We start from the raw sequence: 60,948 nt of genomic DNA, 5'->3' as shown, positions 1-60,948 counted from the left end.
TAATCCTTTAGTAAACTAAACTAAAGGTTTATTAATATAAAAAAGAGAAGAGAGTTATTAAATGAATCATATACATTACAGAATTTGTAGATCAGGATAATAGCAGTGCTGTTAAATCTGCTAGCTTGCAGTAAGTTTCTCTTGATCACCCAAAAGACTAGGGGTCCTCAGTCCCCTGTTCAAATATTCCCTTTGTTAGAAATCAAAGTCCAAATATGTGGAGCAGTAAAGAGGCTAGGGGATGATTGCCCCATTTCTATCCGCAGCCTATGTGCATGAAAAGTTATTGTCTCAAACATAGAGTCGGGGATCACATGTTCTATATGCCCTGCTGAGTCACTGAACCTCCATTGTCCATATGCTCTTTGAGGTGTCCTCAAGAGGGCACCACTGGAAGAGTTGATTCTCCTTAATGGCCCATCAGCCACGGCTGGCTGGTCTTGATGTAAACCTGTCTTGTGGGTGTTACCCAGGAAAACAACATGTTTGAGGTACAAACACATAGCAAAGGTTTATCACTTCATAGACAATGATAATACATACTGTGACAGACCCAGACCAGTGGGGTACAGGAGTCTGGTAGAGGGCGAACATACTGGTCACTGGATAAGTAGTTTTCTGTTCCCTGAGTGACCAGAGCAGGGGCTGCACTAGAGTAATCAGGAACGTGCTAGAACCAATTAAGGCAGACAGGCTGATTAGAACACCTGCAGCCAATCAAGGCAGGCTAATCAGGGCACCTGGGTTTAAAAAGGAGCTCACTCCAGTCAGGGAGGGGGGAGCTAGAGGAGAGGAAGTGTGTGTGAGGAGCTGAGAGTGAGAGGGTGTACTGCTGGAGGACTAAGGAGTACAAGCTTTTTCAGACACCAGGAGGAAGGTCCTGTGGTGAGGTTAAAGAAGGTGTTTGGAGGAGACCATGGGGAAGTAGCCCAGGGAGTTGTAGCTGTCATGCAGCTGTTACAGGAGGCACTATAGACAGCTGCAATCCACAGGGCCCTGAGCTGGAACCCAGAGTAGAGGGAGGGCCCGGGTTCCCCCCAAACCTCCCAACTCCTGATCAGACACAGGAGAAGTTGACCCAGACTGTGGGGAAGATCACTGAGGTGAGCAAATCTGCCAGATAAGTGCAGGACCCACCAAGGTAGAGGAGGAACTTTGTCACAATACATACAAACAGAATAACATTGTTCAACAGATTACAACTTTTCCAATGTTACCTTACAAGGCATACTTTGTATAAGATTTATCACAATTGTGCAACAGTGTTGATACCTTAATGTAAGCATGCGTCTTTCTTTTTCTACAGCATCATACAGACCCTCGGAAGCCATTACCCTGGACTTTAAAGTCAAGCTCCCCATATCTAATGGGCACTTTGTAGTTCTTACCATGGTCGACCAATTGCCAAAAATGGCCACTTCATTCCCATTGCACACCCACAGAAGAAATGGTTCGGCTCCTGGTCACTCAGGTCATCCATCTCCATGGACTCGTGGAGCAAGTCACAACTGATTGCGGTCCATAGTTTGTGTCATAGTTTTGGCGCAAAACCCTATGTTGGTTCATGGTCCACACTTACATATCCACCGCCTATCACCCACAAACTGATAGTAAGTCCAAGCCAGCAAATCTGGCCAGAGTGTGTTCTATGCAAACTGTGGCTTCCACACCCATCTCCACCTGCCATAGCTGTCACCTTCACCAATCCTGTGGCTGCCAACTAGGTATGCCAGATCAACAAGATCCAAGAACTGAAGGCACATCTGAACAGGACCAAGGAAGATTATAAGCGATACACTGATACACCGGAAGGCCTGGCATTCCCCAGCAGGGAAGAAGTGTGGCTCCCAGCCCAACACCTCTACAAACACAGGCCATGTCATAAACTGGATTACTGATACCTTGAGCCACAGATATTCAAACCAGTGATCCTGAGGCTTCAATTACCTAGATCCCTCAAAATACACTCAATGTTCTATGTACCTTTGCTAAACCTTACATGGACAACCCCTTCACACACCAGGCTCAGCTACTGCCCCCTCCAGGATGCATCCAAGGAGTATGAGAGCCACAAGACACTGGACTCAAAAAATCAAACACAGCTACCACTGGGGTACCTTGTAGATTAGGAGCTATGGCCCAGAAGAGTGATTCTCAAGTACATTCCCCTGACCTCATGGTAGGTTTCTACACAACCCATCTGAACAAACCCAGACTGGCAGAGGGCACCCCTCAAAGAGGTTGTGTGTAAATGTAAGGCCCAGATGTGGCACTTTGTACCTCAAAATAGCACCCTGGCACCCCCATATGCACCACTGTGATATGAATAGGAGATGTTCTGTACAAAGTACACCTTGAGAGGTATCATTTAAAAAGTCATGATCTGTTGAACATTACTATCCTTTTGGATTGTCTGTACTATCATTGTATGTGACGTTAGAAAGTATTGCTATACATTTGTTACTGAAATACATGGTAAGTGGGAAACTTCCACAGCTGGTCTTCCAGTGGCAACAAAGGAGCAACTAACACTGACAAGACTAATGAGGAGTCCTTGTGGCACCTTAGAGACTAACCAATTTATTTGGGCATAAGCTTTCATGGGCTATAACCCACTTCATCAGATGCATCTAATGAAGTGAGTCATCCGATGAAGTGGGTTATAGCCCACGAAAGCTTGTGCCCAAATAAATTTGTTAGTCTCTAAGGTGCCACAAGGACTCCTCGTTGTTTTTGCTGATACAGACTAACATGGCTACCCCTCTGAAAACTGACAAGATTAATTTACATCAGGACCAACCAGGCATGTCTTGATGGCCCATCAAAAAGAATCCACTCTCCCAGAGACTCCTCCAAGGGGGCACATACAAAATGAGGACTTCCAAACCCCTACATCACAGCAAGAATCTTTCTAGCAGAGAGAAAGTATAAATGAGGGTCAATGACCTCACCACTTGGAATCTCTCCTCTCCCATCTCTACACCTGGAAGATCATTTGGAAAACAAAGATTTTGAACTGAGGAGATTGGTCCCAGGCTGAGAAGGAAATTCAGCCTGTGTAATAAGAACTGTAAACTACCTGGAACATCCAGTGGGGTGAGAAAAACTGTTTGATTCACATTTTGTTTAGTTCGTTAAAGTCAGAATTTACACTGCGATTCTATTTTTATTTCTTATATAACCAATTTTGACCTCTGTGCCTAACACTTTTCCTCACTTAAAATCTATCTCTCAGTAGTTAATAAACTTTTTAATGTTTTATCCTTACCAGTGAGTTTGTCTAAAGTGCTTGGGGAACCTGCTCAGGTCCACACCTCCTTGAGGCTTCCAACTATCTATTGGTCTACCCAGAGCCTTTCCCAGAGAAAATAAAACCTGGGGAAGGGGGGGGGGATTTACTTTATAGTCCTCCTTTTCTCAAAGAATCCCATTTCTAGGTCTCAGCTCCCTAGCAGGAGACTGATGGAATGGCCCAGCTCTTTATTTCTTCTGGTCCCTAAAGAGAGCACTAGAGGCTAGTAACATGAGACACAGCCCCTGATCTTGCACCCACCCAGTCCCTGGCTGCTGACTTTTGACCCTTTCCGGCTGTTCCTGATTGAGCAGGAAAGCACTGCTCCTCAAAATAAATCAATCACAACATTTAATTTAACTAAGAAAATATATGACAAGCTAAGCGGTGGGGGGGGGGGGGTGGATAGAAAATGAAGAGTCAGAAGCCACCACCTCATAAAGATAACCCTCCAAGGGGAGGTGGCTGGGAGTGAGATTCATACAATAGCAGGGCTTGATTTGGGTTACTACCATTCCAAATCATTTTACCCCATTCCTTGCCCTGACCTTGCTGCCAAAGGTACCAAATTTGAAACAACAGCCTGAGTTTCAGGCAGTGGCATACAGCACAGGACCAGAAGATGTGCTGAAAGACCCAAAGATGCTAGAGGGCAGGATAATTGGGGCTGCCCTATTTTGCAACCCACTTCTGAAGGGAATAAAGGACCACGTGCAATTCCTGTTAGAGGACAAATCCAAGCAACAGTGCTTTGCACGCATATGAAACAAAGCTTGTGGGGCTACCTGGAGTACATCTATTTCTGAATCATCTGTGAGTCCTGATATAACCCTCTAACTTCAAGCCAGGTCACAGCAGTGCCAAATGCAATCAGTTATTTAAGTCATTGTCTTCTTAGTGAGAAGGGTCCCAAGGGAACTGGTGTGAAAATAAGGAAAAAGCTGGACTATGACCTTTAGAAGAGTCCTAATGGAATCTGCCCACAGAAGGCCTTTTTAAACAGCAGGTAGGTGAAGAAGAGCCTCACTGGGTTTAAAGGCATGGAGAGAATGGCAGGATGATGACTGTCTCATTAAGGCACAATTCAGCCATCTATTGTCCATATGAATCGGGATCACCTTTTGGCATCTCTGAAAGCCCTTAATGCCTGTCTCCAAAACACTAACATGTAGACTTTCTTCCTACAGAAACTGATTTTACTGGGAAGGCATAGGCGCTGCCTCTCAGCTTTGATGAATACAATATGGTCACTGCAGTTTGAATGTCAGGAGTTTGAAAAACTGTCCTGTTTAACGATTGGGCCTAGACCGCCACCAGGCCAGAGAAGCCCAGAGACAGTCCATCACCTGGATGTGATATGAAAGTCCACATTCTACTGGGATCTCAGGATCAGCTGAAGTGGTCTTACATGGAGATGTGCCATGGGCATGACAAATATTGTTGCAGTCACAAGACTCAATATTTGTTGCATGGTTCAAGCTGACACCAGCTCTTACATATCCTCTCCCCCAGGCTGCTACTGTCTTCAATTCTGTCCAGGCGTGGGAAGGTTTGGGGTAGGTTCCTGTTGGGGATGATCGTTACTCAGGGGTTTATGTTAAATTATCCAGTGTCTCTAACAGTGGTTTTATCTTTTGATTCTTTCCAGAACGGTGACCTTGACCAGCCAATTGTCTAAACAGAAGAACACACGCATTCCCCCGCTGCGCAGACAGGCTACAACTACTCAAACATTCATGTCAACACATCAGGTGCCAATGAATGCGACATGAAATTGGTTGTGTTGTTTTCCTGCCATGAATCTGGAGAGACATCCATTGACTGAGAGAGATCCCTATGTGCAAGTAAGGCCCTGTTGATACTAGGGAGATTTTCTAAAAATTTCCCTTTTGAGTCTAACTGATGTTAGAAATGTTGGGAGCTGTAGTGTAGATCAGATGCTGCTGCCATTTATAAACACGATGTTATGAAACTGAGCATAGGTATGTTTAATTGACATTCAAAACAGTGTTAAAGGTGACACACACAGCTCTTTGGAATGTTTCTAACTCTCATACATTAGCTTGCGTTAAAGTCCTAATAAATTAGAAACAAGGCAAAAAGAAATTGTCTGTTTTTTGTTCCTCCTTGAAGTTTGCATTTTGATACCCTCTTTTGTCCTCAGCAGCTCATGCAGCTTGGTTTACTGCAAAATAAAGACATCACAGATCCTATGGACATATGAATTACTGAGCTGCAATTTGAATCTTTTTTCCTTCCCCAATCTGCTGAGAGGCAGCATTGTAACAGCTTTAAGCAGGACAATGTAGCTGTGTGTTAAGTAGAAAGAGTGTTCCTAGATCTTGTCTAGGTAGGGGAAATTGATCGGCAGAGCTAGTCCAGTGTTATTTAGCTATTCTAGAATAACACCCCTTTGTAGACACTATATTCTGAAATGAGTGATTTTATTCTGGAATAATTACCCTGCAACCAGAACAGAGTAATTATTCTAGACGTCACTTATTTGGGTATAGAGAGTATTTGCATGGGGGAGTTATTCCAGAATAACTATAGCAGAATATTATTTTAAAATAGCTGTACTGGTCAATTTCCCCCACAAACCTTTAGACAAGAGAAAGACATGTTGTTTTTTATCTGCTTGGAAAACAGCAGTAATGCCAGAGATAACTGTAATTTAAGTGCTTCTCACTTAAGATTTTCCTTGAGAGAGAGAAAATTTTTGAATTACAAAATGTGAGAGAGGAAGGATTTTGTTAAAAAAAATTAGTACACAAGTGGATCTTTATGGATCACAAGTCTCAAACTGAAAACATAAACAAAGTAAGAAAAAACTTTTCAGATTACTTATTAAAATGCCAGTGACCCATCCTCTACATTAGGGTTCCCAACATTGCTGACAGAAGTGGAGCCAGAAAATTGCCCTGGCATAGATGGAGCCAGAGCTTCTACAAGGTTCTGATCATCTAACGGAAGGCAACTGGTTTTAAGTAGTGGGACGGTTTCCAGGATGACCATCTTGAAGTCTTTTGGCCTGATACAGATTTGGGTCTCCAAATGTACTTTTTGATATTATAGGAACACAAGGAATAAAGCCCCTTCCCTCTTCATACTGTGGCATGGCCTCAAGAGGTTTTCTGTTCCAGGAGGCACTGGATTTTATGCAGCAGCTCTTCATAACAAGATGGTACCCCAGAGCATTCTCAAGGGAAGACAGCTGGAGGGTATGTGAAGACCTGACTATGTAGCTTCACCATAAAATGCTCAGGGCATAAGAATAGCCAGACCAGTGGTCCAGCTAGCCTAGTATTATGTCAGGTGCTTCAGAGGGAATGAACAGAACAGGATCTATGCATCCAAAGTGACCAGAGGCCTTTGGAAATAAACACTATCAACCTTACTGCCACCAATCAAAGATCCCACCAGGCTATTGAAAGTGATTAGCTGGCTAAATGCTCTGGAATTCTTCAAATTTCCATCGGTTTTTATATCTATAGAAAGAGGATGCTATACCTTACAAATTCTGCTACTGAGGTTAGGCACCCTGCATAGAGGAGCACTGCACATCCTTGAAACCAAATGTGTAAGTAAAAACTGGCTTACAAAGAGAAGCCTCCCCTTTCCCACACCTATGGGGGGCAGGGGGCAGGGCCTAAGGAGCAGTACACAAACCTAAGAAACTGCAGGGTGGCCTGCCTCTCCTTGCCTTTTGTAAAGGCACCTCCACCTGTTCCCCAAAAAGGTTCTCTCTCTTTTTTTTTTTCTGGATCTCCAGTTGAAGCCAGAGGCCTGAAGCCAAGAAGACTGATGACTGGCCACTCCAGAAGCGGCAACTCTTGCTATTGTATTGCCCATATCAAAGGTTGCTCAGACCTGATGCTGAGTCAGGTCCATACCTCGTTTTAGAATTCCTAGTGTTGATCCTGGAGAAGGGACTTAGCCAGGGAAGAAGCCTTTTTCCAAAGCTCAGCTTGCCCCTTTGGCCATGTTTATCTAGTAATTCACAATATGAAGAGTTGCAGCTGCAAAATGGTACAGGCTTTATCCAAATGGATCCAAGCATCAAAGGGCACTGTTCTGGGGGATGGCACCATGCACCGTGCTTGTCTGTCACCAAGATATTCCTGTTGCACAGGCACTGCCAGGGGAAGCTGCCTCCCCCACCCATAGGGCCAGAGGGGAGGGTTGGGGGAGGCAGCAGCAGGTGGCATTGGGCCCAGCTCCACCATGAACCCTGTACCCAGGAGGATGCCAGGTGGGAGGCCCCAGGAACTGCAGCCAAAGGAGGTTAGGCAAGACCTTGCGCAAGCATGGCCCGAGAAAGAGCATTTCCCCGCTGCCTTCGGGGCCGCTTCCAGGTTAATTTCTCCTGCCCGCCAACTCCCAGCCTTTGAACTCAGACTACAACTCCCACAATGCGCTGCCCCGGAGCCAGGGCGCATGCGCGAGCAGGAGCGGAAGTGGGCGAACGTTCCGCCAGCCGCGCCCCCCTGCGCTGGCCGCCATTTGTAACCGACTTTCACCCGCCGCCCGACAGGGCTTTTTTTTTTTTTTTTCTTAAAGGAGAAGCGACAGCCAAAAAAACTCCTCCACCGCTCCGGTACCGCGAGTGGCGGGGACGGTGCGAGAGCCAGAGCGGGAGGGTCTCGGGGGCTACCGGCTCCCTCGCGACCTCTCCCACGGACCAGGGACTCGGGGGGACCAGAGGGGCCCAGGCTGCGGCGGGGGCGGTAGGAACCACGATCGTAACAGCAGAGGCTGGGCGAAGCGATTGCGCCTGCGCGGTGCGCGCCCACCCTCCCCCGAGCCACGCGCGACGGGGGCTCCTGGGCCGAGGGGGTGAAAAGGTCACCGAGCCGGGCGCGAGACGCGGCTGCTAATCGGCTAGGGGGAGGGGGTCGCGGCGCGCGCCACCGTTGGGAAAACAGACAGCGCGCGCGGGCGGGCGCGCGCTCCCGGAGAGCTGCGCTGGCCGATTGGTCAACGGAGCGGCGCGCGGACTAAGCTCTGTTAGGCTGCTGATTGGCCGGCTCTGGAGAGGGGGTGTGGCGTATCCCAGCCCTTTCTGCATGATTGGTGGGTGACGGGGAAGGGCGGAGAATCTTGCGCCCGGGCTGAAGCCGACGCCGGCTCCTAATTGGCTGCCGTTGAGCGGGCGCGATTGCGTAGGGCGGGGGTGGGCGGAGCGCCGCCGGGGGCAGCAAGGAGGAGCAACCGCCGCGGCCCCCTCCGCTCGCCGCCCCGATGCCGGGCGGGACCGAGCTGTCGGGGGGCGCCGCGGAGCAGGGGGAGACCCAGGGGCCACCCTCCGCCGCCGTCGGCCGCCGACGCGCCCCCGCCCCGGAGCAGGGGGAGGAGTCCGCGGGCAGCCGGGTGCTGAGGGGAGGCCGGGAGCGGAACCGGGCCGCCGCCGCCGGGGAGGCTGCAGGGGGAGCCGCATCCCGCCGCAGGAAGGCCGAGTACCCCCGCCGCCGGAAGAGCAGCCCCGGCGCCCGCCCGCCCGAGGAGACCGAGCCGCCGCCGGCAGCTGCCGCCCCGCCGGGAGCCGGGGGCAAGAAGGGGACCTCGCGCCCCGTGTGAGTACCGGGCTCGGAGGAGAAAGCAGGACATCGCCCCCCCCCAACACACACATTGACGGGGGGAGACTTTGGACACCCGCACACACTCACATGGGGGGGCGGGGCTCTGTGTCTCCCTTTCACACACAGTGAGACACGGGGGGGGGGGTGTCTGGATCTGTAAAAAGCAAGAGAGTCCTATGGCACCTCTGCATCCCGCCCTTCACACAGCGATACTGGGGGGAGGGGGCTCTGCATCCCGCCCTTCACACAGCGATACTGGGGGGAGGGGGCTCTGCATCCCCCCCTTCACACAGCGATACTGGGGGGAGGGGGCTCTGCATCCCCCCCTTCACACAGCGATACTGGGGGGAGGGGGCTCTGCATCCCCCCCTTCACACAGCGATACTGGGGGGAGGGGGCTCTGCATCCCCCCCTTCACACAGCGATACTGGGGGGAGGGGGCTCTGCATCCCCCCCTTCACACAGCGATACTGGGGGGAGGGGGCTCTGCATCCCCCCCTTCACACAGCGATACTGGGGAGGGGAAGAGGGAGTAGACTCTGCTCTCTAGTCTTATCAGAATCTGCTTGAACTTCCGTTCTCTATGTTCATATGCACTCACAGTACAAGAGGGTCTTCTCCTCAGAAGAGTGCAGCCTTTTCCATTCTGCAAAAACTGAATTGCTAGTCAAAGGCATTGAATGAAGATCATGATAATTTGGCAGCTACTTGAGAGTAGTGCTGGAGGGGATGTAGGAGGGTCTCCACTGGCTTGAAAGGTGCATGGAGACTCTTAGGACTTGTCTATGTGAGAAAATTGCACTGGTTGAGGATTCAGTTCATGCCTTGGGTGGAATTGTGTGACTTTTTCATGTAGACAAGCCCTTATACCCATAGATTTTACTCAGGGAGGGAGAGATACCTTGGAGAAACTGCCAGTTTTATTTGAAAGTGATTAAAAACCAGCCCTTCAAGATAAGGGAACCTCTTTTTGTTTGTTTACTTTGCAGGAGCTGCCCATGCAGTTTGGAAATAGAGCTCACCTTACAGTTTAATGGGGTTAGATGTTAGTTTGTGTAATATGGCAGCAGCATTCTGTTATTTATATTTACTTTTATATTTCTTTCAGATATGCACATAAAGCAGCTGGTAAAGGTAAGATCTGAATGCCTCCTTCATTCTGGTTTGTTCCTTATGATTTGTTTATGGCATCAGGGAAAGGGAGACTTTCCCTAAGGCAGCCTTCCATCTGATGCATCTTCCGTTTTAAGATAACATTTCATGTTTGTTTGGTGTTTAGTATTGCAATAGTGCCCCAAAGCTCCACTCACAATTGGGGTCCCATTGTGCTAGGCTCCATATAAACCTAGTCCTGTACCTTAACAGCTACAAGGCCCTGGTTCTCAACAGTCTCTGTGAACATAATGTTACAGGATCAGGCCCTAGTGTGACATACGAAAGGTACAGGGAGAGGGATGCATTCCAATGTATACATTTGTGTATGCATATGTATTTGCATTCTACTGTAAATGTTGTCATCTAGCCCCATCTGCCTCTCCGTGGATGGCAGTAGATTTCTTCTAGGTGTTGCAGCAGAGGTGACTGAGGAGAAATTTGGAGGAGACGGTAGTGGCCTTGTGGATCAAATCATGGAGAGTATTCAGTGTGTACGGGGCAGTATGGGAGGAGTAGAAACATGTGCAAAAAGCTGACAGTGGTGGAGCAGGGAGATGATAGAGGCTTCGTCCTGAAGCAGTTTACAAAAGAAAGTATTATATAGTGTTTGGCAGGCTGAAATGGACAGAGCCTCACAGAATGGGAAGTCTCCCAGCAAACTCAGAATGCAGAGACTATATATATACATACACAAACAGCTCACTTTTCTCTGCTGCCGTGTTCAGTTTAATTTTGATTTGTAGGCATTCGTGCCCAGAAACCTTGGGGCATCTCTAGTCAATGATGTGCTGCAACTTCCTATTGGCAGCAGTCTTTGTTGCTGTTTGTAGACAGACAAATAAACAGCCAAAGAGGAAAAGGAAGGATTGTAGGCTACAGTGTTATAGTGAGACCTTAAGAAGGGAGAAACCAGGGGCCTCTTCAGAGTTCAGTCCAGCTGGGTGTTAAAATATGTCACTCTTCTACCTACCACGCGGTAAATTAATTCTGTGCTGATTTGCAATCCGTGCTTATGAATTCATTTAGCGTATACACCGCTAATATATATTCACATTTTACTATGTAAAAAATATAATTAGTGATGTGTGTTGAGTTAGTGCCTTCTCTGTTAGAGTTAAGATTGCTGGAGTGTGTAAGGGGAGTGTCATTGCTGTTTTCTGAATGTATGAAGCATAATTGAATATTTATGTAAATTATTTTATCTAGTGCAGGGGTAGGCAACCTATGGCACACGTGCCGAAGGTGGCACGCGAGCTGACTTTCAGTGCCACTCACAGTGCCCGGGTCCTGGCCACCAGTCATTTTAATTTAATTTTAAATGAAGCTTCTTAAACATTTTAAAAGCCGTATTTACGTTACATACAATAATAGTTTAGTTATATATTATAGACTTCTAGAAAGAGACCTTTTAAAAATGTTAAAATGTATTACTGGCATGCGAAACCTTAAATTAGAGTGAATAAACGACTACTCAGCACAGCACTTCTGAAAGGTTGCCGACCCCTGATCTAGTCACTTCCAATCTATTTCGTGCTTGGGCTTTTTTAAGTGATCATGCTGCTAAGTTGACCTAATGATTCCACTTTTTTCAGTTGCTTAAAACTTTCTGAAACTTTTCATGTTTCAGATTGTATTTTCCCAAGCTTAGTCTTTTTCTAAAGTTTAATTTTTTAAGAACTTGGAGCAATGAATGCTTTAGCTGTCCTTGAATGTGAAAACATGGAAAAAATTCTCCACGTTGAAATTCTTGTGCTTTTTCTTTATGAACCAGCCCTAAAGCCAAAATAGCTCTATTTCCATGACAAATTTCATGCTAACTGAAGAGCTGCACCTAGCCTTGTTTGATAGGAAAACTTGCTTTGAATTTTTCACCTCTTAAAATCCTATACAAAGTAAGAGCCTTTTGTAGCTCAAAGAGTGCATGAAAGTAATTATGTTCAGTGATTATACAGCACCTAACATAATGGTTTTCTACTGCAGGGCTGGGACCCCAGACACTGATAGTATAAATATTACACACTTGCACGTTTGTACTGAGTGAACCTGGGAGTACATGGAAATATCCAGTCAGCTAAATTACTGTGCATTGACAGGGATGCTTGGAGCCGGGGAAAAGTTAAAGGTGTACAGAAATTACCCATAGTCTGGTTCACCTTAGCTTTATCATATAGGAAGATGCCAGCATCCTTCTCAGCCACACAGCTCATGGTGTGCAGGAGAGATGCTAGAATATTTTGGTGGCATCTATTCAAATAGTATCAGATTGTGTAACTTACATGGTGGCAGTTTTTGCTAGCCAACAGACCTTTGAAGTCCTGGAGGGTGAAGCTATTGCATGTTTAAAGATTTAAGTCAATAAATGCTAACATTTAAGTTTATATGTGGAATTTAACTGTGCATCCTTGTACTTGCATTATGGTAGTATTTAATTATCACATACTATTAAATACAATACTGTATACAGTTTTTTATTTAGATCAGTTGTTTTCAAACATTTTTCATTTGCGGACCCCTATACAAAATCTCAGATAGAGGTGCAGACCCCTTTGGAGATCTTACACATAGTCTGTACCTCCAGGGGTCTGCGGACCACAGGTTGAAAACTACTGATTTAGATAAATCTGTACAGCATCTTGTAATGACTGCTTGTCTGTGTATGGCAGACAAACAGTTCATGAAAATCACTTAGTTGAAAAGTACACAGTAAACTATATGTATACAACATGCATCTTAGGTATTCAACCGAGCAGAAGTGTAAATTTTCTGTAGTATATAGGTCACCAAAATGTTTAGCTCAATAAGGTCTTCATATTTGGAATTCTACTTACAGTTGCAAGCAGCTGTGCTGCAGCTTGCAAAGAAAATGTATAGTTTGAGTGCAGACAGAATTACTATTATTTAATATGTTTATTACAATAGTGCCTCCAGGCCAACCAAGAGAGGGGCCTCATTTGTGCTCAGCATTGCGCAAACATAGAGTGGCTGCCACAGAGATTACAAAGGGTGGGAGAACCATGGGATGGCAGAATTATAAAAATAAAACAAGTGAACTTGCACTATCAATAAAAACCATAAGGAATTGCTATGCCAGTATAACTAGTATTGTGTAAAAGAATAAAAATAGATAGTGTAATGTGTATCTAAGGGCTCACTGACTGGATCATTGACATCAGTGCATAGGCACAAAGGTCTGCCTTCGTGCATGTGATAGCAAGACTGTGGGAAGGTTAAGGCTTAGGAAGGTGTGTATTGTATTTCATGATTGATATCAATCACAAATACAAAACTAGCACATAAGGAGGCAGTTAAAGTTACAAAGTCAGCCTTAATTATGGTATTTCCTGCCTTGTGTGCTTTATCATGCAACTGTAATAGAATCCTAATATATTTTATGGGATGATTGTATTTTCAGATGTACTTGTACAAGTACTTCTTGCATTTTATTAGCTATATTTTTCAGTATAATTAGTAAGTCCTTTTTATATAGCTGTTTAATTCTGTCAGTTTTCATAAGCCCAATATCCATAAAGTTCTAGACAAACTGTATACTATAGCCCATGTGCAGTTTCACACGGGTTTAGATATTCTTCTTGTGAAAAAAATGTTAAAACTGCAGTTCTAACTAAAATGCTAATGTTGGAAACTACTGGGTTTCAGATTTAATGGTTAAATTTTGATTCGTGCTTTTCCATTATCTCTGAATTGAAAATTGACTTCATAAATTGAACCTGTCAGTCATGCAAGTACTGACCCCTTTAAAGCTACAAAGTAGCTTTCTTTCTAAACTTCATCCCACCATTCATCTGACTTTAGTCATTGATATATTTTCAGCTAAAATTTTACCTCTGGTTTCTACCAGAAGCTGAATGTCCTTTCACCAGTAAGAAGTTATGACTTTTTTTAAAGTCCTTTTTGTATCTTTAAACAAAGATACTTACTTCTGTGTGGGCTAACTTTGTGAGGGAAGGGGGAGATAGCAGCTGAACTTTAAAACTTGATGTGTAAATAAGGCCTTAAATGAGCAGGAAGCGCTTTACTACGTTTGGAAAAAAGACATGAATATCTGAAACTTCAGAACTAAGTGCTTGCAGTAGAAATGTGTGAAGATGCTAACTTTACATTTAGCGATAGGCTACATACAAATGCAGAGAATCAAAGGTCTCAGTTACTGGTTCACAAAATACATATGCTTTGCCTTCAGTCATTAGTGCTTGTAAGCTGTACAAGAAGCCTACTTTTCTTTTTGCCTTTTGAAAAGAAACTAGCATTCATGCTATATTAAGTTTGGAAGATCAGACACTAGAGTCACGAAATCCCCAAAGTTAATGTTGCTCTGCCAATGTTAACACAACGACATTCAAAGTTTGTATAGTTTTCTGTTCTTTCCTTTTTCATTGCAATCCCCTAAAGATAGCATTCTTAAGGTATACCATGAAATATACAAGATGTTTAATATGGTAGTTAACTTTTCCAGAGTGTCACTGAGTGCCCTGATATTGCAAGTTTAATTTTACATTGTTACTTTTTTGTATTTAATACAGAAATTACTTTGTCCAGATACTTCTTAATTTTATTACTACAGTACACAGTGCTACAACTTGCTACATCTGTTTCTAAAGTTGCAAAGAGAAGACTTACTCTGTTTGAGTAATAGAGTGAGGCTTCAAAAGACAGTGCTAGAAATGAGGGAATAGTTAAAGATAACCTGTAGGATATTTTTAAAAACTGGGTTTGTCCTTTGTTTACTTATGGTCAAGGATTCCATGACTTACCATGACTTCTGCAGCAGCTGGTGTGGGAGCAGACTCAGGGTTGCGGCAGGGGCTTACCTGGGGGATGGGGGCACTCCTGGGCTCCCACTAATATGTTCCTGCTGCTCCTATTAATGAAATTAATAAGCGGCAGGTTTAAAACAAACAAAAGGAAGGTTTTTTTCACACAATACCCAGTCAACCTGTGGAACTCCTTGCCAGAGGATGTTGTGAAGGCCAAGACTATAACAGGGTTCAAAAAAGAACTAAAGTTCATGGAGGATAGGTCCATCAATGGCTATTAGCCAGGATGGACAGGGATGGTGTCAGTAGCCTCTGTTTGCCAGAAGCGAGGAATGGATGACAGGGGATGGATCATTGATGATTACCTGTTCTGTTCATTCCCTCAGGGGCACCTGGCATTGGCCACTGTCAGAAGACAGGATACTGGGCTATATGGACTTTTGGTCTGACCCAGTATGGCCATTCTTATTTTCTAGGGACCGGGGGCTCAGCACACTACCCGTGCCCACAGGCACCACTCCTATTGGCTGTGGTTCCCTGCGAGTGGGAGCTGTGGAGCCAGTGCTTGTGGTGGAAGCAGCTCACAGAGCCCCCTAGTCCCTCTGCCTAGGAGCTGCAGGAACATGCTGGTTGGAGCTGGGTAGGGAGCCTGCCAGCCCCATCAACCCTTCCTCCCCACCCTCAGCGGCAGTCCCAGGCTGCCTGGCCCCCTTTCCCTCCCAGTGCCAGCAGGGGTGGGCCTGGGCCATCACCTGCGGTGACCCCAGACTACCTGGCCCAAGTTTTACTTAGGGATATATAGTAAAAGTCATGGACATGTTACTGGCTGTTAATTTTTGTTTACTGCCTATTACCTGTCCGTGACTTTTACTAAATATACCCATGACTAAAACGTAGCCTTACTTATGATGTATAAGGCCTGAAAGAAAGGGGTAGTCTGATTTTTAAACTTAGAACTATCAGAAATATCACATCTTGTCTCTGTGTTTTGCTGGAGGCTCTGATGTATTATATGCTTATGTCTTAGTTGGAAGGGTGCGGACCTAGGCCCAGAATTAAGGAGTTAACGAGACTCTTGTTTGCTACCACTGAAGAATGGCAAATTTTATTACAAATGTATGTTTTCTCCCAAGTGTTGGGAGAATTGGAATTGAAGAGATGATAAATTTTAAAACAACCTGACTAAAAATCCCTTCCTGTCTCAGTTGATTAGTTCTCCTGTGATGTCATAGTTCTCCAGTTACCATGGCCTTTCACCATGGACAAGATCTAAATTTCTAACTGAAATAACAAACCAGAAAGCCACCTTGGAAAACCTTTTGAGTTTTTATACATAACAAAAAGAAGAAAAAAGGGGCTTTGGGCCACTTTATTTTCTTTGCAGGTCACCTTTATGGTTAAATGTGTCATTTAACTCTCCATTTCCTATATCTTATGTTCTGTGCAGCTTTCACATTGCACTATTGCAGTGGTTCTCAACCTATTTATCATTGTGGGCCACATACGCAACTTGCTATGTATTATGTGGGCCCCATCCACACTATATATGTGTGTATATATAATCTCCTAGCTGTGCCACAGCAGAACGGTGAAATCGTATTTAATGCAACTTCATAGTCAGTTAGGCGATTGAACTAGTTAAAAGTCTAAATGTACATCCCAGAAAGCTAACATATATGAATACAGTTTTGTCTTCAGATTAGTGGCTCACTTGAAACTCTAAAGCAAAAGCGAATCATTTTTCACTTACAATTAATTGTCTGCGATTCATTTCTGATTGTTTGCTGTGTATGCTTACAATGCCACTTTCAAACACACATAATTGAAAGATGAAATTTTTAAAATTTAACAAAGATTCTACACTTAAAAATCAAGTTTAGTTGGTTTGGGTTTTTTGTACCTGGGGAGGTGGGAAATGAATATGTAAATGGCATATTTGTCATACTGTTGCAACTTCAAAAAAAAAAGAGAAAGAAAAATGGATTTTTGCAATAAAAAATCACCTTTGAGTTGAGGTGGAGCATAAAATGTTTCTGAATCGTAATGGGAATTGTAAATAAAAATGGGTCTCTAATAGGAAGGCCTGCAAACTTTATACAGCCTCTCCTGGCAGTGAAATCCGCAATTCAAGATTAAAAAACACTGTTGTAAAAGCTAAATATAGCAAATTAAACAATTGCTATTTTAGTTCTTACAGTGAGAATGGGAAGAACGGCTGCTGAAAAGATACCATGCCACACTTAGGAAAAGGAGCAACTTAAAACTCACCTTCTTCATTCCTTTCTCTGCCTGTTTCTTTTACCCCTCCCCTCCTCCACTGACTCCCATCATCCTTCTGTTTAATTGGAGGATTGGAGTTTTTGCTTTTAATTGATGGAATCTCAACTGTGCACTCTTGGGAACTGGTGGATGGGGGTGACACCATCAAAATAGCCCACCAAGCTAAGCAGAATGTGACTTTGTATGTTGATTGTCCTCAGCCAGTTCTAATGTGCAAGTATCCCTTGAATCAGTCACTTGTAAAATACCGTTTTAGACTCTTCCCTCATTGTGTGATTCATTGAACCTGCTTATTGTCACTGGCTAACAGTGGCTGAAAGATTTTAGCAATGATACATTTCTGGTGCACTTGGAAGTCAAGCTAAAGCTTCAGTTGCAGATTCCACAGGAGACTGTGGCTCTTAACAATGGAGCAAGTTACAATGGCTTTTCAGAAGACAAGAAATATAATAAAGGTTTTGACCCATTTTTGATCTTCACGGTGAATTATGTGTTTTTGCTGTCCAATATCTGATACCTGTCCAGGATTTCACTTTCCTTTTCCTCCAGAGTTCTGGTGCTTTCACTTCAAGGAGAGCTTGTCTATGGAGTGTCTTTCGCTTCTGCTGGGACTTTTTGGTCAGCCAGCATGCTGAAGTAGAGATGCACTATGGCACTCTTACATTACTCATTTAGTTGAAGAGATCAAGAATGTAGACCAAGCTCCTGGAAAACTCCTCTTAAGGAAAAAGCTGGTATGCAACTGTGATACGCTACTGATGGTTAAGAGAGTGTACTAAAAGTGTGGAAATTTCACTGCAGCTTTCCAGTGAATTGTCATGAGAGCTGTGGGAATGAGGTTTTTTTTGCCATGCTGCAGAAAGCTGAGGTTCAGAAGGAAAAAGTTGTCTCAAGCAGTAGCAGAGTGGAGAGCTGCCAAAAGTACTTAAGCATTTAACTCTTTTGATATCTGGCTGCTTCAGCTATCCTTACATACATTTAAAATGAAATGAATAACTCTATGATCTGGGATTTGAAGGAGAGGACTTCCTGATCTCTGTGAAAAATGCTTCCAAATCAAAACTTGCACAGTGGAGAAAACTGTTTACCTTGTGCATCTAGAGTTGGGACTAATGATGCCCATCAGATATTATATTGAGTATGGAGGGTTATTTGGGGGAGGGGAAACTCAGTGGTTTGAGCATTGGCCTGCTAAACCCAGGATTGAGTTCAGTCCTTGAGGGGGCCATTTAGGGATCTGGGGCAAAAACCTGTCTGGGGATTGGTCCTGCTTTGAGCAGGGGGTTGGACTAGAGGAACTCCTGTGGTCCCTTCCAACCCTGATAGTCTATGAGAGAAGTGAAACACTGAATAAACAGAGCTCTAGCCTCTTCATTAGCGTGGCATGGAGGAATAAAAATTTCATAACGAATCTGTGTGGCTAACTCCCTTATTGTCAGTGGATGGTACTTTCTTTGCTTGAAGTAATATTTAGTAATAGTAAAAAACAGTTTAATGGTTATTGTGATGGAGGTGGAATTACTCAGTAATTTACAAGTGCAGTATGGTGACCTGATTATTGGGATGTTTTACTATGTGAATGTATTTGTAATAGGGGACTAGAAGGGTAAACAAGAAGAAAGGATGGAATAGCTCACGATGGAAGCTGCTTCTCAGCAAACACTTAAGAGACAATACCAGGATAGGGAAAGACCTGGAAACCAGAAGATCAAAAGAACTGAGACAGAATTTAAAGAAGGGACTCTGTCAGGAGACAAAGATAGGTTTTTGCCAGGGTGTCTGAAGGAGGTCACCATGTGCCGAGGTCAGAATCAGGAGATGGGAAGCCTTTGGGTAAGATAAACATGAGTGTAGACTGTTTTAAAATTCTTTTTTCTCTAAATGATTTGTTCCTATTGTTTAAAATAAACAACCTTTTGGGTTTAAAAAGCCGTTTGGTCACTAGACACCAATGGTCATAGACTCTAGAAGGGAAGAACCATGAGTGCCAAACTCACTCAGACCTGCCTGGTAAGCATGGTTGATACACAGGATGCTGTAGCCCAGGGCCCAGTGTAGGGACAGGTGAATCTCAAAGCAGAGAAGGAGCACCAGGTGGAGTTGTGATATATCTGCAGCACCTCCAGAGGAAGGGTAATAGCTTCCTCTAACACATTGGGTTATGTGAGTTAGACAAGAATATGACAGTGGAAAAAGGTGCTGCTTTTTCCTTTAAAGGATTCTCAGATCTATAGACACAGATTGATTGCAGAGTTGTAATTGTTAGGGACACATGAATACTGAATTGGAAGGCTGGCTTCTTCAAAAGAGCCACTCTTTTCCTCTGCAGAAATGGCTAAGCACTGGGAGGAGAAAAGGGTTAATCCTACAGTGGTTCATTGGGATCTCTTCTTTGGACTGATGAATTTCGGTGAACATCAGTTCTGAGTTCACCTGTTAGTAAGGCTGAATGTTTGTTGCAGCTGTACCTTGCATGACACAACTGTGACTTTTACACATGTGGCTCTGTATGTACCCAGGATAGTGAATTTTGGGGTCTGTAATGGTTTTAAACTAATAGTGGTACATTAGTTCATAACAGCTTTTAATGTAAAACAGAATATTTCACTTATCATAATTTTCCAGTATTCATCAAATATTTGTGTTTTGGCTGTACAGAAGCCAGCTTAACATGCAAAGAGCAATGAATTTGCTAGACAAAGTGATACTAAAGCAGAGGAACATGTGGAAATGAGAAATCGGGATATGGCTTATTAAAGATTTTTACTTTGAACAAGTGCCATGAAATTACCACATGTGGTGTTTTGGGTGTACTTTATACATGGTAACTCTGAAGCCTGTTTCAACTTGATTCACGGAAGTAAACCTTAAAACATTAGTTTTTGCCAGCCTGCCAACCAAATAAATGTGTAGGACATATGTCCAATCTGCAACATGATTAAACATTTTTCAAGAGCAGCAGTAAAAGGGTTAACATTTATATAAAGGTGGCTCTTCATAGGGAAATCTCAAATTTTTCCATAAAGTATTCAAATGAAGGAACTGATTTGTAAATCCACTGAAATGAGAGCATTTTGTGAATTGAGACAGAAGTAAAGCAGAATAGGGCTAGAGATCTTAATGTAAACTGAGAAGCAGAGGAATGGAGTAGATCATGCTTTGAAATTAAAGCTTGTTCAATATATGTAAAACCATAGATAAATCTTGTTCACTGTTTTACAGAAAACTTGTAATACTTCATACAGGTCTAAACCCCAGTCATTGATTATTTACTCTAACCATTGGCAGTGAGGCTTGAAAAATCCACTTGCCAGAGATAAAGGGAAACTTTGCCTGGTCGAGGTGGAAGTGCTAAGCCATGATTTCTGCAGAATCCAAGTCTTCATCCTTTTAGAAAAAAATGTATTTTTCATCCTTGTGTTTGGATGGCTAGGTGGAGACTTTTGAATGACACTCGGAGGGACTGTATCCTGGGGCTGCAGAAGGAACCATTGTGTTGCTGCTTGAACATTGAACTGAAGTAGAGTAAAATTACCAATTCTTGTCTGTTTCACAGTTGCTATTCCCTACTTCTGAACAGCAGTGAAACTGTCAAGAATCATGTCAGTTTCACAGTACTGTTGTTGCCAAGAGAGCTTTGAGTAGCAGTAGAGGCAAATATTTGAGCTATTAATTTGTGGACAACTCCAAAAAAGAGACTGAGAAATGAGTAGAGTAGAGAAATACTCCTACAAACCTCCTCTACAACAATGAGGCGGCCCTGGAATAGGAGAAATCAGTAAGTGCCCTTTTCAAATATCTGGAAAGGAGTAGAGCTTCAAGTTTTATCAGACAGCTCATAGCCAGAGGCTGATATAACAGACAGACCTTACATAAGGGACTCCAGAGACTGTATCCTGGTAGAAATTGCAACTGGTGCTGATAGAACACAGGTTTCTCACAGGATACCCGGCTCTTTTGAATATTAGATCAATCAGTAGCAGCGCAGAAGAACATGAATATATGCAGATCCATGATGGTTGGGTGGGGGGACCATGATATGAGAGTTTGTTCATAGTCATAGAAGATCAGGGTTGGAAGGGACCTCAGGAGGTCATCTAGTCCAACCCCCTGCTCAAAGCAGGACCAATTCCCAAAAAACCTCTAAGGCCAATCTTGTTCTCTTTGCCAATCAGACTTTGTTAATTCTGGGACTCTGAATTAAGGGATCAGAATGGTGCTTTGGATGGTTTTCACACCCACGTGCATATGGGCTGCTCTTTTCCTATTAGAATTCAGCCCTGATATCAAGAGAGGGTGACTATCGGGGAGATATGCACTTAATAGCTGCGTCTCATCCTATCCTTGCAAAACTAGGACTGCCTCTTCTGCAGGTCCAAATGGAAAACTCTTCTTGGTATTTACAGTTGGGCAACTAAATAGCTTACTTAGCTAGATTATTTACTTGCTTTGCAAGGCTTTCCTAGAAACGACAGTACTTACAAATGAGCTGAAATGGACAAGTAAAAAGGAAAGGATGGATGCTCAATTTGGATTGCAGGTCTCTTGGAGAGCTGCACTTTGTTCTAAAACAGTAACAAAATACTTGCGCGTAGCCAACAATTCCTTTCTTCCGCACACCAGGATTCACTGAATGGGAAGAGGCACTTGGCTTCATTAGGGCTAATCTGATGGCAAGTTGGAAATGGGGAAAAAAAAAAATCTTGGCGTTACTGAAGCACAAAAGGTTTTTCTGAAAGTTGCTCCCACAACTGTTCAACCAGTTTTATTGACTTCCCAACATTTATATGCGGGGATCAATCTGACATGCATCCTCCCAAAAGGAACAACTTGTAGCAGTTATAAAGGAGTGAAACTGCAGGTTAAGAATGCAAGGGCTTGTTAAAATTGTTGCAAGTGATTGTGGTGTTGCTTGCTCTTGCATAGAAACCAGTAAGTTTCAGCTCAGATTCTTCAGGATTTTTGCAATGTGTAAACTTCAGTTTAAAAAGCACTGTTTGGCGATTCTGTAAATAAGAGATTCAATGTGGGCCAAACTTTTGCAGATCTTTCATAAAACTTGCTCACTGAAATCTGTTTCAGCGCTTTATAATAAATTCTAGGAGAATGATGGTTGGTTGGGGACAAAGGGCAACAAAGATGATTGCAGACATGGAATGGTTTCCATATGAGGAGAAACTAAAAATAATAGGGCTGTTCAGCTTAGAAAAGACACAGCTAAGGGGACATATGATAGAGGTTTCTAACATCAGAATGTTTTTTAAAAAGTGAATAGAGGGGTTTTGTTTACCCTTTCCCTCAGTACAGAAACCACGGTTCACTCAATGAAATTAATAGGCAGTGGTTTTAATACAAACAGGAGGAGGTACTTTTCATACAATGCACAGTTACCCCATGGAACTCATTACCAGGGTATGTTGTGATGGCCAAAAAGTATAACTGGGCTCAAAAAAGAACTAGATACGTTCATGGAGGATAGGTCCATCAATGAATATTAGACAAGATGGTCAGGTACCCAACTCCATGCTTTGGGTGACCCTATCTGACTGCCAGAAGCTGTGAGTGGAAGATGGGTAGATCGCTACAAAATGTCCCTGTTCTGTACACTCACCTTGAAGCTCTGGTACTGTCAGGGACAGGATACTGGGCTAGATGGATGATTTTTCTGATCCAGTGTGGCAGTTTTTGTGTTTAAGTCCTTTCCATGCCTTAGTCTGAGAGAGTTAATTTTAAAAAACATCAGATTATTTTGTTATCTTTAGTCTTGAGTTACGGAGATCAGGACGGCTTCCAGAGAAAATACATGGGTAGAAAAGTGTGATAAGACTCTGTTTATGTGCTGTACCAAGAGCTCTTCTCTGTGAGGTGAAGGATCTGGCCTGCAGCCTATCTGTATCACTTTGCAGTGTTATAGTCCAAATCCACAGTCCTCCACCCACTTACTGAACATAGAGGAACAAATCCATTATTAAATAAGCAACAAACTGGTGTAGAGGTGCCGAGCAAAGTGTAGAGATGGGTTTGTGTTCATCATTGATCTAGGAATTGCTTTGCGTTTTTTCCCTCATAGATCCCAAAGAAGAGAGGGAGGAGGAAGAGGTTTCCACCATCCTCACCCACGGGTCTCCTGTCAGCACAGCCAGGCCCAGCCGAGGGTGGCGCAGCAGCAGGACGGCTGCCGCTGCTCGCCAGCGTGACACAGAGAATTCACGCAGCTCCAGGTCCAAGACTGGATCCCTGCAGCTCATCTGCAAGTCAGAACCGAACACAGATCAGCTTGAGTATGGTATGTAGCAATTAGGGGAGTGGGCAATATTGGGAGTAAAGTGTGAACAATGCCAGCAGAACAGTTTGAGGCTGATAATTTCGGTGAGAGAGACAGGTACCAAAATGCAAACAATGTGCTAGAGACTGCTGGCAAAAAGCATGGTGCCTCGCTATCCTGAAAAAAGAATAGGAGTCCTTGTGGCACCTTAGAGACTAACAGATTTATTTGAGCATAAGCTTTCATGGGCTAAAACCCACTTCATCGGACCTTATGCTCAAATAAATTTGTTAGTCTCTAAGGTGCCACAAGGACTCCTGTTCTTTTTGCGGATACAGACTAACATGGCTGCTACTCTGAAACCTGTCGCTATCCTGCGTGTATTCTTATCAACTGCAGCACATCCTAGTATTGAACATTGTCAGAAATACTTCCAGACAGATAGGCACATTGCAGTCTGGTCTGTGTCCCTTGTGAACAGTGATTAAAAACCTAATGGTGGCTTTTCTTTTTAGAGGTAACGGAAGAGCATCAGTCTCCAACTGGAATCAGGTAGGAAGCTCTGGTTTGGGCCTTCTTCTTTTTGGTTAGGGCCATGGGAAGAGATGTGGTATCACTTTGAATGGTTCCAAAGTTAACTCTTCAATCTAAAGGATCTTGAGCTTGCCATGGTAGGACCAGTTCAGTATCCATTTTCATTCAATTTTGGGTCTTTCCTCCCTATCCTGGATTGGACATGACATCGTATAATGTAGAGCAGTGGTTTTCAAACTTATTTTTTCTGGCAACCCAGTTGAAGAAAATTGTTGATGCCTGTGACCCAGTGGAGCTGAGGATGCGGGATTTGGGGTATGGGAGGGGCTCAGGGCTGGGGCAGAGGGTTGAGGTGTGGGGGTGAGAGCTGTGGGGTGGGGCTGGGAATGAGGGATTCTGGGTGTGGGAGGGGGCTCTGGGCTGGGGCAAGGAGTTGGGCTGCGGGAAGGGGTCAGGGCTCTGGTCTGGGGGTGCGGGATCTAGGGTGGGGTCAGGGATGAGGGGTTTTGAGTGCAGGAGGGAGCTCTGGATTTGGGGGGGGCGGGGTCAGGACTGTTGCATGGGGTGGGACCAGGGCTCTGGGGTGGGGCCAGGGAGAGATGGGTTTGGGGTGTAGGAAAGGGCTCCAGGTTTGAGGGTACTCAGGGCTGGGGCAGGGGATTGAGACTTGTGGTTGGGGTGTGGGGTTACCTTGGGCGGCTCCCGGTCAGCAGTGCAGTGGGGGTGCTAAGGCAGGCTTCCTGCCTATGCTGGCACTGCAGACCGTGCTGTGCCCTGGAAGTGGCCAGCAGCAGGTCCGGCTTCTAGGCGGAGCTTCACAAGTGAGTCTGCGCAGCTCTCGCCCGCAGGCACTCCTCCTCCCACCCCCAGCTTGGTGCAGGGGCAGCATGTGGAGCCCCGTGGTCCTCCCACCTAGGAGCTGGACCTGCTGCTGGCTACTTCCGCAGCACAGTGTGGTGTCAGAACATCGGCGGGACTTTTAAAGGCCTGGTCGGCGGTGCTGACAAGAGCCGCCATGACCCAATGCCTTACGTTCTGTGACCCAGTACGGGGTTGTGACCCACAGTTTGAAAACCACTAGAGGATGAGGTGATGGTGTGGGGATGTAAATAGTACAGTGTGGATTGTATCCAGGCTTATTACATAGCAACGGGGCTCCTTCAACAGATCCTATAATCAGTTTGTTTGGTGGCCCATTGTTGCTGGAGCCTAGTAAATCTTGAAAAGGTAAAGCAGGGTTGTGTTCCCATGCAGCTGTTAGTCAGAGTCTGCTATGCTGTATCTAGAGGGTCTATTTTGAAGCTGTCTCTGATGTCCTGACCTGTGACAGTATGTAACTGCATCTCTAGTCCTCCTCCATGGTCCAGCAAGGGCACGCACTCAGGCTTCTGGCTCCCCATCTGTCATCTCTCCTGCAAGAGACCCACATAGCTTTCCCTCCCAACTCTGGGGTATTCCCAGGCTGCACGGTTCCCTGACTACACTGAATTTCCCCAAAGGCAGACTGCCTTAGCAGGCCTTCTTGGCCTTCTCTTCAGAGGCTGTAAGCAAAGTCACGCCACAATTAAGTTAACATGCTGCTCTTTCTAAGCAACCACGTATATTCTTCAGATAAAAGCATTACCTAGAACATGAAAACAATAGGAGAGCCTGCATGCATGCTAACAAGCTTACCAGAGATTCCTTAACCCCAGCTAGGGCTATGCCAGTTCTTCAAACCACACCAGGATTTTTTTCCCTGTGGTTAGAAGTTCATAAGCACATTGACTCCTGTCATAACTCTAGTCCCAGATTTGGACCTTAGCGTCCAAAATATGGGGGTTAGCATGAAAACCTCCAAGCATAGTTACCAGCTTGGACCTGGTACTTGCTGCCACCACCCAAAAAATTAGAGTGTTTTGGGGGCACTCTGGTCCCCCCGAAACCCTTCCCTGGGGACCCCAAGACCCAAACCCTTGAGTCTCACAACAAAAGGAAATAAATCTTTTCCCTTCCCCCCTCCAGGTGCTCCTGGAGAGATACACAGACACAAGCTCTGTGAATCTAAACAGAGGGAGTCCACCCTCTGTAATTCCAATCCTGGAAACAAAAGCACTTCCCTCTTCACCCAGAGGGAATGCAAAATCAGACTAGTAAATCTAACACACACAGATCTCCCTCTGACTTCTTCCTCCCACCAATTCCCTGGTGAGTACAGACTCAATTTCCCTGAAGTTTCCCAGAAAAGAAAAACTCCAACAGGTCTCAGAAAAATACATACCAATGGTCTCTCTGTATTAAGGTGACAAATACAGGGTCAATTGCTTAAAAGAATATTGAATAAACAGCCTTATTCAAAAAGAATACAATTCAAAGCACTCCAGCAACTATAGACATGTAAATACCAAAGAAAAGAAACCACATAACTCACTATTTGATCTTTGTCCTTACACTTGGAAACAGAAGATTAGAAAACAGAAATCACTTCTCAAAGCTGAGAGAAAAGCAGGCAGACAGAAAACAAAGACTCAGACACAAACTTCCCTCCACCCAGAGTTGAAAAAATCCGGTTTCCGGATTGGTCCTCTGGTCAGGTGCTTCAGGTGAAAGAGACATTAACCTTTAGCTATCTGTTTATGACAACTCCGAACAAGCACTCCCATGAATCTAAGAGTCATTCTCTTATCCACTTTGGACCTTCTAATATGTCCTCACATAACAAGTGGTCAGCAGACAAAAGGTCTCCTCCTTCTCCTCCTCCGGAAGCTTCAAAGGCTGAGTTCGGCTCATCTCCAGAGGAGTTTACAGTTGCACACACCTCCCCCTAGAGACTTCCTGGGAAACCCACTTTTAAAAAATTCACATTATTTCAGATAGTTCTTTGAAGCTCAGAACCCCTCCTAGAGCTTACATTAGTCAGGCTCACCCCCTAGAGATGTTCCATAATAATACAGAAACATGTGCATTTTCAACACGGTGAACTCCTAAGATACTTAAACCTAATTCAGTAAGGTTCAACTTAATTCCATAAGGTTTGGCCAGGATATAGGAGGAAATTGTCATATGTCACACATCCCATTCCTTATTCTGTATAGTCTGTTCATTTTCCCTAAACAGTCTTGGATGAAGGATATCCTCCCCTGTTCCAGGGAATGTCATACAATGACTTATTTCATATATAAGCAGTTCTACTACCTCTTCTTTTGCCTTCTCCATCATAGCAGTGATGAGGAGGAGGAGATGCTGATCAGTGAAGAAGAGATTCCCTTCAAAGATGATCCAAGAGACGAAACCTACAAACCCCACTTAGAAAGGTATGCTGGATTATAGACATGCATATCTTGCAAGACCAGAAGGGACCCTTATCTACTCACCTCCTGCAGAAAACAGGCCAAAGAACCTCACCACATAGCATCTGCATCAAGTCTAGAACTTTGTTCGAGCTATAGCATATAATTTGAAAGAAAGATGGTTCTCTGTTAGTCAAGACTGATGAGTCTCCACTGCGTAGAGCTAACAGGACAATTATCTTATCTTACAGGTCAGATGACTTAGGTTTGAGTGCCACTGACTGCCAGCTTCTCCCTGAACTTTGGTTTGAGCTATCCCTGTATGTGCAGGGAGGTGTATGTAACATTTGTATAGGAGTCTAAAGTTGCCTATTGAACTCCCTCCCCTCATCATCCTTAATTAAAAGCATAGATCAGAAGGAATATGATGGGAAGGCACTAGGGGTGGTTACTACAATTCATTTGCAAACTTAACACCATCAATTTGGGCTTGAGTAGGGACTGGGAGTTGCTGGCTCACTACAAAGGCAATTTTCCCTCTCTTGGTATTGGATACCTCATCAATTACTGGGAGTGGACTACATCCACCCTGACTAAATTTGCCTTTAACATTGGTTCTCCACTTGTAAGGTAACTCCCTTCTCTTGGTGTGCCAATATATATTTATGCCTGTATCTGTAATTTTCATTCCATGGTTTTTACCCACGAAAGCGTATGCCCAAGTAAATCTGTTAGCCTTTAAGGTGCCATGGACTCCTCGTTGTTTTTACTAGAGTTGTGCAGTTCCCAGGGATTGCTCGTGTGGCGAGGGGGAGAGCAGTGGTGTTGCAGTGAACGTGCAGGGGGCACTATGACAGATGGAGGATTTCTGCTGAGTACTAGAGTGTATCATATTTGTATCTTTGCAGGGACACTCCAAAGCCAAGGAGGAAAGCAGGCAAGGGGAAGGAAGAAAAAGAGAAACAGAAGGAGATTAAAGTGGAGGTGGAGGTGAAAGAAGAAAGTGAGATTCGGGGAGATGAGGAGCCACCCAGGAAGTGAGTAAAATAATTCCAGAAACAGCTATTCCTGCATGTATGTTTTTGCATAGGCGTTCTGGCCAGTGTCTTATGTTTTTCCCCTCACAGTTCTGTGGGAGGCAGGAGTGATTCTTTACCCTCCTTCACCCAAAAATTAATTTGAAATCAGTAGGATGAAAGGATCAAAATTCTTTACCATGGTTGGGGATCACCTCTTCTAAGGTCCTGTCTCTACTTGGCAAGGAGACGTTAACGCTATGTCAGTATGAGTCAAGCTAAATTGTTTTGTAACATGGCATGGCCAGCCAATCTGGATGAGGCAGCATAGTGTGAAAAGTGTCTCATTGTTTTTTTTAAAGTTATATGCTTTTTAAACACATTTCTATTGGCCCCATCTTTGCTGGTCATCTAAACTATATTAGAAGCCTTGTTAGATGGAGCAGTTATTCACAGTGGCTCCTTAGCTCATTTTTAAGCCCAGTACAGAAGACTTTCTAAAGAAACTAGTCTGGAAGAGTCAGATCTTTCTCTGTAACGTGCATCCAGGAAGACATGAGTATTGTTTACACACTGCCCTGGGAGAGGTGCCCCTCTTTCATATCTGAGGCAGGCATGCTTGGATGTGGGAAAACAGAGAACATAAGAATGACTGTACTGGGTCAGACCAATGGTCCATCTAGCCCAGTATTCTGTCTTCCAACAGTGACCAATGCTAGGTGCTTCAGAGGGAATGAACAGAACAGGGCGATCATCAGGTGGTCCATCCTTTGTCATCCAATCCCAGCATCTGGCAGTCCAAGGCTTAGGGACACACAGAGAATGCGATTATATCCCTGACCACTGTGGCTAATAGCCATCGATGGACCTATCCTCCATGAATTTATCTAATTCTTTTTTAATCCAGTTATACTTTTGGCCTTCACAAAATCCCCTGCAACAAGTTCCACAGGATGATGGTGTGTTATGTGAAGAAGTGCTTCCTTTTGTTTGTTTTAAACCTGCTGGCTATGAATTTCATTAGGTGATCCCTGGTTCTTGTGAAGGGGTAAATAACGTTTCCTTATTCACTTTCTCCACACCGTGGTTTCACAGACCTCTATCATAGCTGAATAGTCCCAGTCTCTTTACATTTTCTTCATATGGAAGCTGTTCCATACCCTTAATCATTTTGTTGCTTTTTCTCTGCACCTTTTCCATTTCTAATGTATCGTTTTCAAGTTGGGGCAACCAGAACTGCACACAGTATTCATGGCCTAAATTTTTTAGGGGTCTGCAAATGAAAAAAAGATTGAAAACCACTGCCCTAGACAAACAAATAGTTCGCATCAAGCTAGAGTATAAATCTCCTTTGCACTAGTCAGCTGCATGGATCCTGCTGCAGTGCACTAACAGTTCTTGCGCACTTTGATTTACTCCACTTTGAAACTGGAGTCAATCAGAATGCACTAGGGAACTTTTAGTACATGGCACCTGGGTCTGCATGGCCAGTTAGTGCTCAGAAGGCTGGTACACTGTAGATTTACACACTTTCTCGCCATGCACTGTTTGTCAAGACTTTTTTCCAAAATATCAAATATAAAAGTAACTTGCAAGCATTCTGTGTGGAACCTCAGACACTTCAAGAATTGTTTTCATTGCCCTGTGGCTTCTTGAGCTAAGCATTAAGAAGCTCTTCTCTTTAGCAGCTGGGATGCACCTCGGGCTGTGGTTTTCAAACTTTTTTCATTTCCAGACCCCTCAGAAATTTCACATGGAAGTGCAGACCCCTTTAGAAATTGACATAGTCTGCAGACTCCCAGGGGTCCACAGACCACAGGTTGGAAACCACTGATCAAGGTCAGAGGTTTCCAAACTGGGGTGCATGTGCCACTGGAGGTATGCGGTCTTAGTGTTCCATCAGTTCACTCCCCAACAATTTAAGAAGGTGGTGCACGAACCAGTAAAGTTTGGGATCTGCTGGTCTAAGTCAAGGCCTCATTCTGGCATGAGGTAAAAAGAGAGAACTTCTGGATGGGAGAGGGAGAAGAGCAGTTCTTGTTCTGCTATATGTGGAGTTCAGCCTCCCACTGTGGTATCTGTTCTTCAGCTGTAGTTGATTATATTTCTGCAACTCTAATATTAAAGTGCAGTAGTCCTCAGAAAAGTAACTCTTCTAAACCCTGGCTTTGTGGGGCTCCCTGATATCTTCAGTAACTCCAGATCAAACATGCTCAGTTTGAGCAATTAAGATTATGCCATTCCTGTGAGCTCATTTTGAGGTCTAACAGTCTCTGTGGATTCTTATTAGCTCACGTATCACCAACAATAAAAATTCAGCAAACAGTGTTAAAATTCTGCTTTGTGAGCCAGGAAAGGATCCATCCCTCTGCTGTAAATGTATTTGTGTTGCAGTGTTAACAGAAGTAACAAGTTACTTTAGGCAGGTCTGTTGCATAATGATTTTTATACAATTGTTCTTCAGAGCAGAGCCACACTTAAAGCTTTTTGTGTCTGGATGTCTGTTGGTGTCACGGAGTCACCGGGTCAATGCTCTGGAACTACTCCATATGAAGCCAGTCTCTGAACATACGGTCTCCTGGGTCTGACCTCGGAGCATTCAGCATCCCTTTCCACACCATATGCTTCCCACAGCGAGTCTGCACAGGCAGGTCTCCTGGGGAAGCCAGAGGGCCCTGCACCCCAACTCTGCAGTCAGATGTGACTCTCAGCCAGCTGGTAAAACAGAAGGTTTATTAGTCGACAGGAACACAGCATAGAACAGAGCTTGCTATTACAGAAATCAGTGACTTTCAGCCAAGTTCATCTTGGGAATCCTGGGCTAGATGCTCTTGATTCCCTCTTCCAGTCCCCCCACAGAGACTGCCAGCTTCCAGCTACCATTGCTGCTGCTTCTCCTCCTCCTTTGTCTCACTTCCTGGGTAAAAGGTGTCACCTGGTCTGAGACTTAGGAGGGTGGATGCGGTTACCTGCATGCAAACAGCTGGGCAGCCTCACCTGCCCTGAGGGGCTCAGCAAAAATCACACCCAGTTCCCACCACTGAAGTATCAGTGCAGTACACAGGGAAACTAAGGTACACACAGTATTAGTATAGGACAGTAAAACTCACATACAGCATAACAAGGTGGATAAAACCTACTTCGTCACAGTTGGACAATCACATGGGCTACAGGTTCAATTCTTGAGTGCTCGATATTGCAAACTAGAGAGTGCTGAGAGAAAAGCAGCAAAACACCATTAGAGTTGAAAAGATTCTTACGACATGCATCATATCAACCCTTTAATATATCTTTTGAAAAAAAGAGCTGTCTTACTCCAAATCTTGTGTCCAAGTCATACCTGATTGCTTTTCTGACACGAGGTTTTTGCTATTTTTGTTATGCCTGTTAGCTATGCAAAGCAGATAGCAATGGAGAGTGAGCTGGCTTCTGTATTAGCTTGACATTAACTTTCACTGAGTGCAGAAGTTCTTGTGCTTATATACGAGCCAAAAAGGACCTAACTTAACTTTCAGATCCCAGCTTGTTTTCTGGACAGTTAAAAACACATCCTATAAACTGAGCAAACTTGATAGTGTCATTGAGAAGCTTGACTGTCCCAGGTACCATCACATCAGAGAATCCTAAATCAGAGCAACCTCTTCTGTTAAGCCACACCCCTCATCACTGGCAGTGCGGGCTCCGATCTCTTTGCTTCTCTGTGGTGCTTGTGTGTTAACAGCTGTTGTTTCTTTTTCACTATACAGAAATGTTTTGTGACTATTTGTATATGTATTAAAGATTCACTGTGAGCTCTTTGGTACAGGCAAAGTCTCTTGTATGTGTGTGGTTTGGTATCTAACATCTTGATGGCCTCTGGATGCTACGCAACAAATAATTGATCTATATGACATGAATACTTGGCTGCAGGAAAAAACAGTAGATGAAAAAGTAGATGAAAGTAAATGGAAAATTCCCTGAGGACCTTTTTTGATTTTTCAATCTTTCATTCTGCTTGAGGTCCAGAGCGGTGGGTACAGAAGGTAGCTACATGGACTGAGCATAGCTGGATTAGTGGGTTTGGCACCCTCTTGTGGCATAAGAATACAAAAACCAAAATTCTTGTAAATAGTTCTTATGGAGGGAACATCCTTGTGTGAGTGGGACATTCCCACTGGAAAAAAAAAAACCCTATCACTTAGAGATCCTCTAGTGTACTGTGCTGGGTGCTGCAACATGTGTCTTAGGCCTGGTCTACACTAATCTTTTATTTTGGACTTAGCCGAGTTAATTCGGGGGGAAAAAAGATTCCGTCCACATGACCAAACCAGCCTTTTCAATTTAAAGGGCTCTAAATCAATTTCTGTACTCCACCTCGGCAAGTGGAGTAGCGCTTAAATAGAGATTGCAATCCCGGATTAAAGGTATTGTGAATGCAATTCAATGTTATTGGCCTCCAGGAGCTATCCCAGAATGCTCCCTTGTGACCACTCTGGACAACACTCTCAACTCCAATACACTATCCAGATGGGCAGGAAAAGCCTCTGGAACTTTTGAATTTCATTTCCTGTTTGGTCACCATCAGCACAGGCGACCATGCAGAGTCCACCATCACAAGAGATCACGCAGTCTCGGATTCGCAGATGAGCTCCAGCATGGTCCAAACGGGAGGTACTGGATCTCATCGCACGTTGGGGAGACAAGTCTGTTATGGCAGAACTATGTTCCAAAAAAAGAAATGCAGATACGTATGCTAAACTCTCCAGGGCTGTGACGGAAAGAGTCTACTCCAGGGACACAGCGGTGTCATACAAAAATCAAGGAGCTCAGGCAAGCATACCAAAAAGCCAGGGAGGCAAACAGGCACTCTGGGTCACAGCCCCATACATTCGGCTTCTACCATGAGCTCTATGCAATTATGGGAGGTGATGCCACCACTACCCCACCACTGTCTGTGGACGCCTGCAAGGGGGGAGTTGCACGGAGCAAGGAGGAAGAGTCATCGGAGGATGAAGAGGAGGAGGACAGTGCACAGGTGGCAAGTGTGGAATCCGTCTTCCCCCTAGCCAGGAACTATGCTTAACGGTGGAGCCAATAGCCTCCCCCCACTCCCAGTGTGCGCTCCCAGACCATGACCCTGGAGAAGATACTTCTGGTGAGTGAGAGCCTGATAGGAGCCACGCGGTGGGGGGCAGAGAGGGAAAGCCAGCTGCACTGGGCTATTCATATTTAGTTTAAAGGGCTCATCCCTGCCCAGAGCCTCATCAGAGCCACGCGGTGGCTGCGGAGAGGGGTTGTTGTGTGAAGTGATCATCCCAGAGAGCCCATAGTCCCTCCTTTATGGCAAATGCATCAGCCATTGCTTGCTATGGGAAAGGGGGCCCAGCAGTTTGAAAGCATTGAAATGAATATAGAAGAAGCAGAACCCCACGTGCCTCTAGGTTGCCTGCAAGCTGAATTCTGTTGCCTAGCTGTGTGTGATGGCTTACTCATACCAAAGTGTCCCCTTTGTTCTCTGAAATATATAATTTAAAATAACTACCTTCCCTTTTTCTCCTCCCGCAGGTGCAAATGTTTCAGCATGGCCCCTCTCTACTCCATCCCAGAGGCTGGTCCAGATTAGAAGACGGAAAAAACGAACTCGGGAAGACGTGTTTGCCGAGCTCATGCAGTCCTCCCACACTGATAGGGCCCAGTTGAATGCATGGAGGCAAACAATTGCAGAGTCCCGTAAAGCATTACAGGAACACAAAGAGAGGAGGGAGGCATGCGATGAGAGCAGGCAGGATGCTATGGTCAAGCTCATGGGGAGCAAACTGACACGCTCCAGTGTATGATGGATCTAATGTGGGAAAGGCAGCAAGACCACAGACTGACGCTGCAGCCCCTGTATAATCGCCCTCTCTCGTCCCCAAGTTCCATAGCCTCCTCACCCAGAGACCCAAGAACACGAATAAGGAGGCTACGGGGACCCACACACTCAACCCCAGAGGATCGCCCAAGCATCAGAAAGCTGGCATATGTGAACTTTTGATTTGGTTTCTCGACTTGTCCTTCCCCCCTCCTCCTCCATCCCCCTAACCCAACCTCCCCACTCCCCCAGTCTGCCTTCTGATTTCTCTCAATGTGTTATGCAACAAATAATAACAGTTTTTAAACAATTTAGACTTTATTTCCTGTGCAAAATTGGCAGCCAGGCGAGTTGCCTCAACCTCCCACCCCTCCATAAAAGTCTCCCCCTTACTTTCTCAGAGATTGTGGAGTACACAACAAAGAGCAATTACAATTGGAATATTGGTTGTGCTGAGATCTAACCAAGTCAGTAAACTGCGCCACCACGCTTTCAAACGTCCAAAAGCACATTCTACCACCATTCTGCACTTGCTCAGCCTGTAGTTGAACTGCTCCTTACTACTGGCCAGGGTGCCTGTGTACAGCTTCATGAGCCATGGCATTAAAGGGTAGGCTGGGTCCTCGAGGATAACTACAGGCATTTCAACATCCCCAACAGTAATTTTCTGGTCTGGGAAGTAAGTCCCTTCCTGCAGCTGTTCAAACAGACCAGAGTTCCTGAAGATGCGAGCGTCGTGCACCTTTCTGGACCATCCCACACTGATGTCAGTGAAACATCCCTTGTGATCCACCAGTGCTTGCAGCACCATGGAAAAATACCCTTTGTGGTTTATGTACTTGCTGCCCCGGTGTGCCAGGGCCAAGATAGGAATATGCATTCCGTCTGTCATCCCACCACAGTTAGGGGACCCTAGTGCATTAAAGCCATCCACAATGGTCTGCACATTTCCCAGAGTCACTACCTTTGATAGCAGCTGGTCAATGATTGTATTGGCTACTTGCAGCACTACAGCCCCCACAATAGATTTGCCCACTCCAAACTGATTCCTGACTGACCCGTTGCTGTCGGGCGTTGCAGGCTTCCACAGTGCTTTGGCCACTCACTTCTCAACTGTGAGGGCTGCTCTCATTTTGGTGTCTTTGCGCTTCAGGGCAGGGGACAGCAAGTCACAAAGTTCCGTGAAAGTGGCCCTACGGATAACAAAAGTTTCACAGCCACTGGGAATCATCTCAGACCTGAAACACTGTGCGGTCCCACCAGTCTGTGCTTGTTTCCTGGGCCCAGAATTGGTGTTCCATGGCATGAACCAGGCCCAGTGCCACCATGATCTCCCAATTGCCACATGCCGTGCTTCTAGGAATGCCTGTGTCCATGTCCTCATCAGTACAGTAATTGCGTCGTCGTCGCTTCCTCGCTCGGTTTTGCAGGTACTGCACATAGTGCTGGATAATGCGCAAGGTATTTACAATGGTCAAAACTGCAGTGGAGATCTGAGCGGGCTCCATTCTTGCTGCCTTATGGCGTCTGCATGGGTAATTCTGGAAGAAGGGCATGAAACGAGCTGTTCAGTTCAAGATGGCTGATAAAAGGCAGTAAATGGTTGTCTTCTGTAGCTTCCACGGAGTCGGGAAGCTTGTTAGAGCTGCAAGAGCAGGAGAACAGAGTTTGTGGCGGAAACGTGAGCAGAGTTTGTGGCAGAAGCTGTGCGGCTCTGTTCACGATGATCGAAAAAAAGCGGGGAATTGTTGCCTTCTGTAGCTTCCATGGGAGCCCATGACCGACAACGTGGAAAAAGCGGCGGAAGCTGTATGGCTCTGTTCATGATAGCTGAAAAAAGGTGGGAAATGGTTAGATGAAAGTGTAGATAGAAAGACGAGAGGACATGCGAGGTGGATTCATAGTAGCAGGAGACTGGCGGTGCACCATGCTGCACCGTCTGCTGGTAGTATGGCATCTGCTGTAGCTTTCATGGAGGGAGGAGCGAGTGACGGCACACACCCAGAAACACCTGCAAGAATGTTTTTGCCCCATGATGCACTGCGAGCTTAACCCACAATTCCGATGGGCGGCAGAGACTGCGGGAACTGTGGGATAGCTGCTGCAGTGCACCGCTCGGACATTTGATGCTAGCCTCGGTACTGTGGATGCACTCCGCAGAATTCACATGCTTTAGTGGGGACACACAACACCGAATGTATAAAATCACTTCTGAAAATTCAAATAAAATAAGCTCAAGTTAATTTCGTACTGTAGACGTACCCTTAAAGTCTGGCTGGTTGCTGGTTATGAGGTCATGTACTCTGTATGACCCTGATCCAAAGGCTATGGAGGTAAGTGCAAAGACTCTCATTGACCTTCGTGGGCTTTAGATCAGGTCTGTGGAAGCTATTCCCTGCTCCCCCCAACTGGGACTTTCTCAGGCTTTGAAATGGTGGATTTCTCCCATGGCACAGAACCGTGCTCTGGATTGCTCATGTGGAGAAGGCTTCCCTATTCCATCTCAGTTGTGCCCTTGTGCCTTGCAAAGGAGCATAATTTTTAATCCTATCTCTGTAATCCTATCACAGGAGGGGAAGGAGGAGAAAAGATGACAAGAGCCCACGACTGCCTAAAAGAAGGTAAGTGTGACTTCCCTTTTCTCCACCTTCCTTACTGTAGATTTTCATCCTTTCCATTTCTTGTATGGAGGGGCTTAACCCCCTCAGAACCAGCTATTTCATGCATGTTTTTATTGAGCATAGGTTGGAAACAATTGTAGCTCACTCTAAAACCACCATGATGGATTCTTGCAGACAGGTCATTTTGAGTTGGTCGGTAGCATGGCAGAAGCCAATGATAAGGCTACAGGTGCTCTGTCACTGTCATCTCTTGGGTGCTGAGCACATTGTGGCTAAACCCCATGAGCAGTCCTAGGGGTGGAAAGCTACAGGAGAGAGCATGAGTTCAAATGTGCTGACTCACAAGACAATTGATACGGTGACCTCATCACTTCCACATTATTGGTGCTCTTCAATGGCTTTCTTGTTTAATCAATACTGCATCTACTTCATATTTTCTGTCTAACCTCCCTGTGCATTACTCTCCCATGTACTTCTTAGGAAGAAGCCTCCAATCCAGTATGTACGCTGCGAGATGGAAGGCTGCGGCACAGTCCTCGCCCACCCTCGCTATTTGCAGGTCAGTCAGGCTCTTCCACTCATTTGGATCTGGGGTCAAGGAGCTGCTATTCTTTCACCTTTCACTGCAGTGTTCCTTTTTAATGCAGTTTGGTAAGGGAGGCACTGGTTTAGAAAGTGGTGCACTGCACTGGGACTCAGGAGTTTTGGGTTCTGTTCCTAGCTCTGGCAGAGGCCCACTGGGTGACCTTGGGCAAGTCACTTTCCCTCCCTGTGTCTGTTTCCCCATCTGTAAAATGGGAATAATATGCTGACCTCCTTTTGTAAAGCACTTTGAGATCTACTGATGAAAAGCACTAAAGAAGAGCTAGGTGTTATTACAAGCTAGTAGCGAGTAATGAAGCTAAGTCCAGCCCATTGTAATTGTACCATATGTGCCTCTTCACCTGTATTTCTGCTTTTCATCAGATCTCAGAATCTGGTATAATTGCATCATGTTAGCTCTCCTGCAATGCACAAGGAGGTTGATTGTAGCCCTTGTGGTCTGTCATGTTGCTTAACTTGTCACCTGGAATCTGGTTTTCAGTAGCTCCTTTAGTCAGACAGGGAGAAGGCTTGTAACTTTTTCATCATCTTTCCTAGCATCACATCAAATACCAGCATCTGCTGAAGAAGAAATATGTGTGTCCCCATCCCTCCTGTGGACGGCTCTTCCGGCTCCAGAAGCAGCTGCTACGGCATGCCAAACATCACACAGGTACTGGGGGAGTTGGGGAGACTTGAATCCAACCCATCATCCAATGGATGGATGGAGAGGGGAAAACCCTCACCTCTCCTGAGGTGAGGAAGAGTCTAACCTAGGTAGTGTGGATTGCTGGTGGTTATTCTCTTCCTGCTGGGACTACTGCCTAATTGCTCACGCACACCCATTGGGCAGTGCGAGTATGTGGAAATAAGCCTTTGGGTTTGTACTGTAGCATTATTTTATTTGGCATATAGGTGCCTTTTTGCAACAGTGTCATCATGTTTTCTCCACATTTAAGATGCTCTTGTCAGGCTTCACCTTGTCAAGCATGTGGGATTGGTCAGGATTCCCTTTCGAGCCCATCAGCTCTACCTTTAATAATCCACAAGGCTTGCTGTTGAGCATCCTGAGATGCTTCCTTCTTCGTTAGTCCTGCTGGGATCAGACAGTTTTAACACTTAAATTGCTGCCTCACTTTCAGAAAGCTTCACCCAAGAACCTTCAAAATTAAAAGTGGGATCTTAGGGCAACTTTCAGATGAGTGGACTTTCAATCCAAGAATGTGGTTCTGATCCAGATGCAAGTGTTAAGCTGAGATGTGTCTGCTGCTTTACAGATCAAAGGGATTATATCTGTGAATACTGTGCCCGGGCATTTAAGAGTTCCCACAACTTGGCAGTGCACCGGATGATCCACACAGGCGAGAAGCCTTTACAGTGAGTGCTCCTGCTTTGTCTTGCCTTGCCTTTTGAAATATGTCTCTACCTCCTTCAGCTGGCCACATTTCCCTGGCCACAGCTGAATCTGCTTCGCACGCCTGTCTGCAATTCTGTGTCTGGCCTTCATATGCCTGCGTTCTCTGTTGCATCTCCTTATGTGTGTCCATGTTCCCCTACTGACCTCCTTTTTTTTTTTGCCTCCGACTCCCCAGGTGTGAGATCTGCGGCTTCACCTGCCGGCAGAAGGCCTCTCTGAACTGGCATATGAAAAAGCATGACGCAGACTCTTTCTACCAGTTCTCCTGCAACATTTGTGGCAAGAAATTTGAGAAGAAGGACAGCGTGGTGGCACATAAGGCCAAGAGCCACCCAGAGGTGCTTATTGCTGAAGCACTAGCTGCCAATGCAGGCGCCCTAATCACCAGCACCGACATCCTGGGCACTAGTCCAGAGTCCATTGCCCCACCCACTGATGGCCAGGGCCTTCCCCTCCTTCCTGACCCCCTGGGAAGCACTGCCCCTGGCGAGTGCCTACTGCTGAACCCTGACGGGATGCCAAAGGCATACTGCAGTGGGGCTGAGCGCATGAGCCTGATGGCTGATAGCAAGATCTTCGTTGGCGGCGGGAGCAGCGGGAGCACGGAAGGGCTGGTCATGAACGCAGAGATTCTTGGAGCCACCACAGAGGTTCTGATTGAAGATTCTGACTCTACCGGACCTTAGCAGGCAGGGAGCACATGGTTGTTGGGACAGCTCGGACTTTGTATTTAAAAGAAAAAATGGAGAAACTTATTAAAAAAGAGAGAAGTCAAACAAATTTAAAATACTAGTAAATAAACAAAGGGCCTGCTCCCCTCCAGCGTGGATCACAGCACACACCCCCCCCCGACCCCTTCTCTGTCCTACTGTCCCTTTTCAGAAAGGGGATGCTGCAGTTACTCAAGCGAGACAGAGCAAAGGAATTCTCCGAGTGAAGGGAAGCAGCCAGAGGCCCTCACTCACCCTAAACCCAGGTGCCTTCCCTGCTCCTCAACAAATCCCTCTTTGCAAACTTGAAAGAGTTTGGGCTCTGGACCAGCTTCTCGTTCTTAGGACTCCCTCTGCCCGACTTCTATGCATTGCTGCACTCTGATCCTTGCAGTCTTGTTTTCTTCCTCCTGGGCCTGGGAGTTTGGCTTGGCACTTTAGGGCCCCTCAGCAGGGTGAGCTGTAAAACAGCACCTGTCCCTCCTCTCGCACCCTTCCCCTCCCTCACTGATGGGAAGTAGCGGGCGTGCCCTGGCGCTCAGATGGTGCTCGCTTGCTGAGGTGCGGGGGCTTGGCTCTGTACGAGAGCCCTGTGTGGGAGAGGCAGTGAGAAGTCTCCGATTGGTGACAGTCATTTGCACTTTGAACATGTTTCTTTTTTGTGTGGTGGTAACAAAAGTCCTTATTTATTGAGCAGAGGGTCTGGTATTTTTAATTACGTTTGCAGGGGATTGGGCTATTCCAAAGTGGGCCTCTTTACATGAGTGGAACTCACAGGAGTTAGCCATGCTGGAGCAGCAGCTGCTACGGCTGATCACCACCACAAAGAGAATCGGGGTGAAGAAAGCACTACGAAGCTGAGTAGCTGTTTGTAAACAGGGCAGTGTGACAGACCCCATGGGAGGAACTCCATTTGCATTGTGGAGTTCTGGAGCAATTGTTTGCGTTGGGGTAGGGTAGGCAGTGGTGGATGAGTAGCTTAGTTTAGGGCTCTGAACTGCGGAAACAACTTATCTGGTGTTCTCTCTCTCCCTTCCCAGTTTATTCCAAGCTCCTTGCATTAACCCTTTTTTCTCACTGATTCATCCTCACTCCCAGCCATTGGAAGGATTAGCACTGTTAGCCAAGGACCTTGTTCCAGTCTTGCGACAGATGTATAACTAAAAGTGGTGCAAGATATCACGTTCCCTGTCCAATTCTGCCTCCTTTCCTGAAAGAGATACAGCTATGGGGGGGGGGGGAGGAGGGACTGGGCTCAGTTATCTTGCACTTCATTTGAATAGAAGCAGACTGACTGACATCTGGTTGCGGGAATGGCAACTTGTCTCCCTGCACGGACACCCCTGGGGACAGAGCATGGGGTGTGTTCCCCCCTACACATGCTCCTTATGAGGCCAGCTTTCGCAAATGTTCCTGGTTTCTGTGAGACGTGGTGTAGTTTTGCCTGAATGAGAGATGGGCATGAATAGCCTAGTAATTAAGACAACTGTTGTCTCTCAGAAGGGTTTAGGACATAATGTATCTTAAGTATCGAGCACAGATCTTTGCTCTGTCCATTGTCAGGAACTTCATGCAGTGACCTTACATTTGTTTGCTTTTTGGAAAAAGCAAAGAATAATCTGTTTGATCATGTCCATGTGATTCAGAGGGAAGTTGCAATACCCTGTTTAAACACCGAGCCAGCAAAACTTGTTTGTTTGTTAGAGCTGGTTGGAAATGGAGTTTTTCTGCAGAAAAGTCTGACAAACTAGAATTTCATTTTCATTGGAAATTTACCAGAGAATGTTTTAATTTTATCTAAAAACTGAAAACAGGCTGACCGCTGAAATCTTTTGGGAAAATCACAGCAAAATGTCTTGTTTCTGGTCAGGTCGACTCACATTTGTCAAACATACTGTGAAACAATTCACTTCAGTTTGGATCAGTTCAACATTAAACTGTGTTTACCTGAGCTGGGCTCCCTGGTCAGACTGCATTTCCCTTGATGCACCACGGTCTTTCCTCTTTCTGACGGATTGGTTGTGTTCTCTAGTCACGTGGTTGTGGTGCATCATGGGAGATGCAGTCCAGCTGAGAACATAAGAATGGAGTGGTAGCTTAAGGCATTGGAGCTACAGCTCCCAGCAGCAGCAGCTCAGGGCAATGTGCGTTCATGTTGAAATGAGACACAACTAACTTTCATTTGGAATGTTGAAATGTCTCGTTTCAGTTATAAACAACAAAACCGTTTTAACATTTCTAAATTGAAGATTTTGGCTTTTGGGCTGGAGGCTGAAATTTTCTGCAGAAAATTGAATTAAATAAAATTTGCTCAAAACCAGTTTTGATGGAAAGCTTTCAACCAGCCCTGGATTTATGGTTTTGATGGCCAACTCCTGACACCTCTGTTTAAAACTCTTCTAGTCTAGGTCTTGACTTTGCATGATTAAAAGCTATTGTGGTGCAAGTTAGCTTTGGCACTGCTACAGACCAGTTCTGCAGGAGCTCTGTGGAAACCCTCTGTCATTTGAACAGACTGGGCCTTCCAGGGAACACTAAAAGGAGAACTTAGCCTTATCCATTTCCTTTTATTTGGCACTAAATATGCTGTGTTGGGTGGAAATCTCACTCTGGGGTGGTGCAATAGCTAGACAGCCTGCTGTGGAGACTGCCCCATGACTTACTTGCAGAGTGATGCAGCCCAGTCACGGCACCTGGGAAATAAGGATGTGGGCTGTTCAACTTCTCCAGTAGAGAGAAAGTTCTCATGTTTCCAACAGGCAGCAATGAGTGGGTAATTCGGCTCTGAAGTCCTTCCTATCCCTGTCACTTCCTTGCCGACATCCCACACGCTCTTCTGGTTTAACCTTCCTTCCTCCCTCCCCCTTTGGTCTCATCCAATTGTTTCTGTTCTTAAACACAGCCTTCTAACCTCCAGGGCAGGAGAGACCTGTGTAACTTCCAGCCCTGGGTTTAAAAAACTTAACAGTCAATGCCTTCCTGCTGCTTCTCCCCCTCCGTGTCTCTCCCACCACTCGCATGCAGTTTGCTTCAATAAATTATTGTAGTAGTTTGCAATAAACATTTTTGTATTTTTTCCCGCCATGTATTTATTTTTTTCTCTGGCGGCGGGAGCACGTTGGGGAGCTGGGCTTAAGGTGCTTCCTTTTCCCCTTTCACAGAGGCTTGTTTGTAGTAACTGACTTAACATCACTCCCCACCCCTTCCTTTTAGTGTTCAGTGTGGGCACTCCCTACGTAAGCTGCCCTCTCTGCAGTTGGAGTTGCCTCTTCGCATCCCGCCATTAAGGTTAAGCTTGCATGGGACTTGTGCAGAGGGGCTTTTGCTTTGTGCATGGGGCATCAGCTGCCCGCTGTGTCACTCTGCTGCCACTCCATCTGGCATTGATGCTTCCTGAAAGCTGGCTGGGCATCCTTCAGCTCCTGGGACAGGGTGAGGAGGCAGGGTACACAACCTGAATTAGCATGAAACCTGCCAGTGGGGAGGGGGGTTAAACTTTATACTGCTTAGCAGCACTACCTGCAGTAGCCACCAGGTGGCAACACAGCTGTTGCATTGGCACACCCCTCTACTGTGGAACAAAAGCAGGGGGGAGGAGATGCACACCCTGACAAACCTTTGATTGCTATAAATCTTGTCCCACAGCAATATCCACAGGGAGAGGGGGAGCCCGGGTAGCTACCTGAACCCAAGTTGGGGAAAGGATAATGTAAAATGTAATAATAAAGGGATACTCTGCTTTTCAACTCGTTTTCTCTTAATCTGGGTAAGACATAACCAAAATAAATGTATAAAGGAAAACAAAATAAAAGTTGTTTGTCTTGGTGCATGCAGCTTGTCTGCACTGGTTGTAGTGGATTATGCTGGGATCACCGGGGAAGGGCATGGTTATGTATAAGTAGTGTGGGAGCCATTATTTTCAGTTACATTTGAGCAGGGTAAATACCTAATTAAATTCCCAGAGGACTGCAGATAAGCAGGGATGTGGGTGGTAAGGATGGATGGCTCTAGTATCATGCCTGCTGGATGGGGCTTTTTCCCTTCGCATCACCAGTTTGAATCATGGTCAAAAGTCTGGAAATCAGGTTGACCTGTCTGCTGTTCGGTGACGTGAGTGTGCAGAGGCTGCCTTCTGCCTAGAAGGACAGTTACCACTAAAAGCATTGGGATCCTTTGAATCTCAGGAGAGAGCCAAATCTTTCCAAGTGCGTATTTGGGTCCAGATAAACTCCTGCCGGTGTGCAGAATCAGTTGCGCATGCTGTCCTGGATTTGCGAGTCCTCTGCTGTGGGCTCTGGACCTGAGCTCCCACAATGGGAGTGATGCTCTCTCCAGTCTCAACTCAAGGGGAAAGGGGAGAGAAGCAGCCCGTGGGGATAGAAAACATTCCTTGCCTCTCTGCAATGATGGGCTCAGGAGAAGAACCTAGCAGGGAATGTTTAAAACCAGCCTAAAAAGGATGGCTTGATTTTCAAAACTGCTGAGCAGCTGCTAGCTCCTGTGGACTTGCTGTGGGAAGTTATAGGGTGCTCAGCATTCTGGAATATCAAGTCATTTATTTAGACATCTGTTTTTGCAAATCTTGGCCCCTGTGTAATGGTTGCAGTCTCTGGCTGTTGATCAGATCCCCTTTGCTGGACAAGAAAATGGATGCAGCGTGCATGCTTATTTTCTCTTATTCATTTATCTGGCTGTGATTGGTCATTGCTGAACATTAGAGGGGGGAGGGATAGCTCAGTGGTTTGAGCATTGGCCTGCTAAACCCAGGGTTGTGAGTTTAGTCCTTGAGGGGGCCATTTAGGGATCTGGGGTAAAAATCTGTCTGGGGGTTGGTCCTGCTTTGAGTAGCGGGTAGGACTAGATGACCTCCTGAGGTCCCTTCCAACCCTGAGATTCTGTGACTCCAGGTCTGGGAAAAGAGGGTTATGGGCACTAGACCTGACATGATAGGAAAGAGCAAGAACTTCCCAGACAGAACAGAGAGGATGCAGGAAATAACAGATGATCTCAGGCTTTGTCTCATCTCAGTGGGGGTTTATCAGGACACCCATTTGGCAACTGTATACAACAGAGCTAGTCAATAGGACCATGGGCCAGATCCCAATTGCTAGATGCTTTTGAACAGACTCCAAAATCTTTTTATTTACTTATTTTTTTATTCTTCTCTGGAGTTTGGACCTTGACCAAGAAATTTTGACCTTAACAAAAAATAGACAACCCCTCATACAAGTTGTGAGGGACAGATGTAGCTGCAGATGAGTGGACTAGAGCTGTGGGGGAGACAGGCTGTGGGGGAGGAAGGGTGGAGTGAGTGGGAGACTGATTCTGGGTCAGGCAACTTGAAGGCGCATGGAGGAGGGACATGGTAAGAGATGAAAAATCTGCCTTTGTCAATCTCCATGTCAGACATGTTCAGTCTCTCCCCAGGCCTCGGGGACAGAAGGGCGGGGGAGAGAGGCGCGTGAGCAGCTAATGCTCTCTAGAGCGGAATGTGCGAGCTGAGCAAGGGATTTTTCTGGCTTGGCCGTGGCGCAGACAGCCCTGTGTGATCTCTCTGGCTCAGCTGCTATCTGCAGCTGGGACAGCGGGCTGGCGTGATGGCTTCAGCCGAGCAATCCCCTGCGTCCCTCCAACACCGTAGCCTCTGCAGCCGCGTCATCCTCCTGGCCAGGAAGATCCGTTCCGACGTGGCCAGCCTCCTGGAGTCCTATGTGAGTCTTCTCCTCCCAGGCCCATCCCTCGGCCGCTCGAACTGCTACATCGTGCCTGGCAGCCAAGAACAGTGGCACCTTGCTTTGCCACCAACACTGCCTTTAAAAGCAAAGGGGGTGACTCTAGTTTGACCTCCCTGCCTTGGGTTTGGGTGCGTCTTCCTATACTTGATATGGATGCATGTTGGGTACAGGTTTATAAAGAGGGGGTGGGGGGTATTCAGTCAATCAGCTCAGCCAGCGGATGGAACTTGCCAGGTGAGTAAAAGGTCTTTGTGCTGCCTCTTGAAGGTAGGGTGTAGACTGAGTTCTCCTGTGCTTTTTTCCCCTCTCCCTGTTGGTAGGGAGATGAGTAACCAATGTCTCTTCCACCTGTTGCAGAGAATCCAGGCTCTTCTCCTTTGTCCTACTGTACCTCTAGTGCAGGTTCTATTTTTTTCTAGCACCCCTGAAGCAGAAACAGAAACACAGCCACCTCCTAAGGTAGAACATGACTGATGCTTGAGAGCATGCATCACGCACACCCTTCTGGGGATTGAACTAGCGAGATAAAGATTGTTACGGCCTCACCCACACCTTCTGGATCAGGGACAGAAAGGACATGTAACACGTTCCCCCTGGGCAGCAGTTGAAGCTGTCTCCAATTGACCTATCAGTGGGAGGGAACATACATCTGTCGATGGTGTGGGAATTCAGGCAGAGTATGGGTTAAGGTTCTGGCCCTTCACCCCAAAATGCAGTGGGAGGTTTGGTGGGAGGAGGGGAAGGACCTTGGGTTTGTCTCAACAGATGCTAGAGCTTGGTTGGGAAAAAAGGGAGGAAGATGGGTGTTAATATTCAAGGTGCCTCGGGCATGGTGTCACCTTGTGGGCACTGCTAGAAAAAGAAACGGAGCTGATGGTTCATGGAATCTGAGTCAGGTCCTGGATCTCCTTTCCACCAGCATATTGGTGATGAGGGTGGCACTATCACAAGAGCTCAGGGAGCACTGGGTGCCAAGCTCTGGAAAAGCCCTGCTGTAAATTCCCCCAATCCTGTCACCTTGCTTGAATGCTCCTGATGCTTCCATCAGAAAGCTTTCCAGCAGGGATTTTCTAGCCAGCTCTAGAGGCAGCTCCTGCATTTTTGCTTTTCCATTGGTTTGGTGCTTGCTTAGGAGAGGAGTGACCCCCTTAATTCATAGATTCCACCCCTGGAAGGGACCATGGTGATCATTTAGTCAGACTCCTGCAAAACACAGGCTGGAGGACTGCCTCAAAATCATTCCTGGAGCAGAGCTTTGAGAAAAACATCCAATCTTGATTGTAAAACTGTCGGTGGTGGAGAATCCACCACAACCCTGGGTAAATTGTTCCGATGGGTAATTACTCTCATCAGTAAAAATGTTTGTCTTATTTCCAGCCTGAATCTGTGCAGCTTCAACTTGCAGCCATTGGATTGTGTTAGCCCTTTCTCTGCTAGATTTAAGAGCCCATTATTTAATCTTTGTTCCCCAGGTGGGTACTTACAGGTGGTGATCAAGTCACCCCTTAACCTTTTTGTTCAGCTAAATAGATTTTGCTCCTGGAGTGTCTCACTATAAGGCAGGTTTTCCGATCCCTTCATTGTTCTCACGGCTCATTTCTAATCCTTCTCCAATTTATCAACATCCCTCTTGAATTGTGGGCTCTGGAACTGGACATGGTATTCCAGCAGTGATTGTACCAGTGTCAAACGGAGTTAAAATAACTCCTCTCCTCAAGTATCAGAGTAGCCACCATGTTAGGCTGGATCTGTAAAAAGTGACAGGGTCCTGGGACACCTTGTAGACTGACAGACGTATTGGAGCATGAGCTTTCATCATCTGACAAAGTGGGTATTCACCCACAAAAGCTTATGCTCCAGTACGTCTGTTAGTCTATAAGGTGCCCCAGGACTCTTTTTTCCCTCTCCTCAAGAGTCTCATCTGTGCATGTCAGGATTGCATTATCTCTTGTGGCCACAGCATCACCATGGGGGCTCATATTCAGTGGATTATCCAGCACCACACCACAATTTTTTTTTTCAGAGGCCCCTATCCTGTGTGTGGCCAGTACCGCCATAGGCAGCACCTAGGGGCTGGCTACTGTTTTTGTTGACAACAGGGCTTGAAACAGGGACTTCCAGAGCTAAATGTGTGACCTGCTTCATCTTCAGCTGAAGAACCAGCCCTGGTAGGTGGAGACTGTAGCAGACCCATCTCCTCGGTGTATCAAGGACATAGGGGGACACAACACTGGCCAGTAGCTACCTCCTAGCTGTCCCAGCTAAGGGCTGCCTGAGGCTAATGCAAAACAGCAGAAGCTAGGCCAGGGACAGGCTATCCTATGACTGTCCCTTCTGGTGGGTTTGCTAGCAGCAGTTTTTCCAGCTCTTGTCTCCTCCTTGCTCGTTTCTCCATTGTTCAAACAATGTGGAGCGGCCAAGGCCCAGGGTGGTGACAGTAGCAATCTTAATAAAGCTTCCCCTTCCTTCCTTGGCCCTACCGTGGTCTGGCTTGGTGTATGAGTGATAAGTGATTGTGACATTCCCCAGGGTACAATTTGGGCTGCTGGACAGTTATGTCCCCTCAATACTCCAGTCTGGGGTGCCTTTTATGCTGCTTTGTTGTGAGAACCGCCACTCCAAGTCTGTTCACACACAGGCTTTAGCATGCAAAATCACCCTCAGCTGTATTACCTGAATGCTCTGGTCACCACTCATGAATTACTTACAGGGCAACACCAGCCAATTCCCAGTCGCAGACCTTTCCCCAGAAATGTATGTCTTGTACAGCCCAGCACCCACTGGATGATACAAGCTCAGGGAAAGGCTGTCATTTCATCAATGGACAATGAGGTGCACAGACCCTCAAGTGGAGGTTCCCAAACAGTTCAATCCAAACAACACTGGTTTAGTTAAAACAAGTTTATTAACAACAGAGAGAGAGACATTTTCAGTGATTACAACTAATCAGGCCTAGAAGTCAGAATTGGTTACAAAGAAAAAAAAAGATAAAACACCAGCTTATACCTAACAAGCGAAGTGAATTTAAAACCCAATGATTTTTCTCAGTATAAGCTGCCAGCAGTCTGGATTGGCTGAAAACTGCTGGCTGAAGGCTGCTGGCTCTTCAAAACACTACATAGACTTGAAAAGTAACTTCCAATTGACCCCTGCCCCAGTTCAAAGATGTTTTCTTTATCTTTCAAGCTTTGTAGCCATCCTGAGTAGAGACAGGGGGAGAAGTGATTTGTGTTATGTGTCCCATCCATTCTTATACCATTCTCCCCTCTTGGAGGATTACCTTTAACTGGGGTTCAGGCAACAGGCAGTCTGTTTACACAGAAGCTCCCAGTTGTCCTATTGTCAATATGTAAAGTTCTCGCTCACACCCTTCTTCCAGCCACAGAATGGCCATTTAACTAGGTGGTTGTCCAATTGATCATGCTGATACTTGGCTGGGGTGCCAGTGTGTCTGTCTGTGAAGACCTGGTTTGGGCCTGCCTTTCAAACTCTGGAACAAATCACAGTAATATTACACAGTAGAATCTTATAACTTTGCATACAATGTTGCCACACATTTTACCCTGACAATAATGTTCAGCCGATTATGAGTTTTTTGATTATACCTCACAAGGCATACTTTGTATAGAATTTATCACAGTCTTGTTAAAAGGGTGAATGTGGAGTACCGTCTGTCTCAGTGACAGTGGGATTTCTCTTCTCCCTGGCATGGATTCTGGTTATCAGGAAAGGAGTGAGTGGTTAGGGTGGTGACGGCAAGTGAATGATTTTGGCTGCGGGGGCTGGTGAGGTGGAGTGGGTGGTTTTAGGGTGATGGCATGGGAGAAGGGGAGCTGATGAGGTGGGGAAGGGAGGGGAGTGGGTCGGGCTAATAGGGGAGAATGGTGGGATGATCTTTCTATAACTGAACCTCCCCCCTCAGGTGGAGAGGCAGGGGCTGGACAGGACCATCAGCCTGGACTCGGTGGATGGTGTGCCAGCTGCAGCCATGGAGCAAGGGGGCGAGCTGACAGTGGCCGAGCGGTTGGGTGCCAACCTGCAGGCGTACCGGGCATTCCAGGTGCTGCTGGGTGAGGTCCTGGAAGAGCAGAGGTCTCACCTGACCCCACTGGACACGGACTTCCATGCCTCCATCCAGTCTGTCCTGCTGCAGGTGGTGGCCCTGGCCTGCCAGCTGGGTGAGCTGCTGGCGCTGCTGGGTCACGGCAGGCCAGCCTGGGAGGCAGCCAGCCCCGAGGACCCAGGCCATCGCAGCTTGTTTGAGATGAAGCTGCGGGGGCTGAAGGTGCTGCAGGAGCTGGCTCACTGGACTGTGCGGTCCGTGCGAGACCTGCGCCAGGTTGCCAAGCACAGCCAGGGCTCTGGCGCTGCCCACGGGGGCCAGGCCCAGAAGGAATGAGGTCACCTACCTCCCCATCCCTCCTTCCTTCAGCAATCCAAGCGCTGGTGCGGGGGAAGGGGTGCTCTCCAACCCAAGGGCCAGGTCTAGGCTCTGGCACAGGCAGGCATCCTGCCCAGCCTCCCCCAGACAACATGGCCAGTTGGGCCAGAGGAGGAACCTATTCCCAAACCACCCAGCTGGCTTGGGTGGGGAGGAGGCATCAAGCAGCCACTGACCAGCGCCATAAGGGCTAATGGGCTGCTGTGGTGAGAGGTGGGATGGCCAGATGGGGGAGGGGGGCTCAAATCCCAGATGTGCCTGCTCTGGATAGGAAGGTGGGCTGGCTCTGGGGTGGCTGAGCAGAGGGCAGGGGAGTTGAGGGAAGGTGGGGGAAGGGTACGTGTGTGGCAAGAGGGGGACAGGAGATGGCTCCTGACTCCCGCTTCTCAGCTTAGAAGCTGATGGCCCCACTTGCTTGCTGTGGGGAGGGAACTGTGATGCGGCTGGAGCCCAGAGCAGCTCCTGACGGGTGGGGGCAGCGGCTGCCCTGCTGGGATGAGGAGGCAGAGCCGCTGCAGGGATCCCCCACATGTCCCAGCTGCAGGGGGTGGGGGGCAATGTCTTCCAGGTCAGTGAGATGGAGATGGGGGGGGACTTGTCTGAGACAGAGGGAGAAGGATAGAGGGCTGGGGAGAAACCCGGAGCTGCTGCGGGGAGTCGTCCTACCCACCTCCCACATGGTTTGAGGCCAGCTGAGGCCATCCCTGAGTTCCCACCTAGCACCACATGTCCCCTGCCCTGAGATTACAGTAGCTCTGTTTGATGGTCTTGCTGAGCTCTTAAGGGAAGAAGGCCAGACAAGCGCCTTCATCTCACTGCCCCTCGCCTGCCCCCCGCCCGACCATGGAAGTTGGAGTCTCCTCTCCTGCCCCTTCCAGCCTTGGCTGCATTTAACCAGTGTGTTGGCGCTTGGCGAGCTACCCAGGAAGTACCGGCTCCTGCTTAAGCAGGGAGATGGAGGCCCAAGAGCGGTGGCACTCCTGACCTGGGAGCCAGGTGCTGCTGCACCAGATAGTCCATGAAACGCACTAGGGCCTGCACAGTTGCTGTTGGTTTGACGTGATGCCCAGATGCTGTGGTGATGGGCAGCAGGATAAAACCCATGAAAGTCAAGTAAGCAGCAGACCCTTTCTGCCTGATGCAGGGCAGGTGGCTGAAGATGCTGCAGGGGCTGGCTTGCTGAACCATGAGAACTGTCTGGTTAGGACCTTAAGCCCTTTCCAGACCCTGATCCCCATTTTCCAGATGGGGACACTGAGGCATGGCATTGGGCAAGTTCACACAAGAAGCTTGCATCAGCCATAGGAGGGGAGCTGAGATCTACTCACCTGTCCTGCCCCTTAACCATGTGACCCACAAGACTGGACTGATTGATCTGGCTGCTTTGGGGTCAGACACTCCCACCTGGGAGCTCTGAACAGGGAGGAGCAACTGCCAGGATAGCCCTGCTGTGTCTGTTTTGGGAAGCCCTCAGGGTCCCAAAGTAGGTGTAGCCCTCAGTAATTCCATTGAGGCTCCCAGGAAAACTGTTCTCAGCCTATTACCCCCTCACCCCCCACACACACACCCTCCTGCATCTGCTTTGGAGACAGGACAGGAGCAGCCTCCCACTGTACAGAGAAAGCTTGAAAAACGAGTTGTTTTGTTTGCCCTGCTTTTTTTGACTGCCCCCTTGAACAGATGGAGAACGGGTAGGATCTGACATGAGAGATCCAGATTAAGCACAAAAAGAAGTGACTTTTATCCAGACTATGGGGCTGGGGTTTTTTAAGCATGCATTTAACTCAAGCGCTGTGCAAACATGTGGGAGAGAAGAGTTCTGTTAAAAATAAATTCAGCTGAGGGCTAAGAGCTGGAAATCCAAACCTGCGCCTTCCTTCCTGCTATCCTGCCCAACCAGGCACACAGCTTTGATCCTGATATTTGGAAGGTAAAACACAAGCAGAAAAATAAACTTTGAGTTGTTTCTTTATATGGAAAAACAGCCCTTTCAGGCCTTTAAATCTATGTCTCCAACAAAGGGTTTTCTCTAGTTTTCATCCCTTACAACATGCTACCTACGTGTTTTTCTATAAAGAGGTAACACAGACCATACCACCCTGCCACTCTTACTCTCACTCACTCACTCTCCTCTTCCTCCTCCTCCTCTCACCTTTAACCACTATCCTTCTACCGTGGCTGGGTTTGCACTATGAGGTTGAACTGTTCTATGAAATATTTTGACACGTGAGATGGTCTGGATCTGACTGGTTTTCGGCTTTTTGCTTTTGAAAAATGGGAAGGAATAATTTAATCTGTAACTGTGACTGGAGATATTTTAAGACTGACCCACGAAACTCGGCGCTCTGTAATTTTACAATCTCACTCACGATCTCTGCTTCTCCTAGAGGGGATCTTGGAGTGATTTGTTTTGGCCTGTAGAAGGTTTTATTATTTTTTCCTGAATGTAACAAACAGATTCAGAAAGAAATTGAACCTAAATGGCATATCATGATTTTGCTTTTTCACTCCCAAAAACGTTGCTTTGCCAATTTTTGTTAGAGACAGAGTACTTTTTTGTTTGGGGATTTGTTTCTTTTTTTGGACACACACAGTATTTTGGACTTAGCAAGAGTTGAAATGTTTAGTGTAGTTTGGGGAGATCATTGCTGTCAGCTGTTTTATACTGAGGAAATAAGACCTGGAACATACCAAATGAAACTTTTGGTGGCTTAGGGAAAGGAAGGTGGAGGAAATACAGGTGAGCGAGGTCTCATTACCTCCCCTGGACTGGAGTTCTGGGTCTGTCTTAACCCTCCACGTCCCCTGTCTACACGTGGGAGTGCAGAATATTCAGCCTAGAACAGTGGTTCCTAAACTTTTCCACCCTGCACCATATTCCCAGAGGTTGCACTGCCCCAGGATCACTGCCCTGGTGGGTGCTGGGGAAAAGACAAATATTTCTGTAGTGCAACCTCTCAAAACGCTTTACAAATACAAGGAGTGAATCTGCTTCACAGCCCTATCCAAGTATCACCCTATGGTTAATGGGGGAAACTGAGGCACGGAGGTTGGCAGTTGAGGCTGGTGAGCCACACAGAGCTGGCACCAGAAGCAAACACCTGCTTCTCAGCACTAACCACTAGCCTGTGCTGCCTCCTGGATAGGGTTTGGAAGGACCTATGCTGCCTGCTTGTGGCTAGGGCCTCTGTGAGGGAGGGAGAGCTCAGTGTTTTGAGAACTGGCCTGCTAAACCCAGAGTTACGAGTTCAATCCTTGAGGGGGCCATTTAGGGATTTGAGGCAAAAATCTGTCTGGGGATTGGTCCTGCTTTGAGCAGGAGGTTGGACTAGATGACCTCCTGAGGTCCCTTACAACCCTGATATTCTCTGATTCTGTCAGACCCTCCCTTAGCAAGGGGGGGCCCTAATTTAAAGGGACACATCCATACGTGTGAGCATTCATTTGGTTAGCAAAAAACCATGCATGACCCAAGGAGGAGTTTGAGAGACACAGACACACACACTCCGCTCTGTTGGGGAAGAGGTATACGGGCAGGTGTATGGCAATGTAATTAGCTTTGAGCTGTTCCTCCCACCCCCAAATTACACCACAGCATCCATTTGTCCCTGCTGCCCACACACACATGAAAAAAACAGCCAAACATAAAAGGAAGAGAAAGAACTGAAATTAAAGCCCCGAAACTGCTTGGTTGGGTAAGCCTGGAACAGTAACCCTTAGAGTGCTGCAGTTTGGCGCCTTGCGCCTCAGGCTTGCTAACTTGCCCCCACAGCAGGGCCCATGTCTCCCATCGTCCCCTGTTGCAAACTGCCCCCTTCCCATTAAGCCACCATAGCTGGTTCCCATCTGCCCCAAGCTGATGGTTCTTCTGTTACTGGCCACTTCCGCCCTACCACTCCACCCCACCATTACCTCCTCCGGTTATCAGCAAGCAACTGAAAATCCTTCTGTTCCCCACCACCCAAAATGCAACCTCCATCACAGCCCCTAACCCTCTCCTCTCCCCAGCACTGTCCCAATCTTCCTGCAAACCACTGACAAGTAACCCTGATCCCCCCACCCTCACCATCCCACAATCTCCCCCCCAGCTGCCAAATCCACTCACTTTTCCTCCATCTGGAACCTCAGCATTGCTGTAAGGGTCTGCAGGCTCAGCCTTGCCCCACGGCAGAGGCTTGTGGGCGGCTGCTGGGCAGCACGGCAGCCCCAAGAGAGACGGTGAAGTTTTGAGCCGGGGTGAAGGTCTCTGGCCAGGCTCAGAATCCCCTAGAGGCTGTTCTGGGCTGGTGGGGGTGAGCAGGATCCCCACATGCACCGCTCACTGGTTTCATTATGCTATTTAGTACGTTCATCAAGGCCCAGTTCCTGGAGGCCCAAGAGTCCCCGAGATTCTCAGCTTTCCTTTTTTTAATAACGGTTTTAATACCATTTAATAACAAATCACTCAAAACATTATTTTAATCAATCTCATGATTTTTTAACCTGGGGGCTTGGCAATCCTGGGATCCATATGTACATGTGGCCCCTTCCCCTTTAAGAGGTAGATTTTCTTACTGCCAGACACCTACTTTCCTTTGTCCCCCTTGGTGGGCGGAACAGTGCCCCCCTTTGGCTACACATAGGAACTCCCTTCCAGTTGATAGAGGGTTCCTAGGGCTGTTCTAGACAGATGAGGCTTCTCTTAAAGGAGCCACTACCGTCCCCGGGTGCATCAGAGAGCTGCCTGAGCGCAACCTGCAACACTAATACATTCATGTGATTAAAAGCTACTGCTCCCCCAGCCTTGCCACGCCCCGTACCCCTCACCCAGGAGGTGTAAGCCTCACCCCAGGGAGAGTCCTTGGCCCAGTTCCCAGGCTCTCAGGCTGAGCTAGTCCCAAGAGACATTGTGGTGGATCCGTAGCTCCCTTGTTCTTCTGCTAGACAGCTGGGGGGCTGTACCTCCTGGTACCCCCTGTTCTTGTACCTCCGGGTGCCATAGATAGCCCCCGCGATAGCCGCTGCCAGGACAAGCGTCACGGCCACTGAGATGCCAGCCACAGCGCCCCCCGTGGGCCCCGCGCTGGACTGAGCCTGGAAGAGCTGGGCCATCTCCCTCTCATCGGTGACATTGGCTGACCGCCAGTGTCCACTGCCCTGCAGCTTCACCCAGGCCTGGCTGCCCTCCCCCAGTACCAGGATGGTCTCAGACATGCTGGCATTGGGGGACGGCTGGCGAAGGAAGGGCGGGAGCTTGATGGGAGCCAGCTGCTGGGCAAAGAGGCTCCCAGCCTGAAGGCAATAGAGGATCTGGCAGCCATCACTCAGATAGGCTTTGTGCTGGCTGTACCCCTGGGGGCACTTCATGGGGTAGGCGGTGTCAGAGTCCTGGTAGAAGAAATCCTGGAGGAGCCCAGGGCTCTGTCCCTTCAGGGGCCCGGCCAAGGGGTTGCCAGCCTGGCAGCTGAAGAAGCCACCGAAGGGCAGGCCAAAGCGGGTGCCCATCTCGTAGTCGTCGCTCACGCACACCTTCAGCCCATCGAAGAGCGAGAGTGGGTAGAAGTAGGGCGGGCAGGTGTGGGCCCCGGTGAGCGGGTTCTCCTCGCCGGCGCTGTACAGCCCCCCAAAGAGGAAGCCTGAGCCCTGAGGCACAGGGCCAGTGGCGGCACACCAGTGGGCTGTGAAGCGCACGGTGGTGGAGTAGTAGCGGACGCCGCACTCCTTATGGCAGCAGGAGAAGAAGAGCCAGCAGGAGTGGCACTGCTCGTGGCACTCGGCTTGGGGCTTGCTGGCCGTGCGCTCCTCGCTGTGCAGCGGGATGGGTGTGAAGCCAGCTGGGCAGGAGAAGCCCCCCGTCAGCGGGTTCTGGGTGCGGTACGGCTGGCACATCTCCTCCCCATCCAGGCCTGACACCCCGCGACATTTCTGGAAGACACCCCCAAAGGTGAAGTTGGTGCTGGCCCCAAGGCATGAGCCGTCATCCACGTTGGCCTGGAAGTTGAAGTTGCTGGCGTCGGCTTTGACGCAACCCGGGTGAGTGTTGATGGCGTAATAAAGACGAATGGCTTTGTCCACCACAGCTGCCACCCTCTTGGCTGTGGGTGCTGGAAGCTCTGGCAGGGCCTCCGGGCTGATGAAGAAGGGCAGGGGCAGGCCGGCCTTGCCGATGGCCACCAGGTGGTTGGGGATACCTTCCTGCCACTTCTGGAGCGTGATGCCTGGGTAGAAGGGCACGCTGCCCCGGCTCTCAATGCGTGAGTCCACCGTGTTCTCCAGATAGCTCTTGGTCAGCTCGTCTTGGACCTGCGCGGCGGCGCCAATCCCCACGTTGACCTTGCCAAAGAAGGTGGCAGAGGCTGAGGCGGTGATGCTCGCCTTCTCGGCCACCTTGTCCTGCAGGAAGGTCAGTTTGACCTGGTCCTCCTGGATCAGGCTGGCTCCGGCCTCCAGCCTGGTCAGGACGTGGGTGCCATAGTTCAGGACTAGCAGCTCAGCGAGGTATGCGGCAGTCTGGCTCTGGTTGTTCTCCAGCTGGTTGCCGATGGCCAGGAGCTCGTGCCGGAAGCTGGGGTGGAGGGTGAAGGCGGGCTGGGCCTTCACCGAGTAGATGTGGTGCCGCACTTGCACCCGGGTGGTGACCGTCTGGTCGTAGACATTGTGGGTCTTGGTCTCCTGGCACCCAGAAGAGAACTTTCCATTGAGGACGCCCAGGAAGGAGACCTCGGCATTGATGGAGAGGGCAAAGGCGTCAGTGTAGGAAAGCCAGTTCTCGATCAGTTCGGCATTCACCTCCACTCTGCTCTCCCGGAGCGGCACCACCTCCACCTCATCCGGCAGCAGGTACTCGCCGTCCTCCGTGGTGCGGCACTGCGAGTAGTTGAGGCTCATCACTCGCCCCACCTCCACATTGCGCAGGTTGTCCCAGCCCCCGCCTGGCAGCACCTCCAGCACGCTGACGTTCAGGGCCCTCTTGCAAGCTTGGAAGCCGGGCTCCAAGGCGCCCGTCCCAGCTGCCATCAGCAGAGCCCAGAGCCAAGGCACCATGGCTGTGCCGTCCTGGAGCCAAGCTTCCTTCAATGGGATGCAGCCCCTGCTCTTCTTTGTAACCTCTCCCGGCTCCTCTCCCTCCCAGACGCTGGCTTGACTCTTTCCCCAGTAAGGTTCCTTTTCCAGGAAGTCTCTGATTTTTAAATGTGCACAAAAAAAAAAAAAAAAAAAAAAAAGGAACTCTTAGATTGTCCAATGGCCTTCGTGGAGGCAAGGCCTCTGTGCGAGCCCTGAGCTAAGTAACCGGAGTCATCATCTGACTTACCCTCCCAACAAAAGAGGAAGAGAAACTTACCCTTGAAAAGTTCCCCAGCAAAACACAACCACCTCTGCACCCCCAACACACACACCCACACACTCCCCTGCCTGTCTGCACTCATCAACCCTGCCACAAATGCTTTCAGAAAGTTCCCCGCAGCACCATCCCCTGGAAAGCAGATGAAAATAGGCTGGTGTCAACACTTGGAATTTCCAGCCCCCATCACAGGCCAGTTGAAACCTGCCTGTGGCTGGGACACAGAGAAAAGGGGATTCCCGGCCTGCTACAAACTCAGCCTGCCTTGGCTCTTCCTACCGAGGAATTTCCCTAGGCTGAAGAGGTCCCGTGCCAGAGCAAAACTGAGTTGCAGTGTGGAGCAGCCAGGCCTGGAGTAGGAAGACCTAGAGCTGTGGGTCTGGGAAGCAGAGGGTGGGGAGGCATCTGGCAGCCCTTTGCTGATGTCAGCTGGTGGGGAGGATGGAGTGTGCGGGGGGAGGAAAGCTTCTGTAGGGCTGCAGGAGGTGGGAGGGAGATGGGAAAGTGGTGTGACATTGCAGCCTGAGGGCTCAGTTCTCCACTGCCTTGCTCTGACCCTCCCCACTAGGGCCGTGCCCCAGCTCTCCGCCCACCTCAAGCACAGTGCGCCCTGGGCTCTGCCTGTGGAGGGGTTGAGCCCCAAAGGCTGATCCCTAAAGGGACATGGATAACTGGCAAAATTCTACCCTTCTCCTGTGCTGAGCGTGGGTAAAAGAGGGGTCCTAGGGGGCAGCCCTCCTGCTCAGTAATGTCTCCTAGGCTGTCTAGAGTGACACACACCCTTTCCTTGCTCCCCTTTCCCCCCACCAGCTGCCTCTTTTTGGCAGACAATCAAGGCCTGGCCCGGCGGCCGTGGGCTGTGCCTTGGTGTGAAACAGCAGCTTGATTTCCTTGCACACAGCTGCATGGGGCAGTGGGCAAGAGGCCCTGGGGCCTGGGCCAGAGAGGGAGAACACAGTGGAGATGATTGCTGGGGAGGTGGGCGCTGAGGGGCAGCAAGGCAGAAGGTGCACTTCGCAGACTGGCGCGTGAGCCTGGGCCCTAGGACCGCCACTGGCGGGGGATTTCTCTGCCTTGCTGATCTACTCCACAGCTCTGCTGGTGTCCCCAAGCCAGACCCGCAGCCCCCTGTTATCCTAGTCCTGGGCTCTCCACACACATAGTCCTAACGGTGCCCCTCAATCCTGACCCGCAGCCCCCTATTATCCCAGCCCTCGGCTCTCCACACACACAGCCCTAACCATGCCCCTCAATCCCGACCCACAGCCCCTGCTATCCCAGACCTGGGCTCTCCACACACACAGCTCTAACCGTGCCCCTCAATCCCGACCCGCAGCCCCTGCTATCCCAGACCTGGGCTCTCCACACACACAGCTCTAACAATGCCCCACAATCCCGACCCACAGCCTCTTGCTGGCCCAGGCCCAGGCTCCCTGGCCACAGCTCTAACAATGCCTCAGATGGGGCCCATGCCCCAATCAGGCCGGGGCTGGCTTAATGAGGGCCCAGCTGGCCCTTATAAGAGGGCTGGGGGCAGAAGCACAGAGAGACTCTCTCTAACTTTGAGAGGGAGGGATCTGGCTGCAGGGACCTGAGAGAAGGTACCTGGAGTGGAGCAGGGCTAGAGGAAGGCCATAGAAGCTGAGGAGCTCTGGCCTGGAACCCCATTGCCCCCCAGACTGTGGCCTAGTGGAAGGCTAATTAGGTACTGGGGTTGCATGGGGCAGCCCAAGGCTAGGCTGAGGCAGCAGGTCCAAATCCATCTTGCCTGTGATGAGTGGCTTTCACACTGCAGTCTACCCTAGTGAGCAGGGGCTAGGTGGTGACTGGCAGTAGCCCATGACTGAGGTGAGGTGGGGTGGGGGTGGGGGTGGGGGTAGAGGGTTGGGGGTTCCTCTGGGTGGGAAGACCCTGAGACTGGGGATGGGGGTTATTGCTAGGGCCAGCAGCCCAAAGACAAGGGGCACCGGGTCCTATGAGGGACATGGGGGCCAGTGGCAGTGGAACACTGGCCTGCAGAGGGCGCTCCAGAGGCTGGAAACCCTAATTCCCTGAGATGACCAGCAGGGGGCACTGCAGGGGTGAGTCCTGCACCCTCACAGTGCCGCTTCCCAGCTCTGACACCACAGAGCCTTGCCTGTGTTCCCTGTTCCCATTCCCCACCCTTAGCAAAACATGATTCTCATCCTCCTCCACACACACACGCTTCCTGATTAACTGCAGACTATATAGCACAATGTGAGTTCTGCTTAGCTATACCTTAACCAATCATTTTTATTGAAATTTAACTAACAAATCCTAACATTGTAACATGATTATCTAAACAACTATATCCATCTTAATTGGTTTACACCCAACAAAATTAATTATACAGCAGACAGAAACAATCACAGAACCAGGCAGAGATTATACAGACAAACCGCAGAGAAGTGGAGACTACAGTGATAGAACAAAGAAATGAGGATTTCACACCCCAGCTATTGGTGACTTCTTGCCAGACAGGATGCCATCAGACTGCTTTTTCTTTAAATCTTCTAGGCTCTTCCCTTTCTCTGGAGGCGATAAATCAAATCACCTTTCTAACAGCCCCAGATTGCTTTATTTCAGTGTGACTAGTTTTGAAATGTGAGGATGTAACCATACGTTTCCCAGCTTATGGCTGCCCCTGCTGCTTAGCCAATGGCCCTAGCTTAAGCACAGGGCCTCAGACTGTCACAGAGAGAAAAGGCCCTTACAAGGCAGACAATGATTTTGATTCTCTTTCTGTACCCCTATAACTAGCTAAGTGATAAGAATACACCTACATTCTTAAAGTCTAGGCCTTTACAGGCAGGCCTGAATATCTGTATCCTAATATGGTCGCGTAGCCTTGTTCTTACACTTTGTCAATGCTTGTCTGGCTCCTGCTGCCAGGAGAGTCTTATTGGCTGGAACTGAAAAAAGTTGAGGAAAGATGCAGCACTGAGTCCCGAGGGGGAAAGTCCTTCTGAGAGCTTCGGGACAGCAACATCCTCTGCAGGCTAAGTGGCTGTGTGGATAAGATGTGACCCAGCTGTGGTACAAGAGTTGTCCAAACTCTGATGAGTAACTATGGTGTGTCTGAGCCACATCACTGCACCTGACCCTGCTCAGCTTTCGTTAAAAGACATTTGAAGGCGAAAGGGGGTTTAACTGGAGATTTGTGTGTGCTCATGTATAGGTGTGAAGGGGAGGGGAGTGTCTAAAATGAAGCTTCCAACAGAAAAGTAAAACTCAGGACCAGATCCTCAGCTGGTGTAAATCAACATAGTTCCACTGCAGCTCAGCTGCAATGAATCCAACAGACTTCACTGACTGACACCAGTTGGGATCTGGCCCCTTGACTCCAAAGAGGCTATGGCTGATTTGCACAGCCTGGGGATCTTTTATAAATGTGCAATTGCTTCTCCAGAACAATAGTTTTGTTTTAGGGTGGCAGATGAAAGTCTTTTCACTGTCCCAGTGCAGCAAGAGCCTGAATGTGGCCTGAGGTCAGTTGGGGTGGGAAGGTCGCATCGTTAACTCAGATCTGCTCTGAGGCCTCCCCCAGAGGAAATTGATTGCCCTCCCTCCCTCCTGTCCGGTGGCCTCACTCATTCTCTCCAGCACAGCCCCTGACCTTCTTGCTACATCTCAAGGGCTTCCCACGGCCCGCTGAACAACCAGGCTATTGTCTGTGAGGCAGCTGGATGAAAACAATTTCACTCCCACTTTGATTCAGAGACATGTGCGTGTGTGAATTGCCAGTCTGCAAAGAGGTTAGTCCCCAGAGCAGGGAGCACATCAGCCCGCCACCCACCATGGCTTTTCTGCACAGTCTAGATCATAGACCTCTCACCTTCAGTGAGGATGGATGGAGTGGAGAAGGTTGGTGAGGAGCTCCCCACAAACCACTTGTGCAGCTGTGAAAGGCGCTTCCTGCGTTGGCTGCTATTGTCAGCTGGTGTGTGTGTGTGTACTCACTCCGTACGCTGTACCAACCCTGCAGAGAGCTGGTTTAATGGTCCTCGGCAGCACTACCCAGAAAGACTACAGACTGTTAGGTGGCGAAGGCACTTGGCCAAGTTTATGGCTGATGAAGCGCCCTATTAGTGCCCAATAGACTCTA

The 60,948-nt window shown here is 47.6% G+C and overlaps 3 protein-coding genes across 4 annotated transcripts; 2 read left to right on the top strand and 1 right to left on the bottom strand.

The window, feature by feature from the left end:
- Window positions 1–8,518: 8,518 nt before the first annotated feature.
- Window positions 8,519–40,232, top strand: ZFP91 (ZFP91 zinc finger protein, atypical E3 ubiquitin ligase). 2 transcript variants are annotated; one of them, XM_050955941.1, is made up of 11 exons: window positions 8,519–8,865; window positions 9,980–10,005; window positions 23,152–23,367; window positions 23,862–23,898; window positions 27,084–27,173; window positions 28,058–28,186; window positions 36,566–36,616; window positions 37,097–37,175; window positions 37,757–37,871; window positions 38,476–38,575; window positions 38,791–40,232. In XM_050955941.1, exons 1-11 carry the CDS (start codon window positions 8,534–8,536, stop codon window positions 39,299–39,301), a joined length of 1,686 nt encoding a protein of 561 aa, XP_050811898.1. In that variant the 5' UTR covers window positions 8,519–8,533; the 3' UTR covers window positions 39,302–40,232. The 2 variants fall into 2 exon arrangements, with proteins under 2 accessions (XP_050811898.1, XP_050811896.1); XM_050955939.1 differs by having other exon boundaries at window positions 27,081–27,173.
- A 4,690-nt stretch (window positions 40,233–44,922) lies between these two features.
- CNTF (ciliary neurotrophic factor) lies at window positions 44,923–49,459 on the top strand. The gene is made up of 2 exons (XM_050955959.1): window positions 44,923–45,036; window positions 48,983–49,459. The coding sequence occupies exons 1-2, from the start codon at window positions 44,923–44,925 to the stop codon at window positions 49,457–49,459; spliced, it is 591 nt and encodes a 196-aa protein (XP_050811916.1).
- Window positions 49,460–53,929: 4,470 nt separating this feature from the next.
- LOC127052346 (macrophage-expressed gene 1 protein-like) lies at window positions 53,930–56,646 on the bottom strand. Its single transcript, XM_050955938.1, has one exon. The coding sequence runs from the start codon at window positions 56,522–56,524 to the stop codon at window positions 54,362–54,364; it is 2,163 nt and encodes a 720-aa protein (XP_050811895.1). The 5' UTR covers window positions 56,525–56,646; the 3' UTR covers window positions 53,930–54,361.
- Window positions 56,647–60,948: the final 4,302 nt, after the last annotated feature.

This window comes from Gopherus flavomarginatus, chromosome 5 (assembly GCF_025201925.1).
Source record: "Gopherus flavomarginatus isolate rGopFla2 chromosome 5, rGopFla2.mat.asm, whole genome shotgun sequence".
In the NCBI taxonomy this organism is placed as follows: domain Eukaryota; kingdom Metazoa; phylum Chordata; order Testudines; family Testudinidae; genus Gopherus; species Gopherus flavomarginatus.
Note: the sequence above shows the minus strand (reverse complement) of the source record. Positions and strands in the feature narration are given on the sequence as shown.

What these genes read in the sequence shown, in the direction of transcription:
- CNTF (XM_050955959.1), top strand. Translation starts at nt 44,923, where the DNA reads ATGGCTTCAGCCGAGCAATCCCCTGCGTCCCTCCAACACCGTAGCCTC. An exon ending in CCAGCCTCCTGGAGTCCTAT is followed by an intron (nt 45,037 to 48,982) that starts GTGAGTCTTCTC and finishes CTCCCCCCTCAG; the next exon opens with GTGGAGAGGCAGGGGCTGGA.
- ZFP91 (XM_050955939.1), top strand. Translation starts at nt 8,534, where the DNA reads ATGCCGGGCGGGACCGAGCTGTCGGGGGGCGCCGCGGAGCAGGGGGAG. An exon ending in CACAGATCAGCTTGAGTATG is followed by an intron (nt 23,368 to 23,861) that starts GTATGTAGCAAT and finishes TTTTCTTTTTAG; the next exon opens with AGGTAACGGAAGAGCATCAG. An exon ending in CAGTCTCCAACTGGAATCAG is followed by an intron (nt 23,899 to 27,080) that starts GTAGGAAGCTCT and finishes TCTCCATCATAG; the next exon opens with CAGTGATGAGGAGGAGGAGA.
- LOC127052346 (XM_050955938.1), bottom strand. Translation starts at nt 56,524, where the DNA reads ATGGTGCCTTGGCTCTGGGCTCTGCTGATGGCAGCTGGGACGGGCGCC.